Source organism: Talpa occidentalis, unplaced genomic scaffold (genome assembly GCF_014898055.3).
Source record: "Talpa occidentalis isolate TD23 unplaced genomic scaffold, MPIMG_talOcc4v2.1 talOcc4.5, whole genome shotgun sequence".
Lineage (NCBI taxonomy): Eukaryota > Metazoa > Chordata > Mammalia > Eulipotyphla > Talpidae > Talpa > Talpa occidentalis.
This window is the reverse complement of record NW_023604861.1, coordinates 80,551,823-80,612,770: the sequence shown is the minus strand read 5'-3', so window position 1 is coordinate 80,612,770 and position 60,948 is coordinate 80,551,823. Positions and strand designations below refer to the sequence as shown.

Genomic DNA, 60,948 nt, shown 5'->3' with positions numbered 1-60,948 from the left:
AAAAAGATAAACTCATGCCATTTGCAGCAACATGGATGGAGCTGGAAGGGATTATGCTCAGTGAAATAAGCCAGAAAAAAAAAGAAAAATACCAGACTGTCTCACTTATAGCAGGGATATAGATGATCCAAATAAGGGATCAGGGAAAAAACATTATAATAAAGTAAAAATAAAAATCAACAGGCAACTGTAAATCAGTGACATATTATGGGGGAGAAGGGAGTAGGATCAAAACAAGGGTGGGAAGAGCACAAGGGACCATCGTGATAGTTCGCGGGTGAATGGGTGGTGGAATTTTACGGGGACTATAACCAGGATGAAAATGCACACATTGCACAAAAATGAAAAATGATGTAAAAAATATATAAAATAATTTTAAATAAATAAAAAGTTAAATCATAATTGTCTTACATTCTCTCTGGGAATCTCTCCCTCTCTCTTAAAATTAAAGGAGGAATAAGAAAGTGGGTTACAAGATGAAAGACATTGAAAGTCAATCTACTGAGAGAAAGAAACCATGAATTTAATACATTAAAAATGAAAAATTAAACAGGGAAATTTTGTAAAAGAAAAAAAAAAGGCAATTAGTAAATGTGGTGTCATAAACACTCTTCTCCCCTCTGCATTTCTCTCTTCCAATGGCATCTAAATTTTACTTTTCCTTTGCCCTGAAACTAAGTCAACATCAAGGGCTATCATTTCAAAGTAGCTTATTCTTTAAGCAAGCTAAATTGTCTTTTTTATAACTTGCACTATTTCCTCACTTTCTCCTCCACAGGTATCCTGGGTATATGCTGAGTACCCTTTCTTTTTGGTTTTGAACAGTCTTCAAATTAAATTGACAGCTTGTATGTTCTTTTGTCCACATCACTGAGGGAAATGTCTGTCACTCTGAGACTCAGACCCATGTGGATATACCTGTTATTATGCTTTTCCTATTACTTTGGCTTGATTTCTAAGCCAAAGAGGTTCATATGTACTATTTACACCTATACTATAAATTTCTATTTTGGCAAGTGAAATCAGTTGTACATATTAGGAAGTCAACAATATTTTCATTTCTCTGCAGGCTACCATGTACAGTATCACAGATTGTATAATGCAAATTCCAAGGAGTGACAGTCACCTAGACTACTGTGAATAGTGCCCGCCGGAGTTGAGCAGTGCACATACTGCGCAACCATACATAGAGATCTTTTAGTAGGAAACTTATTTTCCCCTAATGTAAACAATTTTCTGTATCCATGTTAGTTAATGACCAGATATGAATTTCTTTGTTTGCCTTAATGTTGTAATCAAGGTCTAATAAAATCAAAAATTAATGAACAGGCTATTCATATCTCTTCCTAGTCCCTAAACCATATCTTTATTTTCCCAATATTTTTATAATTTCCTAATATAACCAACTTGGTTGTTGTTTTTTTAAAAAAAAAGACAGTTATTTGGATGATTTGGAGATGAAAGTTAGCCTTACTTGCAGTAAGTGAAAGTGGGTTGGAGAATCACAGAATCATTCATGGGAGGCAAAATGTCAGAGTCATCACAACAAAAAGACAGTAAACACAGTCATGTTTATTTCAAAACATAAAGTTGACTACTTATTAATAAATACTTTAAACATTGGAAACTTTTTAGTATCTTAGATAAATACTAAAGATAATCATTTTTTTAAAGATTTATTTATTTATGCATACAAGAACTGGAGTACAGGCAAGAGATGTGGAAGGTGAGAGGATTCACCAGAGGCAGAGTGAGGAGCAAAACAGGCAGATCTAGTAAAATACACTGCTAAGGGGAGCAGCCTGCGAGACAGGAGAGGTCTGCTACGCCATGTGGGTCACCTCCCTGGCCAGGTGATCGAACTCATGCTGCAGTGGCTGTGGATAGCTTCATAATGCTGTGTCTTAACACTTTGCACCACCAAGGAGGCCCCTAAAGATAATCTTTATAGAGATCTTTATGCCAGAGATAGTTAACTAATGAATGAGTTTACTAAAACAATCTGAGAGTAGGAATAACTTGTGAATGTTCTATGCAATTGCAGGAGGGAAAAAGAGGAGTTAATAAAATCAGGAAGGAGTTTCTATTCTCCTCCCTGAGGAGGAGTTTTAAATTTAAAGTTTTAAATCTAGTATTGGAAAGCACACCATCATTCACATGCCTGGTTGAATGGGTGCCTTCTTTCTCAATTTATGATTAGAATCACTAATTAGTAGAAATGGTCAAAAACTGGAAACAGATACACAGTTTGAATTAGGTCAGACCCCTCTGGTTTATAATGGGTCAGTTAGACCCCTTGGAAACTGAACAGAAGCTGCTACAACTTGTATTTGAATCTCTGGCATGGCCACAATGTCACTGACTGGAGAACTGAAGGTTCTACACAACTCTGATGGCCACCACCATGAACACCATCTTAAGTCTTTTCAGTGGTGTCTTTGTATCAATCCATACCCAGCCAGAGAGCCTAAGGTCCAGCCCCTGCACCTTCTGGTGCTGGGGGAACACACATAGCTGCCAGGCCCCTCCTTCATGGAGAGAAACCATGAAGAGAACCCATCTGGTCACTTTTTTGGTAAACACTCAAATGAAATGAATCTCACAAATTTGGAGATTATCCCCCACCCCAATTGTAATATGTGGCAAACAAAGGGACAGAGAGTTTTCTCAGCTAAACCTCCAGTAGGAATGGAATATTCTTGGCTGACTTCGGGACCCTTATCTACTCCTGGCTTACTCAGGTCTTTTTCTCAAAAGATATAACTTTTCAGGCTGGAGTAAGTAAAAGAAGGCTTCAACAGCAAAGCCAACACTGCAGCACTGGGCTCTCAAGAAGTTTCTGGATAAACTGAGGAAGGAAGAAGTGAGTTCTTCATTTTGATACATGCTCTCCTGGCAAAGGGCAAGAGAAGACAAGAGAACCTGGGGGATTTCATGTCCATGGATATTAGAATCACAGTGGGGCTTTTGGTTTTTAAACTAGAGAGAACTTTAGGGATCTCCTGGTTCAACTCCTTTGTTTTTCAGAAGAGGACCTGCTTGCCTGGAGAGGCTAAGCAGTGTCCCAAGGCTACACAACTTGTTATATCTATTTGGTGGACACAAAGAGTGGCAGAGAGGTTTCGGTGAACAATGTAATCAGCACACGTGGTTAGTTACATTCGGATCTCCTGCAGATGGAGACTTCCCACCCTTGGGCCCTTTCTTATTGATCTGTCACCAGAAGTGGGCAGCTGCTGGACCGAGTTTATCTGTGGGCTTCCCTCAGGTATGTGATGAAGTTCTACAGGTTTATCTTCACTTCCCAGTCCGGGAGGCCACCTGGATGGCTTTGATCCACTCGGTACGCTCTTTTGGAGTGGCCGCTTGCAAAAAATAATGAACTTCATCAGCCGTGATGATCTCAAAGAGGTTGTCTTCTTCACTCCTCTTAACTGGTAAAAGAGAAAGTGAATGTTGGTGCATGGGCACAGACCCCAGAAAGGATATCTAATTCACATTTCTACAAGGAATGAAATCCCAATGTTTTGAGTGTTCTACAAGAATTAAAGATATGGTTTTCAAGCTGACCATTGTGGTATGACTATATATATATATATATATATATATATATATATATATATATATGTGTGTGTGTGTGTGTGTGTGTGTGTGTGTGTGTATATATACACACACACACACACACACACATAAACATAGATGTGTGTATATATATATATATATATATATTCTGTGCATAACCAAATATACAGTATTTATATAGTAGGTACATCATATGATCATGTCTGTATGTATGTGTTCTTAAGAAATAAGTTAAACACTCTTTTTTAACAGGTTAAAATCAAATGAAATTTGGCACACCAATCGTATTTAATGAGTAACTCCTAATAGTGTCTAACAAGTACCTTTTCTCTATTCATAATATAAACCAAGGACTGACCTTTAACTTAATTTAAAAAAAAAAAAAAGGCCAACCACCAAAATCCAGCTACCAGTAGAACCTGAACTGCGTTAAGCGAGGGCTAAGTTGGAGTTTCTGCTCAAAGTCTGAAAAGACTTAAAACATCCATCTCAAAGAAAAGACAAAATTCTCCCTATCCCAGAACTAAACAGGAGGGGAGTCGGCAGATCCAGAGCTGTAAATATTTAGGTTTTTGCAGCATTAGTGTTTTCCTGTCAATCTCTATAGCATCATAAATCTAAAAATGACAAGACAAAACCAGGGATTGGAGATCCAAACCATATATCCCCAGTGATACCTTGTTCCCTACAGTTGAGAAGTCAGTCTCCACCAGTATGGTAATTCCAAGCACCAAGTCACAGACTTGTGATATGGGGTCACCTGGTCTGACCTTCCTACTCCAAGAAGAGGAATGAAGACCCAGACTAGTTAGGAAATTCATCCCAAGTCATCTGCTAACCAACAATCACAGCCCCACCTCACATGCACTATCCACTGACCATATTGTCTCACCAAACAAATGTCCTTTTTATTGTGGGATGTTTTCTGGTGTGGATATGCAAGAGACTCCCTTTAAGGTATGACATGTTTTAAGTACAGGCATCAGGAGATAACCAGTCTTTCCATCAAAGCCAGGGATGAGGATTTTTTTCAGCAGTGCTCAGGGACTTACTCAAGGTATGCACAAAGCCACTTTAACCTCTCAAGGGGCAACATTTCTAAAGTTCTCAGACTGAATTCATGCATGCTTATGCCTGATTGATTGAGTGAATAATTGATTGCCATTGGCTTAGGATGCCCAACTATGGGGAGATGACCCTGAGTGAACACATTTCTCTCACACAAAAAATTCACTCCTACCATCTGGGTTGCTTTCCACTGAAGTCACCACACAGCCTCTCAAGTGTACTGCGCCCAGAGGATCTTCCCCCTGGAAGAGAGAGGAGTCAGTTGTTTTCTTTCTAAAGTACAATATATGGATATACCTTATCCTGCAGGTGCAAACTCTACACAAAGTCACGCTGATACAGATCAAAATCCCCCAAATAAATAAAGGCAGAGGGAAATGAAAGGAAAGCGCTTCCAGATCCTCCACCCTCCACTTCAGTAAGGTCAGAAGGCTGGATAAGGAGATGCAAATCAATCTGAGCTTCATCTGGAAGAAAGTAGGAAAGACAGAGGAGCGGCTGAGGGCCTGCCCTCTCTGAGGGAGGGGCTACATGTTTGGGGCCCCACACAACTGACACAGCAGTATAATCCTCACAGGCAGAAACCAAAGAGCCCTGTGCTGCAAGCAGAGGCTAAGGTTCCAACGCAGACAGTTATCTTTACACTTCAGAGTTTGCTCATTTTATTGAGGAGAATCCTGACTAACCAAGAGTCTAAATGACTAAACTTAAAGAATGCTCTCATCCAAGTTGACCTGAAAGAATAATTATCACTTTTTTGCACTTTAAACAAAGAGCAAAGTGTTGTAATGATTGAGTTTTCCTGAAAATATCAGATTGAGGCAAACAAAAAAACTCAACCAAATAAATGCCAGTGGAGTGTATCTTCTTCCATCCCTGACTTTATGCTGGTCTTAACACTGAGATCTCAGTTCAAGGAGGGTGGGAGAAAATGGGAAAGGAGGCAGGAGAGAAAGAAGGATACTGAGCAGAAAGGAGGTAAAAAGGAAACCTAGCGAGGAGCTGCAGTGGAGGCTTCCACTCCAATAAAGTCTTCAACTCACTCCAGCGGGGTCATAGTAGTGCAGATACGCAGGGTCTTCTCTCAGAATGAACTTCCTCACTTTCCAGTTTTTCCTCCTATGCCCCTGTATCCAGGATCAACACAAAAGAAGCAATAATGAGTTCTTAGTATCACTCAGTACACATACTACCTATGATATATCTGCTGAATTGAAAAAGATGCACTAACAATGTGCTAAGACACAGTGGGGAATTTACCAAGTGAAACTATTGCTAAGATTATTTTCCAGCTTGAGTATTCTGTAAAACAGTACTGTGCACAACGGACTATCTTAAGTTATGGGGGTCATGGGGATCTAAAGGGGTTTAAGACATGTCTCTGCTTTCAAAGGGTTAATAACTTATGTGGACATATAAAACAACAAATGTCCAAATCAAATCATTGGTACAGATAACAGTTATAACAGTTTTCTTTCTTTTTTTTTTTTTTTTTTGGTTTCAAAATTACTTTTATGAAAAAGAACATTTGTCGTTTTTGTTTAAAATCTTGATTTATCACATTCTGAGCAGAATTTGATGCGGTGTTTTTATTTTACCTAACAGAATGCCTTGCCTGTAGGCAAACAGAATGTCAGATTAAAACTTTCAATACTCTGGGGCAAAATCTGCCGCTTTTAATAAGAGACGAAGACTCATTTGGATCTTTTCAAACATTATACATTATACAAACAAACCGAGTGTCCGTTTATCATGTTCATTGCTTTAATTTGGGGTGAATGGTATTGGGAAAGGAGAGGGCTGCAGGGGCACATGTGGCCTGCAGTGAGCCATAAAGTAAAAGGTCATGATGAGGATTCAGTGTATTGATACAAATAAAGCGCTTAGCTGAGGACTGGGCATATAGAAAGACTCAACCAAGGTGAACTTTTTTGAAAAGACAGATGACCTCATTGATACTATCTCTTTGTGAAGCCTTCTACTTCATTTTTCTAGGAAACCATTTGCATAAAGTGGTACATTTGTCAACAATATCCATTTGAAATCTTGGCTACAAATGAAAGAAGATGGAGTTAGACAAGTACCTGCAAGAGCAAGTGCCTCTGCTGACAGATCCTCAGACAACAGTTTTCAAAGGAATTAAGTGAAGTGCATATAAGTATAGGTTTGGTGTCAAAAAAAACCCTCATAGGGCCTCCTGGGTGGCGCAGCCATTGAGCGCTGGCCTGAGAAGCTGCCCACAGCCTCTGCAGCGCCGGTTCGATCCCTGGCCGCCGGGCGAGGGTCCCAAATGGCGCGCAGACCTCTCCTGCCACGCCCGCTGCTCCCCTCAGCAGTGTACTTCGTCAGTCTGCCTGTTCTGCTCTGCTCCCGGCTCTGTCTCTGGTGAATTCTCTCACCCTCCCTCGCTTTTGACTGTACCCAGTGCTTGTATAAGTAAATAAATAAATCTTTAAAAAAAAAAAAAACCTCATAAACATGTATTCATGTGGGACACACAGGAGTTAGGTGGATGACAAAGAGTTAGATTGGAAAACTATTGACAGCAAACAGCAGCAGTGTGACTACACAAAGCATTTTCAGAGGCTGAGGACTAAGCCCAGCTGGGCTGGGATACAGGGTTCATGAAGAACAACAGAGGCCAAGTTAGAAGAGTGGAAGGAGATTTGGCAAAAATAATAGGTGGGGGCAGTCATTGATGGCTTCTGAGTCAGAGCGAAAAGATTACAACCACACTTTAGGAAAATTAATATGGTGACAACATACAGGATGGACCAGCAGAAGAGGTTCAAGTAAGTTGGGGAGAAGATAATAAAGTAATAAAGTAATAAATAAACAAACAAACAAATAAATAAATAAATAAGAGGTCACACTTGAAATAATAAGCATAAATTAGTAAGGACTAACATCCAGTAACAATCCAATGGAAATGGGAAAGAAGAGTGCATGTGACAGTCCATGATGTAAAAAAAAAAAAAAACAGACATGGCCCTTCCCAGTAGAATTAAACCTTGGCATAGCCTTGACTGTGAGTTTTGAGGGGCAGAATTTGTGTCTTGTTTATCACTGTTCCTTTGATGCCCAGCACTGTGCCTGGCACACAGACACTGCTTCCTAACTGTTTATAATTGCTGTGAATTACAGTTATTTCAGTTAGGTTATAGCAGTTTTTTTAAAGTCATGGTAAACCAAGATTTCCCACAGAAAATTCTAAAAACTTAAAACTTCAGAAACAAACAAAAATTAGATTAGAAGATGTATAGCAATAGTTTCTACCTGGTCAATACAATGTTGCTATTTCTAAATCACCATATATTGACAGACACAGAAGAAATTTTTCAAAATTTTTCATTATGCTTGTATAGAAAGGAATGAAACATTTGTGATTTTAGTAAATAGTGACTCCTTCCAAATGCTAGGTCAGAGGAGTTTAAAGGAAGCTAAGGAATGGAGCTGTTTTTTGACTGAGCATTTAGTCTAGGAAGTCATCTCCTAAGAGTCTTTTACTTACCTCCTAAGAGGAACCCTGTTTATGACTCTGTGGGAGAATAGAAAATTCTTCTATCTACTGTATCATGTCCAGAATAGCCTTTGCAACACATCAACTTCTAAAATTCCTTTAAAAAATCTCTATTTTTTTTCCTTAGATAACATTGCCCATGAGATAAGGACTGCCTCTTACCATTTCCTCCTGACCTGCAGATGCCTATGTCATGTTCTCTTATGCATTTCCTGGGTGAATACCAAGTCATCATGAGTCAATGGAAAAGGAAGGTAACAGGAAGATGTGAAATCAGCCAAACTCTGACTAATCGGCCTATACCCTTCACACCCTTACTGACATCACAATGTGATGCAACCAAGAGCCTGATATTACTAAGTGCACGTCTGGCATCTTTCATTTAATGAGTATTTCCTGAGGAATTTTAAGGAAAGTGTGCATGCCTGGGGTTTCCAAGAATTGTTGCTGAGCCATCACATACTTATACTTGATTTAATTCACGTTACAAATGCCCATCGCCAATTATACACCAAGAAGGACACTGAGCTTTCCCTAGATACAAGAAAAGCATACAGATGACCCTTGAACAATACAGTTTGAAGTGCCCTTTTATGTGGATTTTCCTATAAACAGACAACATAAACTTATATTATAGATCAATGCAGTACAGACTGTAAACTATTTTCTCTTACCATTTTCTTTATAACATTTTCTTTTCTCCAACTTATTTATAATAAGAATACAGTATGTAATACAGGTAACATACAAAATAGATGTTATTTACGGTACTGATGAGGCTTCCAAACCACAATAACTTATTTGTAGTTAAGTTTTGGGGAACTCAAGGTTATGTGCAGGTTACTGCTTACCCTTAATCCTTGAGTTATTCAAGAGTCAACTGTATAACACACTGTCCCTATTGGGGGACAGTATAGGCCATTCCCAACATATACTACTTTGACATGTGGATCATTTTGAGCTAAAGGCCAAGTAGGACTCAGTGGACTCAGGAGGGTTTTTGTTACCACTCCCTTAACAACATAACAAGAAATTAGATTAGGGGCCTGTTTCAGGAAGTAAGATATTATCACAAACAGCTACAAAGAGTATGGGCTAAATGTGGTAGATGGGAGGATGATCGCAAGGCCTATTTGTTCAAATTCCTCTGTGTCTCATTGTCTGGCATGGCAAACATTTTTTTACCAAATCATTTGCTATTCCACCTTCCAATAAATTATCTTCCTCCCCTTTAAACTCTCAGGCCCTCACCCTTTCCCGCCTAGTTAGGATGGCATATAGACCCCACTTTCTTGGCTATCAGAGAATAATATGTGTCTTTGTGGGTTCATCATATTTAGGAAATTAAATTTGGGTAGGAATTTTTTTCCTCTCCTATGTCTCCATCAAAGAAGGTACATGTTCTTGACAAAAGTAAGTATTTTATTCATTGTCGTAACAGAATGAATTATATTTAAAAGGATGATATATGATATAATCCAGTCCATTCCTTCTTGAATTCACTATGTCCCCCAAGTACAATTATCTCCCCTGGGAGGGAGAAGTGGTGGGGAAGAGACCACTCTCCAGTTGAGCACATCTACTTCCCATCTGCAAGGTATGGGGCACAGGTGTCCTTTTTCATGCCAAGCCTTCCATGCAGGCTAATCCTGGCTAACTCCCAATACTAGACACAAGAAGGTTTTCCTTTTTTTTTTTTTTTTTTTCTTGTGGGACGCTCGCCGGTGGCCAGGGATCGAACTGGCACTGCAGAGGCTGTGAGCAGCCTCGCAACCCAGCGCTCAACCGCTGCGCCACCAGGGGAGGCCCAAGAAGGTTTCCTTTTTAAGGTTCTAAAAGAGGACTTTTTAAAAAATTTCCCCAGGTGATTATAGTATGAACCAGGGTTATAAACCACTGAGCTAAGAGATTTGGAAACTTGAAAGGAACTCAATTCAAATAGAAGAAGTTTTTGTTCCTTGCCCCCTAAAAAAAATTTAGCACAAAGAATATTGTTAAAGAACAGAATTCCTGAATGCATGGATATTTGCTTTCTACATGTTAAAAGGAGGCTTTATAAAGGTGACTTTCAACAGCGGTATTTTGATAATAGGATAATTCACTTTGAGGAAAAGACTAGCATTTGGTTCTCAGCCCTGGTTACATAATGGAATTGCTTAGGAAGCACTAAAATGCAGAAACTGGTTTAAATGGCCTGGATCAAGTTTTCTGAGTTTTCTAAGGATTAAAATGTACACCAACTAGACTAGCTAAGGCTAAAGTGTACCTATCAAAGCCAGGTAAAGAAAAGTTAGAAAAACCTAGAAGTTGTTGTAGTCCCTATTATCTTCACCACAGCCTCAGGCACCCATCACTCTCAGCCAGTTTTTGATCATCATCTCAACTGTATCACGAAGTCCTTCCTTTTACAAGTCATTAAATGCACAACTTCGGATCTTCCCTCCAGGTCTGTCCCATGAATCACTCAGAGGGAAGTTTAGGGTCCTAGTGTGAGGTAAGTCAAATTTTCCAGTCCCATGGGACACATGGACTGTGCACAGAAATCTCACAGAGCCAGGCTTCCTCTGTTCATAACTGAGCAGCGCCTTTAAGACATCTCCTGGCATGGCCAGGAAGGCAAGACCTGGGCTCTATATAAAGCAGCTCTGGGGCGAGGCAGACCTCTCCTATCACGCCCGCTGCTCCCCTCAGACTTGCTTTTGGTCTGTTTGCCTGTTCTGCTCCCCGCTCTGTCTCTGGTGAATCCGCTCACCCTCCCGCACCTCTGGCCTGTAACCCAGCTATTGTGTAAATAAAAAATAAATCTTTTTAAAAAACAAATAAGTAAAGCAGCTCTGGGGTCTGCCATCAGGTGCTGGTATCGGTTTGTTTCACCCTGAATATTCCCAGGTCTTCCGGTTACTTCTTCCTCTACTAGGTGTCTGTCCTGGCTTCCTCGCTCAGCTCCAGCCCTTGTACTCTCTTATTTCTGGGCATCATGTGCCTGGGCTTCTGGTCACTAAGTAGAACTTTTCAGCTCACCCCAGTGCTAGCCTCCAGACTGACTGGGGTCTGTATAAATGGATGCTTGGTAACTGATATGACCACTCCCCCAGGTCTGAGTCTTTGTCCTCAGGACTTGACCATTCTCTTTTTGCTGCTTCTTTAGAGTTGACCACAGGCAAGCCTTGGTTTTTGGTCTCATTGTATCTTCTGCACAAACTGGATGATGCTTCTTGCCTCTTGTGATGTTCATCTCACTCACGTGGTCTATTGCTGTTTCCTGGTTACTTTGCAGGGAAGAGAGATAAGCAAATGGAAGTACTTTTGCTATGAAACATCTCTGTCTTTTGGATGACATCTTCATCAATTTTTCTCCAGCTAACAAAAGGGCAATATTTTCCTTGAAGCATGATTTCCCATAATTTTGAAAACAGATGAGTTTCCCTAATTCAAGTTGCATCTTCTGCCCTGTGGCCTTGGTCCTCCTGGCCTAATGCCACTTTGATCATCTACTTAGCTATTTGTCAGTCTTTCCTTCTGTGGGTTCTTTTTTTTCCTAGTTGACTACTAGTCAAATAAATGAAACACCATTTGGTAATTCAGAAATAGAAAGAACCTGATGAGGAGTAACGCTTAGAAAAGAATAGAGGTGGCCACTCACCTGCTTCAATAAACACCCCTGCTTAATAATGACCCCTCTGAATTCTTCTTTCAGAATCACATCATCATCACTGGAATTTTCTTCACAGAAAAATCCACTGTCTGGCTATTGGGAAACCAAACACAAGTTTATTTTACCAGTTGAAGGCATATCACTACTTTTACGGTCTATACCTCTCCCCCACCTCCAGTCACTGGGTCGGTTCTTCTTTCCTCTGTGGTTCACATTCCAACCTGAACTTCCAAAGCTGTCCTTGGTTAGCTTATTTCCCCTCCTCCTTTATCTTGTTTTTAGACGCTTGTTTCTGATTTCTAGATGCTCTCTTTACTCCACTCAGGTGTGATCTTGTCAATATCCTTTCATTTCTATATGTTCCCCAAGCTATATTCTAAGTTTAGCTCAGGACATTTCTTCTTCCAAAAGTTTCTTTCTCTTGGGACTTCATGGCCACAACCTTTGAGGGCAGGTTTGACCAATTTATAAGACACTGCACAATCTATCTCCGTTATGACCACTGTCTCTCAGCTACTTCTACTTCGAGTCCAAGAGCATGTATCCAGCCTCATCCTCTAAGATCAGGAGGGAATAGAGGTGTGCACAACTATATGCAGAAATAAATCATACAGAAGAAGAGGAGCCTCTGTGGTGGGTATTTTTAGAATCCCACAACCAGATTAAAGGCCTGAAAAAAAATTACTGCCAGTAAAACTTCCCCCAAAATGAAATGAAACTCTCTCTGGGACAGTCACTTAGTTTTGTAAGCAGGATGGTTCTCTTAAGTAGCTTCCTAACTTTTGTGTTGGACCACAAATAGAAACAAAAAAACTACCAAATTCCCCCTAGAAATCCACTGTTGCTGGATTTCCCCTTGTGAGGAAATGGACCAATATCAGTTCCATATTGAATAATACAATGTTCCTCAATTTGTGGTCAGCCTATCATGGGAAGTACACAAGATGATTGGGAGGTGACATGACTGAACACATTTTCTACTGAGTCACATATTTTAAGGTATATTTGGAAAAAATACAATCACTCTGTGATTATATGACTCTCTCTCTATAAAAAGGAAACTCTAGGAGGGTTGCAATTTTTACCTGTTGTTTTTTTTCACTGTGGTATATCCTCTGACTAGGAGAATGCCTGGCATGTATTAGAGGCTAATAAATTTTAATAAATGAATTCTTGCTTAGGATAAAAATAGGTATGGCTATGGAAAACACTCATCATCACTTATTATTAGGGAAATGCAAATCAAAACCACAATGAGTTATTACCTCACACCTGTGATGATACATTATATCAAAAAGACCAGAAACAAGTACTGGCAAGGGTGTACAAAAAAAAAAAAAAAGGCCCTTGCATATTGTTGGTGGGAATATAAATTGGTGCAACCTTTATGGAAAACAGTATGGAGATCCTTCAAAAGTTTAAACTAGACCTAGCATATAACCAGCTATTCCACTTCTTAGGTATCTATCTTGAGAAAATGAGAACACTAATTCAAAAAGATACATACACGCTGATATTTACTGCAGCATTATTCACAATAGCTAAGATATGGAAACAACCTAAGTGCCAATTGACAGATGATTGGATAAGGGAGATGTAATATATATACACAATGGATACCACTCAGCTATAAAAAAAGATGAAATCTTGCCATTTGTGACAACATGGATGGAACTGGAGGAGATAATGCTAAGTAAAATAAGTCAAAAAGAGAAAGACTCTGGATGGTGTCAATCACCAATGGAACATAAAGAAATAAAACAAATGATCAAACTAAAACAACCCTTAATCTCTGATAACAAAATTGTGGTTACCAAAGGGGAAAGAGTAGAATGCAGAATGAAGGATGAATGGGTTTAGGGGGTTGACTGGCTGTTGGTGGGAGGGGGGTTATTAGAACTTTGGTATAGGGTGTGGTAGAGCAGCAGACATTTGAAGGGATGTGAGGTCATACTCCTAAAACTTAAAGCGTTGTAAACCAATGGTACCTCAATTTAAAAAAAATTGATATATTAAAGTTTAAGAAATATATGTATAGACAGCTATTCTTATAAATAAACAATAGTTTCTTTTAACCTGATTCAATTGGATGTAGCAGGCATTGTGGAGGGGGACAGCAGTCAAGTTGAGAGTTGGGGTGTCTCCTGGTTCTCCTCATCTGACATGTCTTTCCTTCCCTCCATCCCCCATTATCTAACAACTCTCTGAATGGCTGAGCTCTTTCTTTTACATGTGTGGATATGACCTGAAATCAATCTGTAATCTGCCCGGTGCAGCTCTAAGACAAAGAGCATAGATGGGTAGCTCCTTTAGCTTACAAAGTAGTAGAAGGCATCAGGGTTGTCCAGAAAAGGGTGCTCAGCTGTCCCATCTGCTGCACTCTTGGACAAATCTCCAGCAGGCTGCAGATACCCTTCGTTGAGCAGTGAGGAGGCAATCATGAGACCTTCTTGGCGATTCCTAACAGACTGGTTAGAAACCAGCCAGTCAATGACACAGGTACCTAGATGGGACCATGGGAAAGAAGGTTACCTCTCCATACCAAAGAACAAGCCATTGACAGAGGACCAAAGTGTCTGGCTTATCTAATCTTCCTTGTTATTTCAAGAAGGAAAAACAGTCAGTGGGATAGATAACAAGAAACAAAAGGATCCACGTAAAGGTTTTTGCTATTGTTGTTGTGATACCTATATGCTTCTTAAGGAACAACACATGCATCAAAGAAATAGTTTTTACTAACCCACTTATTTATTTCATTAACAAACATTTATTATGTGCCTACTAGATACTAAGTACTATGATGGATATTGGGGAGGCTTGCTCAGGCAGTCTAAAGGGAGAGATGGCTGACAAGTAGGTGTTGTAATAAGACCATAGCTGTGGGTCACTGCAATGAAGCTACTGGGTCAAATCTGCATGATGGGCGGGCAGGGGAAAGGGAGTTGTGTGTGCACTTTGGGACAAGATCCATAGAGGAAGTGACATTGAACCCACGCTTAAAATGAGTAGATGTTTGCCAAGCACATGGGGCAGTAGCTGAGAGGAACCAACACAGGCTGAGGGTGCAGTGTGAACAGAGGCACATAGGCAATGAAGCAGCCCCAGTGCAGAGTGGGGGTAGGAGAAAGCAAAAGAGACAAAAGGGAGAGGAAGGCAGAGAGTGAATGAGGAGAGCTTTGATGACACATCAAGAAATTTGGTAACGTGGGCCTTCCCGGTGGCTCAGCAGTTGAGCGCTGGGCTGTGAAGCTACCCGCAGCCTCTGCAGCACCTGTTCAATCCCCGCCACTGGCGAGGTTCCCACATGGCTCGCAGACCTCTCCTGCCAAGCCCGCTGCTCCCCTCAGCAGTGTATTTCATCCGTCTGCCTGTTCTGCTCCCTGCTCTGGCTCTCGTAAATTCTCTCACCATCCCGCGCTTCTGACGTAAATAAATAAATAAATAAATCTATCTTTAAAAAAAGAAACTAAACAAATTTGGTAATGAGGCAAGTTTCCCATCAGGAAACAGGAAACAACAATCAGATGTGTATTTTCTAAATTAAAATTTTATATCACAGTTGTACTGAATGTCACACCTTGGCAGAGGCCAGCAGGCACCTTGAGAAGCCAATCAAGTTTCTGCCTCAAGAGTGGATTGCAAAGAAAATAAAATGAAATTAACACATCAGTTGGATTATTAACAGACTAAAATGCAGCTTTGTGTTAAAAAGGCATTTATTTTCTTTACAAATGTAGTCAACTAGAGAGTCAATGTGACAGCCAGCAAGTTCCCCATCATCAAAGCAAAAGCAGTAGTATGTGCCATCCTTGAAGAGGAGTGAGAGCAGCTGATTGATGAGCCTTCCGTGAATTCTATCTATGAATAGCTATTGCCGAATTTTATTTCTCGAAAGATAAATGGATACTGTATTTCTGCTTTTTTTTTAAGATTTAATTTTATTTATACAAGAGCAGGGGTATAGACCAGAGTCTCAGGAGGATGAGAGGATTCACCAGAGACAGAGTGGGGAACAGAACAGGCAGACTGACTGAAATACACTGCTGAGGGGAGCAGCAGGCAAGACAGGAGAGGTCTGCCTCGCTATGTGGGATTCTCCCTGGCCAGCCGGGAATTGAACTGGTGCTGCGGAGGCTGCAGACAGCTTCACAGCACGGTGCTCAACCCGCTGCGCCACCAGAGAGGCCCTGTATTTCTGCTTTTAATTCTTACCATGACCCTATAAAAAAGGTAGAGCATTCTTATTATCCTAAGAATGAGAAAGTTAAGACTCAGAAAGTTTAAGTCATTTTAGGCATGAGTTCTTACGTTGTGCCTTCACCTAGATTCCATGTTTGTTTAGCTACGCATGCTATAGCTTGAAAGACAAGTTTATCATGGTCTCCCTGTCTCTTGATATTCAACGTCCAACACATGTCAAAAGTGACTAGTCCCAGTCTCAGCTGTAGATTTGTTTACCCTACTGAGACCAACCAACATCCACATGAAAGTTCCATTCTTGGGAATTTCAAAAACTCACCCTGAACTTCAACAGGATGAACTTAGGAAGTCTATCACAACTCTCCATGACTCAGAAGCCCATTACACAAGAAATACCTGGCCTGGACCTTGTACCCAGATCTATACTGGAACCTCCCCAATTCTCACACTCAAGGCTTTGCCTTGGAGACCTTAGTTCTGCTAGAGTTAGGACCTTTGTTTTGTCAGTTTTCCTTGCCACTGCTCATGGCTTGGTGTCTTGATATACATCTCAGTCTTGATTTTTCTGGTGCTAGTGGGCCAATGCCTTAATTCTTTGAAGTTGAATTCCCGTAGAACAGTACCCTAATATCCCAAACTATGTCTATTACCTTCAACGTTCTTAGTCTTGACCTAGACCATTTTTATGTATTATCTAGTAATCGTGCATCCCTTCAGATTCTATATCTGTGGTCTTTTCGGCATTTTCCTCCCTTAAACTTTCCTGTCACCATAAGTAAGGTACTAGGCAGCTGACAAGCTTAGTACTAGTATGTACATCCCATTTTGCCCCCTAATGAGCCACCAGCCCTATCAAGCTTCCCATTTTCTTTGCTGGATGCATATTATAAATATCTCTGCAACAAAACTTTGAATTCACTTTCCTTTGTTCAGCCTCCTCATCAGAATTCCTTCCCATAAATATTTAATGGAATCCTACCCACCTTTCAAAGTCAAATTTAGGTACTACCTTCTATTCATCTCAACAACCAGCTGAATTCTTTCTCTTTTCTGAACAGAACTGATTGTGCAGACTTGTGCCTCTTAGTCATAGTAAGTTCACTGAGAATTTGCACCATACTGAACTTAGTCTATGCCAGGAATTACTCCAAGTACATTACAGCAAGTCTATAAAGTAAGTGTGCTGTGATAATCCCCATTTTGTAGGCAGATAAAGTGAGCACAGAGAAGCTAAGTATTGACCTAAGGTTTTACAGCTAGTAAGAAGCTCAGCCAGGATATGAACAAAAGGACATGTTTTCAACCACTACACTGTCTACCTAAACTCTTTTTGTTTTAATGAGATATAGTTGACATATAATATTATATTTATTTTGATGTAACATAACAATTTGATATTTTTGCACATTCAAAATGATCACCATGGTAAATGCAGTTAACATGCCAAATTCTTAAACATTTAATGCCTTACCTTTTGCTGCCACAGACATCCCTAAAATTGTCACTTGAATCTTACACTGTATATTGATTTCTGTTTATCATACTAAGGGTCTCATCTTATTCAACTCTCTGTCTATTTCAACATAATGTCACTTATTGAAAAATAATTGATCCTTTGATTGACATAACTGGAACTTTTGAAACTTAATCTTGAACAAGAAAGTTCACTTCTAATCTGTCTTCTGTTTCCATGCTGTGAAGTTCATTTTCATGTTCACTGGTCAGGGTTCTGTGACTCCATCCACCAACCATGCTTCTTACTCTCTACACCAGAAATTAGGCTGAGGGAGAACTCCATGTTGCCCCTCATTTCAGCTGTCCCATTTCAGATTTGAAAGTTTTCTTACCTGTGAAGCAGTGATTAAAAATCTTCTTGTCCTTTTCTAGGTTGAGTTCTTTCACACCTTTTTCTATGTCTTTCATGGACAAATACAAGGCACTGAATAGAGATGAAAACAGACAGTGAGTGGGGACATTTCAGACTGCAGACTTCTCTTTGGGAGCAGCCACCATGGAGAGGCTGACCATGAGTACAAGTTTCCTCTTCCCAGGGGTTCCTGAGCCTCATCTTCCCAACAGATTATAAGTAATCTATTATAAGTAGTTTATATTTGACTTTAACTAGCTTATATTTGCAGAATTCTGTGGCATTCCCAGCATTCAACAGCACATACTAAGGTGGTATTACTGTCTCTTAAATGCACCAAGTTGTTGATTTAACCCCAGGTGCCTGAAATGGAGTGTTGAGCCCCAGTTAGGTGCTAAAGATTAAAGTTTCCAAGGGCCAGTTTTTCATACACATTTTAGATTTTTAAGCCTCCTCAGTTCTTTAAGTATCCTTCAAGAGACTATCTGGTATACTCACTTGCGTCCAAAAAAGTGAACATTTTGTTTAGACTTATCTCTTAGTCTAAAAATTATAAGGCTAAATAGTTCTCATGTTTTTCTTTGAAGTAGTAAAGATAGCCTTATCGGGGAAATCATAAGAACAACACAGAAGACCACTTTCATATATCCTGTGGTCCACAGAGCAAGAGTCTTATTCCCACATGGCTCTGACATCTGTGGTCAGAAATGTGGCCATGTGGCGAACCCACCCAGTGTTGCATTTAGACCAGGAGCCTCTCTGTGGGTCTTCACTGAAAACTTCCTTGGTGTTTGATCTCGCCAAGCTCAATGTGCAAAGTTCATTATACTTGACATGCCATCTCCTGTGTTAAGCTTGCAGAGGGATGTTTTGGTCCCCACGCAGGGACTCCCTGACCCAATTTTATAAAACAGCATCTTGTTGGACATGTTAGGCAGGTAATATAGAATTCTTCCTGACAGGGCTCTTGTTTAGGGTATGCTCAACATAACAGCAAAACTAGCAAAAAGTAAAGAGCCCCAAACAAAAGGGTTCATATGATAGGTGTCATGAAACATATAGGAAGAAAGAAACTTCCCCCACTACGCCCACCCACCAGGGCTGAATTTACCCTATGGGCCTCTGACAACATTCAGGCAACAACTATCATCTGCAAGTCCAAGTCAACCAACATCAGAGGCCATAAACCAGGCCAGAGCACAAATGGTTTCCGCACAGAATGAGCTTACACCTTGGTTGGCCTTTGGTGACTGAAAGTGTGAATGTAAACTTGCACTTAAAACCCTACATGTTTGGACATACAACCCCTGCCTTTTCCTACCTACTTACAGATCCTGAAGCTTTCTTTCAAAACTAACTTATTATGGGTACTTCATAAATGTAATGATGTTCTCTCTCTTTCTCCTCTTCTCCCCTCTCTGTCTCTCTCTCTGCCAAGGTTACACCAAATTAAGGGAATTTATACTCCATCAACCTTCTCTCCTCAACTGCTAGGCACTAGAGAAGCCACAATCACTCCCTCACACCCAAGTGAGCATCTTGCTTCACACACACGCTAGTATTGAGCTGGAAGTATAGATACAGCCATCAAAGGTGAGCAAAGCAAGCCCTGGAAGAGGATCTGTTAGATTTCCTCCAAAGGAAGACAAAAGAAAGGGTGAAGGAAAGGAAACATAGAAAATCACCCTAAGTCAATTGTTTCTGGTAGTCGAATAGACCTCCTGGTGGATTTCCTTGCAAACTTCTGGCCTCCTTCAATACATTTTATGGCCTTCTTGGTGTCCCGAACCCAGCCGTCTCTTTCCTCCAGGAAGGCTGCCTGGAAGAAGTGGTCCTGCTGCTTATTTGTAGTGATCTTGAACACAAACTAAAAATCAAAACACATCCCATTAGGAATAATTCCAGTCAAGAGGCGGAGGCCCTTTACCAAGCAGCAGTAACCCCGCCCTGTTCTGGAAGTGCTTGGCCACAAGAGACCCAAATGTCAAAAGTGGGTGATAGGCAGTGGTGAGAGGGACTGGCCCAGAGAGCACCATTCACACTATGGATTGTGGGCTCCACACAACTCAAAGGTCAGTGTCTGATGTGATATTTGTCATAGTCAGTGATGCCAACTCACCATCCTCTTGCCAAAGTCCTGACAAGGGCTGGTCAGAGTGCTTCCTTTCAGGGGAATCATTCCTTTGGGGCTGTTGTCACTTTTCTTCTTATAGAATTCAATTCCATCTTCTAACAATACAACCCACATGGGTTTCCAGGTGTTGAAAATGCTCCCCTGTAGTGACAATAAAAAAATTGGGTAACAGTGTTTTCAGGAAAGCAGACTTCAGGAGAAAAGGAACTGCCTTTCTTCCAGAACTTAAAAAAAAAAATTAGATAAAATGTGTGCATATCTATAATCATCCAAGAAGCCTCTTGTGGGCCATTACCAAGAGAATATAGCATAGACCTCTACTTTCTTTCTTGAGTATTTCAGGCTTATTTTCTGCTTTTTTGTCCATTGTGTTCAGTTCAATTCATGATGACAAATAGATTCTATCTCCAGGGTCAACTCAGACTGAGTTAGTTGTGGACACCAGAGGCTGGACTCACTGAGAAATTGTCACCGACCAATATTTATGTGTGCCATGGACATGGAGACCAAAAAATGGTGGATGCAAGCCACAGTTACTTCCATCCCTTAGTCTAACCAGAATTTATCTGAATAAAACTGACAAAAATCAACTCAGATGGCCATTTTTGTGTGCCAGCATGGCAATGCTGTGTGAAAATCACTTGCAAGATGATCTGTAATGCCAGAGTGAGGCCAACCCTGTTAATGTGGTCTTTAGAAAAATCCTTACTCAAGAAATTTTCAGTTTGGGTTAGTGCCAACTACCCCATTAGCAATAAATTAGCCATTCCAACTAGCTCAAGGACGTCTCTTACTTGTCTATATCTTGGGAAGACTTTGAAAAAAGAGGGGATCAGGATTCTCTTTGCCTCTCATCTTTGGACTCAAGATGTAGCTCTCTCATGTCTACCACAAGATAGAATTATCATCCTTGTCCCAACACATCCTTTTCTTATCTTAAATACAAACAGCCTCTATATAAAGGTCCAGTTGCCCACAAGGAAGACTGCAAAATGATAAATGCTTCTGTTTCCTTTCTTTGCTGTCCAAGTTACTAAAAAAAAAATTTCTAATTAAAGTACACTATCTCTTTTCTGTAGAAACAGAATAACTATCCATCTAAATACTGGATTAGTTCTCCTTTTCAACAAATGGGCAAGATCCACACTATGACAACATATGAAATAATTTCTGTCAATCAAATGTCTTTCTAGTTTATGTCTGTCTAAGCGAGAATCATACACAGAATATAATGGTCTCTCCAGGAAAATGAATAACTATAAGAAAGTGAAAATCAAAATCAACAAAAAACTATGAACCAGAAACACTCTATGGGGGGTGGAGGGCAGGGAGGGGAGGGATTGGGGTCAAAATAAGGGGGTTGCAATTGTACGGGGAATATAAAAATAAAATTTATTTAAAAAAAGAATATAATGGTCTCTTACAAAACAAGAAGAAAAATACAATCAATTTTTTATATGAGCAAAAGACTGGAAAAGGTACTTCATTAAGGAGGCTACCAAAAAGCATATGAATAAGTACTCATCATTATTCAACAGGGAAATGCAGATGAAAACCACAATGAGATGTCTCTCTGCACACCCATTAGAGGATCTAAAATTTAAAAAGATTGAAAGAGCAAGAGTTGGCAAGGATAGTAACTGGAACTCTTACACATGACTTGCAAGAGAGCAAAATGGAGCATCCAACATGGAAAACTGCGCAGAATGTACTGATTCTTAGAAGATATATTTTGAAATATTTAGAAGTGAGATAGTATGATGTTTATAACTACTCAAATATCTCAGCATGAATATAAGTGCATATATTTATATGTAAGTTTAGAAATAAGGAGGGAGAAAAACAAATGTGGCCATGTATGAAAAATTGATAAATCTACATAAATTGGACATAGCTTATTGTATTAGTTTTCCTATTTATTTTGTGGATTTGCAATTTTTCAAAATAATATGAAAAAATAATAAACAATACATGATACTACAATGTATTAAATTTTAGGATATCCTTTTGGGGAAATATATAAACAAGTCTACTTAAGAAAACTATTAAAATAATTGAAAATAATAAAAGATATGCATAGATCAGGCCTCCCCTGGTGGCGTAGCGTTTGAACGCTGGGCTGCGAAGCTACCCGCCAGCCTCTGCAGTGCCAGTTCAATTCCTGGCCACCGGCAAGGGAATCTGCACATGACACGCAGATCCCTCCTGCCGCTCCCACTGCTCCCCTCAGCAGTGTATTTCGTCAGTCTGCCTGTTCTGTTCCCCGCTCTGGCTGTGGTGAATTCTCTCACCCTCCCACGCTTCTGACTATACCCAGTGCTTGTATAAATAAATAAATAAATCTTTTTTAAAAAAAAGATATGCATAGATCTAGGGGTAAGATGTTGGGCTAGATGACTGCCAAAACCTCTAAGATTTACTTTCTATCTCAGACCTGGAGAAGATAAGTAACTGTCAGAGTCACTCAGAATTTTTGACCTTGGAATTGCAATAAATTGGGAGAGGTCAACCAGCACTGCATTCCTTCGAGGCAATGAAAGTAATGCTACTTCAGAGACAACTGCTTAAAATGAGTTTGTGGTTTCCTAATTAAGATGTAGCCTTAGGGGTATGTCAGCACTCAGAGGATATAGATTCAGGGTCATTAAGAGCATTGAGGACACATCAATTCTGCAAGCAAAAGAAAGCAGACACGTAAAGTAGAAACCTGGTCAAGGTTTGACAGTTGTAGTTAAGTTAGGATAATGGACACAGGACTGGTCTAACTCCTGTCAGTCAACACTGCAGCCCCAGCTTCTCCCTGGAATTACCTAACAGCCCCTCCCCTGCTTTGTATTTATCCCTTTCTGACCCTCCCTATTGGTGATCACCCAAGGACAAACTTGGAAGTGGGATCATGAAATGTCCATGCTAGAAAAGCATTTAGGATCATCTACCAAGACTCTCGTCATAAAGCTAAGGAAGCTGAAGCCCAATTAAGTAACTAGAACCCAGTATGTTTGAACAGTTAATGTGGAACTGGAACTAAAATCCCAGTTTCCTAATACCCAATTGTGTGTTTTTCCCTCCATTTCCTCTCAGAAGCCTTCTTCATTTTGTTTCTTTTTTTTTTTTAAAGATTTATTTATTTATACAAGAACTGGGGTACATACAGAGGCATGGGAGGGTGAGAGAATTCACCAGAGACAGAGCAGGGAACAGAACAAGCAGATGGACCAAAGACACTGCTGAGGGGAGCAAAGGACGAGACAGGAAAGGTCTGCCATGCCATGTGGGTATCTCCCTGGCTGGCCGGGAATCAAACCCACACTGCAGAGGCTGTGAACAGCTTCACAGTGCAGCACTCAAACCCACTGTGCCACTGGGGAGGCCCTCATTTTGTTTCTTATATAAAAAAAAATCTGGGATCTAAATCAATTTCATTAGGCCATTTAGTTAACTTATGTATAACCTCATATACATAGATATACACACATACACACATCTTTGCATGTATACATGTGTATATACAGAATTGTAAAATGTATCTATCACTAAAACATTATTTTATGATTATGTAAACAGACACACTCTATACATAAAATCATGAAACATGTTAATGTTTTTGGGCCTCCCTGGTGGCACAGCGGTTGAGCTCCGCTCTGCGAAGCTGTCCACAGCCTCTGCAGCGCTGGTTTGATTCCCTGCCGGCCAGGAAGAACCCCACATGGCACGGCAGACCTCTCCTGCCTCGTCCGCTGCTCCCCTCAGCAGTGTATTTGGTCAGTCTGCCTGTTTTGTTCCCTGCTCTGTCTCTGGTGAACTCTTTCACCCTCCCATGCTTCTGACCTGTACCCCAGTTATTGTATAAAATAAATAAATAAATCTTTAAAAAATAATGTTATATCATAAATAATATATTTTTATTATATATACGTTATCATAAATAATATATTTTATGATAATAATATTAACACATTTAATGATTTTATAGAGAAAGAAACAGGGATGAGCGCTGCGCTGTGAAGCCGTCTGCAGCCTCTGCAGTGAGGGTTCGATTCCCATTAGGCCGGGGAGATTCCCACATGGGTGTGGCAGACCTCTCCTGTCGTGCCCTCTGCTCCCCTCAGCAGTATATTTCAGTCAATCTGCCTGTTCTGCTCCCCACTCTGTCTCTGGTGAATTCTCTCACCCTCCCGTGGGCTTGTACCCCAGTTCCTGTATAAATAAAGATAAATCTTTAACAAAAGAAAAAAAGAAAGAGACAGACATAGCCAGAGAAAATCATGTCTGTTTTTTTCCCATTAGAGACCAAAACCTATCCAAGTACAGGTCATAATGGGCTGATTTTAGATGCTGACTCAGATTTCAATTTTCCTAGTGAATAATTTCATTATCACCGGAATGGCATAGCCTAGTGCATAAGAACATCACATTGCATGACACCAAAAGAATAATGTTTCACTTAAATAAGGGACCAGGAAAATGAATAACTATAAGAAAGTGAAAATCAAAATCAACAAAAAACTATGAACCAGAGACACTTTTAGGGGGGCGGGGGTGGGAGGGGAGGGATTGGGGTCAGAATGGGGGGGCTGCAATTGTATGGGGAATATAACAATAAAATTTATTAAAAAAAAAAAATAAAAAAAATTTAAAAAAAAAAAAAAAACATAAATCTAAAACTTAAAATTGAAAACAGTTAGAAACCAAATCATTAACTGTACATCAAGCTGATAAAATGACAATACAATGCAGAATAAAGGAATGTTTCAAGTGAAAAAAAAAAAAAAAAAAGAATAATGTTTCAGTGTGAGAGGTTTGCCTGTATATAAATTGAATTTCTGTACATTCAAAAGCCCTGCAACAACTGAAAAGCAAATAAAAATTTGTGGATATTTGTATATGCTCTATATAATTAAAGGTTAATATTCTTAATGTATTTAACTCTTTATAATCAATAAGATTGTATAATCTTATTTCCTATTTCTTATATATAAGAAATATACAATACTCTGCAATTTTTTTAAGTGAGAAAATAATATAGATAATTTTCATAAGGGGAAAATGCCCAGGTCCAATAAACATAAAAATGTACTATTTCCATAAATTTGAAGAATTGCAAATTAAAATTAAATAAGATGTAATCTTTTTCTTTAATAAGATGTTGTTTAAGATTTATAAAATGTATGGGTGAAGTTTTTGGGGGAGGGGAAGGAGCTCTATGAGTCAGCCATTTGATGTGGGCTGTCAAAAAAACTGAAGTCATAGTTTTAGGCTGTATAAATAGAAGTACAGGATTTAAAGTGAAAAAGTAATATTCTGACTTGAAATGGACATAATCAATAGGTGTCCATGGACTCTGGAGCTGGATAACCTATCTTCAAATTCCAGCTTTGCCACATTCTAAGCCATGTGAGCCTGAGGAAATTTTTTAATCTTGTGTTCTCCATCTGGCAAATGCACATAATGCTATCATCTATTTCTTAAGGTTATTGGGAAATTAAATTTAAAATCCACATAAATCACATATGGCACATCTAGAACATAATACACACTCAATAAATACTCCTTATTCCTTGTAAATCTATTCTTATTAAGTACATTTGGAGAACAACCTTGAGCCTGCTCAAAAGAGAGTGACAAGATGGTATCTCTCTTGGGGAATTGTTGAAAGAACAGTTGAAAGAACAAGCTACATTTTACCCCTAAAAGGGACAGACAGATCCACTATTAAGGGTGTTGTAGTTTTGAAGTCCCAAGAAGTGTTTTCAGAAAGTAATAGATTGCTGCATAACTTAAAGGAGGAAGTGAGTGAGTTCTCTGACATGGGTGTTATTCAAGCATGCTTGTTAACAGATTAATAAAAGAAATGCAGACCACAAGGGGAAGGCCCATTAAATACTGGCTTCAACACTTACCCTCCACTCAACCCTAAGATTCTACACATATATTCCAAAAAGATTGTTGACCCCACCAACCCTTTATCTTCTATTTTCAGATGCCACTGTCAACTTTTGGGGCTGACCTACCATCCAAAAATACATGCATCTTAAAAACATATGTAACAAGGAATTTTGATTTCTTGGTTTTTCTGACTTTATTTTAGGCAACTTTCTTTCTCTGAGACATGTTCATTCAACAAATAATAATAGAGCAGTTCTATGCTTCTAGGCCCGGGTGTCTGGGTATAAAGATGAACAAGACAGTCTCTACTTGGAAGGGCTCCCAGCCTAATGGGAGAGAGAACAGCTCCAGTTCAGTTTGTGCATGAACGGGGGCATGAGCCATGCCTTCCTGTGTAAATGCCACTTCACAGAAACATGACACAACCCATTGCTGAGGGTTGGGGCAACTTTGGTGTTTAGAGCTCCTCCCAGACACCTCCCCTAGCGTGAAGACACCTCCTTTAACTTCTCCTTAACCTCAAACTTCTCTTTTCATTGCTGACCTATAGCTGGAATTCAAAGTAAAATCACATTATGACCAAACCTATGTAGCTAACTAAAGCAGAACTGTGGGTTAGTACTGTCTCTTCTCCCACACTCATGGGACATGATATTTTAAGTCATTGTGGGGTGTTAATTTAAGTGCTTATTTCCGCTTCACCATAAATCATATCATCTAGATTTCCAGCCTCATCTCTAAAATCACTTGAATAATATCCTAAATAAATGGTAATCGTGTATCTATTTCAATTCTTTAACGGTAAAGAAGATAATCTTTTATATTTTTTTACATAAATAAAGTCTTTTAGATTGGACAATTTCTCAATAAAACCATATTAAGTAAGAGAGCAATGGCACAGAGTGCTTAACAGCATGGTCACTAGCTTCTGAAGGATGTGGGTTCAAATCTCCATTTTGCCTCTGCCAGGCTGTGTGGACTTAACCCAGTTGCTTAATTTTTGCAAATTTCAGTTACTTAATTTTTGCAAACATCAGTCTCCTCATCTATACAATGAAGATAATGAAGTATCACGTCCCTTGAAAAGATTAAATCAGATAATAAGCTTACAGTGCTAGATAGTGGCTAGCTTATTGTAAGTATTAAAAAAAAAGTGGTAATCATATAGGTAGATCGACAAGATTACACAGATTTATGGGTAATGCGATGACATCATTCTGGCAGAATGTTCTGCTAAGCACCACCCATGAGAGCAACAGTGCTTTGGAAAAGAAAATTGCAGCAATGTGAACCTGTGAGGACCACACGTAACATGGCTCAGCACAGCTCTGTGAGACATGGGGGTCACACTGGGCCTTCCAGTCCATCTCTGCCACTTATTAGCTATGTGAGCTTGGGCAAGTCTCTTTGCCTATATCCCTCGGTTTCCTCATCTGTAAAATAACTTGTACCCACTTGGAAGGGTCATTGTAAGTATTAAATGCATTAAATGCTTACAATTGTGCCTGCTGCTGGGTAAGCACCACATGTGTTAGCTATTATGATGATGGTAAATCAAAGAGTGCAAGATTCTGTTGACTGTTTTAAGTAGCTGCACAAAAGAATTCCTGGGCAAGATACCTGAGTACTGCCCTCTCTTTCCCTCAAACTTTCCTCCTTTACCACTATTCAGTGTCACTCTTTTCTTGCCTGCTCAAGCCCCTTGTCCTTCTCTTTCCTTTCCTATCCCCAATTACTGGGTTTCTCCCAGCCTCCTAGGACACCCAAATCCCTAACCCACTCTTTGGGTCAGGCCTGGTGTGAGAAGTGCTTACTGACTTGGTCACAAAAGTTTGCTCCAAAAACCTCTAGAAATGAAGCTGGTTTGTGACACAATGGTGGAGGAGTTAAGGTTACGTAATCTGCTCCTCTCTCTTTTAAGCTATGATTATAAATATATCCATGTCAATAGTGTGTTTCCAAGGACCTCCAAAATATGTTTATTTTTTATCACCCCTGCTCAGATAGGAAGTTTGAGTTTACTAAACCCAATCTTGCCACAATATAATTTATCAAGCCTCACTCTGGTTCAGGTAAATTTCTCTGACGTTTGCTTTTGCTTGTCTTGGTCAGCCCCCCTTTTTGAATGCTGTATGGGACCAATGAGACAGTGGGCTGAGCTGTAAGGTGACCTGGGTTTGAATCCCAGGGTGTCCTCCTATCAGCTGTTGGACTGTGGTCAAGTCATTTCTGTCTGAGCCCCAGATTTCTCTGGAAGATGGAAATAAGGATACTATCACATGGGGGTGGTTAGGATTGAATGCTCATAGAATGGCTAGTGGTGATGTGGTAAGTTCTAAATTCTCTTTTTTTCGCCACATCAAAAGTGACAAGACTTGAGACCAGGAAATCTGGCTCTTATTTAAATTGAAAAAGATGCAAAATGACAGAACCATATATTTTTCCTCCTCTTACTATCATCTCTATTTAAAGATCTTGGGTAGAAAGCAAAGAACCCTGAATTGTGAATGTCAGCAGTTATCTCGTACAGAAAAAAAGCAGAAATGTTTTATAATCAGTGCCATTGATTTTACACTAAGGCTTATCTGACATGATAAAATCCTTGTACCAGAATTTTCTGTTATATTTTTCCAACCCAAAATCTCTTATCTTCAATAAAATAATTTCCTAAAATAACACCCAGATATCTTCAACTATACAGGAGAAAAAACTGAATGGAGGTAGATTCTTATATTATTATCTGTCATACTTTAAGGTCCATAACCATAGTCAAGACAACTAACAGGATGACAAATAAAGATCTTCATGGTCCTTTCTTCACTATTAACTTGGCAACCAGCTCAGGTATATATACCAATATATACAATATATACATACCCCAGCAGTATCGAAGGAGGGCCCCTGATCTGTTGAACCACATATCGACACTAATGCTAACAGTCATTACCATTTACGCAGCATCTACTATGTGACAGGTTCCCGACATGCAGTTTTAATTTAACAGACATAAGGTAACTGAATGGAACTTAACCTCTAAAGAAGTTAAGAACTTTAACACCTCACTGGGAAATTTTAAGTTTAGATATAGTTCTTCAGCCCACAAGGAGAGTGTTTCCGAACCAAATATTACTTTAAAATGAAAAATTAGAGAATTTTAATATACTACAACTAGATGTTCAAAAGATCCCTGAAAAATATGAAAAAATGTGGAAATATCAATTGAAATATCACTACATGTTTTAGGTACATTTTTTAGATTTTTTTTTCAGGAAATAATCTCAGAGAATTACTTTCATTGATTAAAAATATTTATTGACTTAAATCCATATGCTTCATCCTCATTTTCTGGTGGGGCAGACTCATTAAAGATTTAGCTTTCTATATTTTTTGTAATTTGGGGTTTTCAAGTATGGGTACACAATAAACATAACTCTCACTACCACATATATACAACAAGCCAAACTTATATTAGATACACTCTAAGAAAATCCTGGTGTATAGGGTAGAACTCCATGCTACCAGCCAGAAACACAACAGTCAGGTTGTGTTTCCCCTGTGGCCGTGGGTGGTCACCGAGCTTCAAGGCCTGTTTTGTTTTTCTTTTTTTTTCCTCTGGACATGAGGGAAAGAGGCCATATGATCTCAGGCCCCTTCCAACTTTAATCAAAACACAATCAAGTGGCAATGTATGCTGTTTAGCTTCGACACTTGTAGAACATTTTGGGCTAAAATGCTCAACAATGAATGGGTTTTAAAATAGTTGCATCAGGTTCTTGTTCAAGGAATAAACTGGTTATCTGAAGTGCTGTACATTCACAATGTACTGAATTTTAGTTCCGTTCTAAGAGGACGCTGAGCTCCTTGGGTCAGTGTAAATGTACTCACTTATTTAGGTGTTGCCCACAAGCCCTGTGTATGAATGCTCCTCCTAGGGGCTTTCCCAATGATGCTTCATGTGCCTGCTCCCAAAAGTAAAGGCAACAGTGCTAACAAAATTCAATGTCCTGATGCCACACCAGTGAGACTAAGCATTTTTAATATACCTGTGTCCCAATGTCCTAATCATTTAAAGGGTGCATTGGCCTGCCATGTCAATCACACATTTTACAATTCATTGAGAATTATGAATGAAGAAGTTTTAACCCAATAAAAAAAAAAAGCATAAATGTTAAGAAAGATGGCCCAAGAAATTAGTCACAATTACTGTGTTGCTTTAATAGTTCATTTTTAAAATTTTTCTTCTTGCCCACCTCCAAAAATAAAAAAGGGGAAGAGGGATTTAAATAACAAACCAATAGTCTTTTCAAGTAACATTTAAAGCAGAAGAGTTTAAATATTCTAACATAACACAGATGTGTAGCTTTTGAAAATATGCTCTAAATGATGAAGGATTTTGCTAAGGTCCCCACTTTCCATACCCTGCCATCTGGAAAGTGCCACAAGACCAAACTTTGCTGATCCCTGAGCTGGATTAGTTCATCTTTCAGAACCAGAATGCCCCAGTATATGTCCTGGCTTACCACCCCACTCCCAACATTCTATGTGCTGTAATACTCCCCTATTTCAATCCAGTAGGTTTAGCATTAAATATACCTAAAATTAGAGGATAAAGAGTACAAAGCTGCCCCCCCGCCAACCTTATTTCCAGGATACCCTCCTGGATGCCCTTCTGCTTACCCTCTTCACAAGGTAGCCCTCTCTGATCCGCTTTGGTTCCATGTCAGATGGACAGACAGCAGGGTCCACTCTCAGACAACTCCTCCCATGAGCTTAATCTCCTCTGGAAGCCAAAGTAGTTGTCGGCTGCTTTTTTATAGTGAGGTTCCTTTCACAATTTCCCGTCATGCTGGTTATCGCATGATCACATCCTCTTCCCCTCTGGGGTTGGAAGATCAGAATAAGGAACTGCAGAACCAAATAACCCACTCTTTGCTAATGTTGGAGACTTATTAAAGGTATGGTTAGATCAAATATTTACCCAAGGTAAATTTTTATTATCACAAAAAAATCATTCTCCTAAAGAGAAAAAAAAAAGGTACAAGGAAGAAAACCTTGTTGGTGGAAACTGTCCTGGCTTAAAGTATTATTCTCGAGATCCTGTGAATGCTTATAAAAATGCTCAAGCAATTCAGAACTGACTGGTTAGCGTAACAAAGATTACTACTAAATGGAAGCCAGGTCTGTGCCGGTATGCTGTGAAGTGGTTTTCAGCCTATCTAATTTCCCTTGTTTTCACAAGAAACCCACAGGGGCAAGTATAGTAAGTAAGTCTCTAGCGTAGGCATGGGGGAACGCAGGTTCAAAAGAGAAAGCAGGTAAAAGGTGGGCGGGTGCTGCTGCTGTGCATTGGGCCTGAGAACCTTGAATCACACAGAAAGACAAGCCAACAGAAGGCCTGTAAAAAGACATCCACCATAATAAGGCTTGTTTGAGAAACTACTTTATAGGTTCCATCGTGGCAACTTCCCTTCTGGATAGCATCTTAAAGCCCTGCTGAGGGTACTACAGCAGATATTACCATTGTAACAGTATTTGGTGTTACATTTCCCAAACTTACTTGACCACAGAATTATTTTTTGGACAACTTTTAGCATTTTTGTTATGGGTTGAACTGTGTTCCCCCAAAGGAAGTCCTAATCCCCACCTCTTAGAATGTTGTCTTATTTGGAAATAGGATTATTGTAGATGTCATTATTTAAGAGGAGGTCATGTGAATAGGTGGACCCTTAATCCAACATGATTATCTATCCAACATGATATATCTATCGGAAGAAGAGAGAGAGCGATCAGAGAGAAATATTTACAAGCCGAGGAATGACAAGGATTGCCTGCAACACCAGAAACTATAGAGTAGGCAAGCAATGGGACCTTTGTCAGGCCTGCTTGGCTTCCTGTTTGGTCCTAAGCCATCTGAAAAAACTAACAACCCAATAAGGACAGTGCCCACTGGGGAGAAGAGCTCATCCTCCAAAGTAAAGTCAAAGTACCAAAAACTAGAAGAGTAAAGGCAGGCAAAACCAACATAGGTCAACACCTGGTGTGGAGGAAGCAGGAAATTTAGGAACCCCTGTTCCTGGGGTTTTCTAAGAGCCCTGATCACCTTCTTCCTTCTTTCTAGTTTTCCCCCTCTGTTTTTCACTTTTCTTTTTCTGCTAATGTAGGTTTTGTAAAAGTACAGATGATACCATCTGTTTCTCATTAACTCATGCCAAAGTTAGTAAGATAGTATTAGACATTTTGGGAGGATAGGAGTGGAATAATCAACATTTGATGGCACCTGAGCAGAACAGAAACAAGTAAAGAAATGACTTGCCACATCTATATTTAAACAGGTGTTTTTGCTATGTCTGCATTTGTACAGCCATGGAAATAGTTCATAGATGTTCCAAGCCTGACTTCATGGCTAAATTTATCTGCTGTTATTTAATTAAGCAAATTACTTTTAATTTGTAATGTTTTCTCCATTTGTCCTAATATGACCAGAGGTCTTAACCCTTACACAGAAATGCCGTATTTGGGGATGCCTACAGTGTGAAAGAACCCCCTGTGTTATGAATCATTCAAGATGTGTTAAAGGCTCACTATGTGCCAGGCCCTGAACTAAGTAAAAGTGCATTGCCACCAAGGAGCTTCCCAAATTTATTAACTTTAATGTTATAAGGGATGGATTAGAAGTTACCACTCTCCTTTCTCCGCCTCTTGTCACGGTCCTGCCTGAGCAGCAACACCTAGTGGTCAGGAGAGGGAACTGCCCGTTTTAGGATTTCCTTCCCTCTCTTAGGTCGAGTAAGTGCTCTTAGTCTTCAGGTCCCTTTTCTAAATCAGATATTTTGAATTCTTTCCAATATCTTTTTTATGCATGTGTGTCTAGACTGAGTTTTAAAATTCTTTTTCTGTCCTCCTTTTAATCTTTCCATATTCAATCAATACCTAGGAAACAGCAATTTTTATTTGCGTAAGGAAAATTTAAGACTTTGGAATAAGCAAAAGAGATTACCATGTGTCTCCAATGGAAAACTATGCATCACTTACAGCACCCTTTTCCAGGCTACCTATGAGTTTGTGCTTTTCTTCATGTTTGAATTTTTTAGGACTCTACTAATGATAACTGACAGCAAAACAATTCTTATCTATAGACATGTAAATTCTGTCTGGTGAAAGGTCAATAGACTCTACTCTAGGATCCCCCACCAACCTCCATAAAAGTCAGTTTTTCACCCATCTGTAAGTTGATTTTAACATTTCTTTTATGCCATATAAATTTGCCTTTGACTTCTCCTTTGAACTAGTTGTAACTAGTTGTAACCAGATGTTAAATTGACCTCTTTAATTCATGAGGTCAATAAAATTTTGATTCCATTAACATTTTATTGTATGTGAGTCATGATTTTAACCTTTTTCAATTTTTTAAATTTATTTTTATTGAGGTAACATTGGTTTAGAACATTGTATATAATTTACAGACAGCAGATTTCCCCCTTCAGGTGTTGTAAGCATGCCACACCCGTGACTTTCTCTCTAATTTTTTTTAGTTTGTTGAAACTTTAAAAATTAATTCTTTAGCATTGGTAACTCAGAAAAATATTTGGCTGAGAAATATCAGAATACTGCTAATACTAAACCTAAATTAAGAGAAAGATGTCCAAATGAGTCCCAGGGCAAGTTAGGTTAATTCGACAGCCTCAGGGACAGTGTGGGCAGGGACTTCAAGAGAGTTAAAAGAGGCTTCTGAGATAAGGGAAGAGAAATTCAGGAGGGCTAATGATGGCAGTAAATTTTAAGGCTAAAATTTATGGCTAATTGGGCAGTAAATTTTAGGAGACCTTGGACAGAGTAGGTAAAAAGAGAAACTCTAAGGTAAGATCTGGGAAAATGGGCACATCTGCCCAGAGGAGTACAGCCACTGGGAGAAAGAGCCAATCACAAAATAGGATCATGGATGATGAGATTTTCGAATAGAGAAAAAAGAATTTAAATATCCCCTAGACATGGGCCCTTAAGGGCATCTTTTGCCTCTCCTTGGCCTTGGAGACTGCTTTTGTTCTTTTTTCTCTAAATCAACTTTTTCTTATTTTCTTGAATAAAGTTTGCTTCACTATACTTACTTATCAAAAAATCTGCAAATTCCTTTTTATGGCTTCGTGGACAAGAATCTGTGGTGGTTCAAGGGCTAAATCAACAGCACACACCAGCTTCAAAAACCTGGGAGAGTCAGAGACTTTACCGTACTTGCAAACTAACAAACTAATCTGCCACAGTTTTGTGGAAGCTGACAGAGGACACAAGACCAAGACTTCTGATTTGGTCACTTGCACATGGCAAGCAGGGTACACTTCAGGTTGACATTGTCCCTCTTGCCTCCAAGTGCGATGAGGGAAGGTGTAGAAACCCAGATCAAGTTCACATCACAGCTGAGAACTCAGAGTTTAGGGACTCAAATGTCTTAGAATGGGCTGCAAGCAAACCTGTCCAAATCTTTGTTCTGCTAAAAAGTAAACAGTAAATGAATCTTCCTTTGCCCTGGAAAGAGATACTCTCTCAGCCTTTCATGGCTGTTGTTCACTGTACAAACATCCATGAATTGGCAGTGCCTCTGCTTGCAGGTTGTAGAAAACACAAGAGACCCATTGAGAATTCTCTCTCACAGCAAAAAGAACACCATGCTACCTAATTTGTTTAAATCCTTTAGAGAATATGCAAAGGACTTCCAGCTCAGGGTAGGGAACCAAACCCATATGTTGAGCATATACACAAAGACACAAAATTCTCATGGAAATGGTAAAAAGAAATACAAGTTTTTTGAGTGTGCATATACTCATTTGCTTCAAAAATTATTTTCTCACATATATTTCTTTGCTTTGTCAGCTGAAAGGGCCTAGAAATTATTTCCTCACATATATTTCCTTGCTTTGTCAGCTGAAAGGGCCTAGAAATAACAACACTGTGGTAGCAGCAAGTACACTGCTATGGACTAAATGTGTCCCCCCAAAATGATTGATACATATGACTATTGATCTGATATCAAGATGACTTACCCATCTTTTCATGGCCCATCTGACTACAGGCATCTTGTCTTTGATTTTTTGACATTCCATCCTTGCATTAGTAGTCCAGGGAGGAGGGGAATAGGGCACAAGTGCACATTTTTATATACCTGAGACTATGCTGCAATTTCTAGAACTTCATTCAGAGAATAAGGTATTTAACAGCAATTAGTTCCTTCCAAGCTAACCAAAATCTGGTTTAAAATATGGCTAAAAGTTCAATAGCTCAAAGAACAGCAGATGGTAGCTACATAAAACCAAAGTAATGAATCAGAAAACTAGATATAAAGATTGTCGCAGACTCACAGTCAGTCTATCACATGCATTCAAAGACTCAGTAAAGACATATTCATGTATGTAAGAAATGGGAAAATATACATCCACATCCCTTTTTGGAAAAAAGTTATAAAATAAATAGATGAAGTAAATGAACCAAACAAAGCATTATCAAAATAACTGTAACATTTACAAGAAAAGACATCAGTAAGAAACTCACTTCCTGCAGCCTTGTGGCTATGTGTGTCTGTGTGTTTAGCCTTGTGGCTATATGTGTGTGTGTCTGAAACTCTTTGAAAGAGTTGCATCCCTGCTCTCTCTGTCAGCACAGCCCAATGTTTGACCCACATATTGATAATTGAGAGAAGTGAGATACCAAGGCTCCATCAAGGATACTTGGCTCCATACCCATGTATGGATGTGATACATATAGTGTGATCCCAGGCTAGTTCATCTACCTGGAACAAGTATGTTGGCAGCCAGGCTGACATCCCTGGAGAAGATAACCCAAGATTCCCTTCTGGTGAAATAACCATCACATGTGGACATTTCTTGAGGCAAGACCCAAGATAGCATCCAGGTCTCCACCCACACTGCCACAAACTACAACATAAGTTAACCAGATATGAAAAAAAAAACATTTGACAAAATAAGTATAAATAATCAATAAAGTTGAAAAAGTGCCTACCATTAATAATTGTTAAGTCCAGTTTAAAATAAGAGGGATGTACTAATGATAAAGGACTGATCACAAAAATCTACAAAGAACTGATGAGACTCAACAAAAACGAAGAAAATAATCCAGTCAAAAAATGGGCAGAAGAGCTAAAAAGAAACTTCTTCAAAGAGGAAATGCAAATGGCCAACAGGCATATGAAAAAAGAAACAGATGAAGTAAATGAACCAAACAAAGCATATGTTTCTATTTCTTTCAACATCACTTGTAATCAGGGAAATGCAAATCAAAACTACAATGAGATACCATCTTACACCAGTGAGAATGGCACATATTAAAAAAACTAGCAACAACAAATGTTGGCGAGGGTGTGGAGAAAAAGAACTCTCCTGCACTGCTGGTGGGTGTGCAAAATGGTCCAACCACTATGGAGAGCTGTGTGGATATTTCTTGACCTACTAAAGATAGAGCTTCCATATGATCCAGCAACTCCACTCCTAGGTATTTACCCAAAGGACACAGAAACATTAATTCAAAAGGGCACCTGCAACCCCATATTTTAGCAGCACTATTTACAATAGCTAAGCTTTGGAAACAACCCAAATGCCCAAAAATAGATGACTGGATCAAGAAGCTGTGGTATATATACACAATGGAATATTACTCAGCAATCAAAAAGATAAACACATGCAATTTGCAGCAACATGGATGGAGCTGGAAGGGATCATGCTCAGTGAAATAAACCAGAAAGAAAAAGAAAAATACTGGATGGTCTCACTCATAGCAGGAATTTAGATAACATAAATGAGGGACCAGGAAAAAGACTAATTGCAATCAAGTAAAAATCAAAATCAGCAAGCAACTATAGACCAGAGACACACTGGCTGGCGCATGGGGGGCTGGGGGGGGTGGAGGTGTGATTAGGGTCAGAATAAGGGGGGTGGGAATTGTATGGGGAATATAATCAAAATGAAAATGCATACATTATGCAAAAATGAAAAATGATGTAAAAATTATATAAAATAAAATAATTTATATTAAAAAATAAAAATAATAGGGATGTGCCATTTATTGCCCATTAGACTTAATTTATTTTTCATTTTGGTGAGAGCAAGAAGATACTCCCAGATACTGTTAGTAAAAATACAATTAGTAAAAATCTCTTTGGAGAAAATAACAAGTTAGTACTTCCCCTACAAATATATGCTCTGAGACAGACCAACTGCATGTTTCCCATGCTTGCTCATCCCCACTGATCCTTCTAATAAGAGTGTCCACTCATTCTCCAAGATTTCATTCACAGCTATTCACCTCAAATGCTCTGATTCCTTGCTAAAATCTACTAAGAAACCACTCATCTTGAGATTAAGAAACAAATTTGGGGCCTCCCGGGTGGCGCAGCGGTTGAGCGCTGGGTTGCGAAGCTGCCCGCAGCCTCTGCGGCGCCGGTTCGATCCCCGGCTGCTCCCCGGCCACCGGAGGCGGGTCCCACATGGCGCGCAGACCTCTCCTGCCACCCGCTGCTCCCCTCAGCAGTGTACTTCGGTCCTTCTGCCTGCTCTGCTCCCCGCTCTGGCTCTGGTGAATTCTCTCACCCTCCCGCGCTTCTGACTGTACCCAGTGCATGTATAAACAAAACAAACAAACAAACAAATAAAACATGCCTCTATTTAAAAAAAAAAAAAAAAAAGAAACAAATTTGTCCACTTAGTGAAATGAAATCTACTTTTCATTTGAAAGTGTAAGTCAGGGCTTAGTGCACTTTATCTGCAAAATGGCAGGTAGTAAAAAAGAGTCATGCAGCCTCTTCCACAACTACTCAACTATATCATTGTAGCACAAAAACCACTATAAATGAGACATAAATAAGTAGGTCCAGTTGTGCACCAATAAAATCTTTATTTATGGACACACTTTTTTATATCATTTTCATGTGTCACAAAATAATTTTCTGAGTTTTCGACTCTTAAAAATGCAAAAATATCGCGCCTCCCCTGGTGGCGCAGGGGTTGAGCGCTGGGCTGCGAGGCTGCGAGGCTGTCCGCAGCCTCTGTAGCGCCGGTTTGTTCCCCTGCCGCCAGCGAGGGTCCCACAAAAAAAATAAAAATAAAAATAAAAATAAAATCCTTGGCTTGCAAATCAAAAAAAAAAAAAAACCAGAAGGCAAGCTCCATTTAGCCCATGAGCAGTTTTGTTCCACCACTAGTCTGAAGAATGAAACTCCTGCTTTTTTGCAGATTAGATCAAAGGGCTACCATCTGAGACTTTCTGCTCAAATCTAGACAGAAAAGAAAAATCCTCAGCTGTGCTTAATAGTGTTCTCAGCATTCTATAGTATGTATACATTTCAATAAGTACAATAAATTTCTTTTTTTATAGTTTTGGGCAACAGGTAGTATCCATTAGAGGTTATCCCATAGGTTAATATGTTTATGCATAGTATCTTTATAGATTGTTTTGTTTACTAAAATAATATGAACTTATAAACATATCAAGCAGCACAATAATGAATGAAGTATGGAAATGAATGAGAGTGAATTAATGGTTTTCTTTACAACTGGTGATTTTATCTTTCAACATAGTTATTTTCATCACATTGGTGCAAGTAAATGCCAGAATCAGAACTGCCTCCTTCCATCCACACATGCACAGAAAGAGGCTCTGGGAGGAGGCACACACAAAAACACTTAGACAAGTCGGGAGGGATCATAAGGAGCCAGGTTTTTATCTTATATTTTAATAAGGTTTTATATAGTTTGAACTTATTACAAAATTACTGCTGCTTGTATTACTGCAGTAATTTTGTTTAAATCCAGTGGTATACCCAGAGTCCTCAAAAGTTTGGTAGGAGTGTAAATTCATCCCATTAGTAGGCAACTAGATAGTGTGTATCAAATGCCTTAAAAAACACAACCCCTTTGATTCAGCCATCAGGATTTTTCCCCCTAAGGAAATAATGAGAGTTGTGGGAAGAACAGCCATGAAGATGTACCCTGCAGCATTGTTTTTAATAATGGGGTGGGGGGAGGAAGGGGGAAAGGAGGAGGATCTAAATGTGCAAGAATAAAAGGTTGGTTAAGTGAATTAGGAAGCATGCACTATGCAACTAAATAAAGGGCCTTTCCAATGAGTGGAAATAGCAGAGGAGATTTTATGTGCTGATTTTTGTACTGAAATCACAGAATTATTAGGCTGAAAAGGTATTAAGTCCTGTGAAGATCTAGGTGCTGTAGCACAAACTTAAATTTTTAACAAGAGTATGTTTAATGATGGCTCATAAACATTTCCATAGTAACTGTGTAGAGGGCTATAGATGTTGTGGCATAGCTTTGCTGTCCAATTAACACATGGGTGGCAAAAGTTCACCCACTTTGCTGTGGCTTCAGCACACCAAAGCCTGCAAAAGATTAAGCACAACTAACTGTTCAGGCGCTCAGGCCCCATCAGCACTTTTGCTGATGGCAACACCATCACCTGATTTTGCAAGGAGGGGACTTGCTATCAGTGCAAACATCAGCATCCTTGGCATTAATTCTCCACAGCCTGGATATAGCAGGCATCACCTGCTCTGGTAGCCACATGGGTTGCAAGAAAGGACAGTAAGGAGGGCAAACAGGGGAAACCCACAGTAACTGATAGGGGTGAGCCATGAGTCATCTCCTGCATCATTTCCAAACACATAGAGGACCAGAGAAGGGGGCCGGAGTTGCTGTCACAGAAGGCATGTGCAGAACTTGAGAAGTACCAAGTGCAACTGTTGTAAAGTTATATTTTCGCCAGATTTGCACTAGGGCAGGGGACACCCTAGTTCTCTATCTGCACTGCTGTCACTGGATATTGAGGGTGTCTTCAATCTTCAACTTGTTCAGACATGTTCTTTCCTAAAATGGGCTACTTAGGATACAGCTGCTTGGAGTTCCAGTTGTCACCCATCCTTCTTACATTTCCTGCCCACGTCCAGATGAGCTAAGTGGCATTAAGTATAGCTGAGGTCTCAGGAGAGATTTTTAAATATGCTATTTTAAAAGTTACTGACATCATCAGCTCAGAGCTGTTATTCCCAGGTCAGCCCAACACACTGTCTTCTTGGCAGCAGGTCTGCTGCACAGGACACCACGGGGTACCAGAACTTGAGGTGGGGGAAGAGTACCAGCAACTCAGGGAGATGTTATACCCCCTGGCAGCCAACCTCCCACCAAAGGCAGAGGAAAAAGTTATCCTATGAAAATTTAAAGCAAATGAAATACCAGATCTTGATAAGTTTCTGAAAATATGCAAACATGTAAAAGTTTAGAAGTAATATGTGTGTATTTTGTTCTGATTCAAATATACTTCCCATTTCTTTAACACTCTTTAGTCTCACAGGGAGAAAAGTTAAAATTGAGGTTTATTTGAAATTTATCAAATAACTCTGAGAAGGGAAATTACTAGATAACATCTAATTTTTTTTTTCTCCAACACCTGCTATTCTATGAAATGAATCCGATTCATTCACATTTGTTTGTTTGTTTTTGGATGGTTTGGTCTTTTGAAAACCCCTACTTTCTAGGATATGAAGAACAATAACAAGCAGGAAATTAATTCACCTCTTCATGGAACGCACAGACACTAAAGCATCTAAAGCTTGTGTTAATCTTCCACATGCTGTCAACCGTTCTCAAGATGACATGCCTCTTAACACCTTGATAACATGAATCCATAATAAGAAGCCAAAATTTATTGAATGCTTACTATGTGGTGACATTGTGTTAAATCCTTTACTTATTTTTAATCATACCTAATCCTCCTAATTTAAAGAGGCAACTATTATTATTATCCTTGTCGTACAGCTAAGACAGCAAGCACACAGAAGTTACCTGACTTGCCCCAGGAAGCCCATCTCATAAAGGCAAAAGCCTGTGATTTGATCCAGATAGGCCCTCCTCCAGAGCCTGCAAACTCCATGTAATAGTTGGCACATGGTCACCTCTAGACAGTGGTACATGGCAGCCAAGAGAAATCAGTCATTAAATTCATATCAACCCTGAAAAAGATTCATCATTTTCACAAGAGATATAAAATTTCTTTGATTCTTCTTTCTTAAAATAAAAAAAAAAGCTGTGTGCGATGATATAGAAGTCACTGAATAAAATATCACTATAATAAACACAATCTGGATCTTGTACAGCATTATCTTAAAATCTCTTGACAACCTGAGATAATAAGTAAATGCTCAACTTGAAAAGGACTTCTGATGGGCATTAAAACAACAGGAATCATATGAAAAACTCTGTAATCATCTGTGACAATCCAGAAATAAAACTTGCTCTCTCTCTCTCTCTCTCTCTCTATATATATATATATATATAATATATTTCACACATACATAAAATCTCAGATCCTTCCATGTAAATATTTTTTCATCATACCGCTTAAGATAAAAGTCAAGCAACAAAAGTATGATGTAAAAGTCTTTGACAAAGGCCTAAAGTGTATTATTGTAGGTCACCAGTAAGAGCAGATATATATACTCTAAAATATTATCAGGTTGTTATTCATTAAATGATAGTGCTGTAATGGATAGCCATGTAGAGAAAAAAGATAAATCTGGAATCTACATCTCACACCTTACATCAAAAAAATGTCCAGATGAATCAAAAAGGTAAGTATATCCAAAAGTGTAAATATTAAAAATGATATCAGAAAAAGTGAGATAAAATTATTTTTATAATTCCAGAATGAAGATGCTGTAAGAGAGAAATAGATTAAATTATATAGAAGTAAAAAATTGTGTATGAACGAAACACCCATAAACAAAACAAAAAGAAATGTTAAACTGAAAAAAAAAATCATTACACGTCACAGGATAAAGGCATTATTTCTCTCATGTTTTAAGAATGTATACAAAGACAGCCCTCCACCTGTGCATTTTTTTTTCTTCCTTCTTTTCCTAGTATATATGTCCTTTTAAATGTAAGGGGGGGAAGAATTTATAAAAAGAAATAAGAAAAAAGATAAAAGGAACAATAATATGCTATTTTGGGTTTTTTTAATCTCTTTTTGAAGATTTATTTATTCATGCATACAAGAACTGGGGTACAGGCCAGATGTGTGGGAAGGTGAGAGGATTCACCAGAGACAGAGTGGGTAACAGGACAGGCAGATGGACCAAAAACACTGCTGAGGGGAGCAGCGGGCGAAACAGGAGAGGTCTGCCATGCCATGTGGGTATCTTTCTGGCCGGCTGGGATTGAAACCGCACTGCAGAGGTTGCAGACAGCTTCACAGCACTGCATTCAACCACCGACGCCACCAGGGAGGCTGGTTTTTTATTTTTTATATTTATTTTCTTACATCATTATTAATTTTTGGACAGCATTTGCTCTCTCCCCTCAAGTGTGGTCCCTGTAGGTCTCCTACCACCACAGAGATGCTGTTCTTTCTATGTCACTTGTTTCAGACTCAAAACGGTTCACATGCTATGTTGATTAAGGTGCAAGCAAATGGGTACATGGCTGGCAGGAGAGAAATGTAGAACAAATGCTACCAAAGCAACTTTGATGATAATTATCAAAATTACAAAAAGCACATAATCTCTGGCCCAGCAAATCTACTCCTGGCAAATAGCCCATGGATATACTTACCTGTGTGCCCAATAACAAATATACAAGGACTCCCCTCACTAAAGTATAAATTAGCACCTTCCACCAGTGTCTATTTCTTTCTCCTTTCTTGGTCATCATAACATCCACCAATAGTGTTACCATATGATAGATATTATTTTGTTAGTCTCCTCGTTCAGGAGCATGTGTGTGAGTCTAGGATGAGCCTCAGAACTGCTGAAATAATGATCCAGAGTTTGCCTCTCACAGCATTTCCTCCTTGCATAAACCTGGACTATTACACACTGCAAGTTGGTCATCTATCTTGTTTACTGGGAGAGCAACAATTGGCACTCAAGCCTTGGGCCTATGTAACTGGAGACAGATAGGAAATAAGGGCAGTATGTTCTCTGTTTCAAGATGAATCATACATACCTTGACCTCATTCATGGAAATTTTGTTTGCACTCTCTGCATGGAGTTCCAGGATCTCTAATAAAACCAAAGATGATTTGCATGTTTCTTCCCCAGACCTGTTTCCATCTCTAGAGTAAACTTAGTGCTAGACTTAGTCCTACTGAGTCTTGCTAGTTGGATTGCCAGTATGAACCTACAAATGCTGCTAGTTTTAGGACAATGGACCAGAAGGTAGATTGCATGCCTGCATCTAGAACAGAACCCAGAACATATTAAGAACTCGGTGAACAATATTTAAATGATAAATGAATGGATGAATCAATATATTGTTTAGTGAAAAAGAGCAAGGTGCACAGTGGTAATACTGCATGTTACCATTTGTCTAAAAAGACTGTATTGCAGCCATTTGCACAAGTGAACTTTGGTAGTATGCATAAGTAATTCACACCTCCAGAGATGAATATACCACTTCTGCACTTGGTGGTTACAAAAATTTTTTTATATCTTAAAGAAAGGTTTTTATTGGAAAGCAGTTGATGGTCTGCTCTATCATATGTATAAATATGTAAATGATTACTCAAGGTTGTATACCATAGATAATAATGCTTTAGAACTGAAAACTTGTCAAAGCAGTCATGGGTGTCAGAGAGAGAGAGAGAGGACCTGAATGGGAACAGAAATTGGGAGTTGTCTACAGTAGACAGATAGATAGTAAGAAGTCTCACAGGACAGAGAGGTAGTAAATACTATCACCTAAAGTAAATCATGTTGATTCTCCCTATGAAGTTGCTGACTATGAATCAATAGGTTTAGAGGTAAGGGATCCTGATTAAATAGTAAATTGTGTTTTAAGGAATTTGTGTTAAGTTTTCTGATCAGTCAGTAAAATGGAAAACCTCTGTTGTTTCCTTCCTCCATAGGAAAACACCCAGCTCTTCTGTAGTGTGTTTCCTCCTTTGAGTCTTTTTTGCCATCCACTCAAAACTCTGCATCTCTGGTTACCAAATGTGTGGAGGTCTGTTCCCACACCAAAAACAATTTTCCAGATACTGGCAGGCTGTCCTCCAATTCAACTCCAGAACACTCTCTACCTTTCTGTGTCTCTAGTACTTAACTCTGCCCCACAAATTCTTGCCACTCTCCCCAGTTCTCTCTGCTCCTCAATTCAGTGAGTCTGTGAGGCTGTTTCACAGCCTGGAAAAGGCCTCAGAATTAAGGTAGAACAGTCATAGGGCTCACCTTGTATAGCTGGCTGTCCACTGTCCAAAGTTAGTAGTTACATATATTCAGTTTGCTTTTCTAGTTGTTTATTATTGGAGGGAAATCCTTGTTGCAGTTAAACCTTCAGGGGAATTAGTACAAGTCAATTTTAGTCTTCATAACTTCCCCAACAGTGTTAGAGTATCTCCAAGGTCTGTCTAAATGGCATTGTGGTCAGATTACACACACACACACACACACACACACACACTATCACACACTCACTCACACGCACACTAATTATTATCTATCAGCAGTTCTATTGAAATACTTATCTACTAAGTGATATAGTAACTTGAATTTGTTTTAAAAATATGTGTGAGGGTGAAATTGCACAGGGTTATACATTGACCATGAATTGATAATTATTGAAGTTAGGTGATGAATACTATCTACTTTTTAATGTTTGAAAATTTTCACAATAAACCATTTTCTGAAATCAATTAAAAGAACCTCTATGCTTAGTTCCCACTGAATGACTTCTGTATCAACTTTAAAAGAACAAAAGATCTAAGAGTAGGCATTTGAGGTAGAAAGAGACAGAATGTGAAGGTAAGTAGAATAAAAAGAAACTGAAGAGAAGGAAAACTGAAAAGTTAAGGGCAATTTTTGATTGATCTTAATTTATCAGTTCAAATGACTGTCCTCCCTGATAAACACAGAGGCCCAGGACCTAGGTCCTCTGCAGACCAACTGCAGGTTTTCCTCTTACTGTGTGGTTGAGAAGAGGCGGAAGCTTTGCCCAAGACCATGTTGTTTCTGCTGCCATGACTGCTTGGTCCTTATTTTAGAGAGTGAGATTTCACAAGTTGCAATACCAATCTGTACCGTCACAACAATCCCTGGATCACCATAGTAACAGCCCAGGGAGGTGGTTGGGAGATAAGGGTGGGGGGAGGACACATACTTTGTCACAGCAACAGAAAAACAGATGAACAGCAAAGACAGAAGAAGCATCCTCCACATCCCTCAGGATCCAGCCCAGAATTCTGTCTCCTCTTAGCCCCATGTCTCCTCTATATAGCTACATTTAAAAAGCATCCAAGAAAAATATCATTATCTCCATTTTGCAGAAGACAAAACAGTCTCAGAGAGACTAAGAAACTCTAAAGTGTAATAAGTGCCAAACCTGGGATTGAAACCCAGATCTGCCTCTGCCAATATTCACGTGTTTATATCTCTGACCCTGCAGCTTTTAGTATTTCCAAGTGTTCATTCAGAAATTATCCATGCAAGGCCTCCCCTGGTGGCACAGCGGTTAAGCTCTGGGCTGCAAAGCTGCCCACAGCCTCTGCAGCACCAGTTCAATCCCCGGCCGCTGCTCCCCTCATCAGTGTATTTCGTCACTCTGCCTGTTCTGTTCCCCGCTCTGGCTCTGGTGAATTCTCTCACCCTCCTGCACTTCTGACTGTACCCAGTGCTTGTATGAATAAATAAATAAATATAGAAAGAAAGAAAGAAAGAAAGAAAGAAAGAAAGAAAGAAAGAAAGAAAGAAAGAAAGAAAGAAAGAAAGAAAGAAAGAAAGAAAGAAAGAAAAGAAATTATCCATGCAAACCCATACATCGTCACTTACAAAACAAACCCAATCGACAATGTCATAAAGGTACACATAAAAATCACTTTAAACTTGTAAAGATCCAGAGTGTTATGAGAACTCATATTTCACTCCTCCACTCTCCCAAATTTTAACCACATAAGAACATAACATTTGAGGTCCTCGCTGGTGGCACAAGGGGTTAAGACACAACCTATAAAGCTATCCGCAGCTACTGGAGCACGAGTTCAATCCCCGGCCAGGGAGCTACCCACATGGCACAGCAGACCTCTCCTGTTTCGCCCGCTGTTCCCCTCAGCAGTGTATTTCAGTCAGTCTGCCTGTTCTGTTCCCCACTCTGTCTCTGGTGAATCCTCTCACCCCCCCATACCTCTGGCCTGTACCCCAGTTCTTTGTGTGTATAAATAAATAAATCTTTTTAAAAAAAAGAACATAATATTAGAATATAATGTATATTCTCTCCTTATACTTGCCCCACCTCCACTTCAAAATTATTACTGCTATTTGATTGCCAAAAAAGAAAACTGACTGTGACTTATGTAGTAGAGAAAAGTTTTCTTTTTCCTTCTAACTATCTTAAGTTCTTTGCTGAGGCCCTGCAAATTAAAATGACAAAAGAAAGATTAAGAAAAGAAAAACATCTTTATAGTTTATAAAACATGCATTGCACTTACACGTGAGAGTGTCCAGTAATGAATAATTCAAAGAGATTGTCAGAAGTTGGGCTTATGTAGCACCTTAACAAAGAACAATAATTTTGTAGAGAACTTACAAGACAAAGGAAAAGAACTGAGGTTTTAGAGGTGGCAAATTATGGGAAGGGAATCTAGTGATAGATAGGAGCTAGTTACAGCAAGACATGCTATGTAGATTCTTGTGGGTCTGGAGTAGTCTGAATGATTCATTTCTGTCCTTCCTCATCGGTAGGGGTGGGAAACTCTTTAGAAATGCATGTCCTACTTCAGGCAAATAGGGGGAGGGCAGAGAGTTTTTCTTGTATCTGCTCTTCTTAATTGCCTTTATTTCAAAATAATCACACCAAAGTGTATTTTGGTATTGGCAAGTTTTGCTATCTTTAACTTACTTAAACAATAAAAAATATTTGGGGCCTCCCCAGTGGCGCAGCGGTTGAGTGCTGGGTTGCGAAGCTGCCCGCAGCCTCTGCAGCGCCGGTTCAATCCCCGGCTGCTCCCCAGCCACCAAGGAGGGTCCCACATGGCACGCAGACCTCTCCTGCCGCCCGCTGCTCCCCTCAGCAGTGTACTTCGGTCCTTCTGCCTGCTCTGCTCCCTGCTCTGGCTCTGGTGAATTCTCTCACCCTCCCGCGCTTCTGACTGTACCCAGTGCTTGTATAAATAAATAAATAAATCTTTAAAAAAATATATTTGTAGAAGAGTACTAGTGAGCTCCCATTATTCAAGTGGAATACCTTGAAATGCACAGGTGGCCCTCAGCCCTCAAATATGAAACACAGACAATCTCCCTAGGACTCAGTCACTGGCTGACTCATCACCAAACTATTTTTTTCCTGAGTGATGGCCCAGTAAGACCGTAGGGTCAACTAGCTGGTGCAAATAAATATGGGGTCATTCTGTTATGAAAAAAATTGAGTGAATAAAAGGGACTGTTTCAAACCACTAAACCACCTGCATTTTCTACCTCCTGTGTGGTCACAGCCAAGTGCTCATGATTTTATGAACACCTATCTCCATTGCTGTGAGAAAGAAACCCTGGACTCACTCATTCTCCTGGTGTATTTCCTGGCAGGACATCAGTGCCAATATTGGAACTGTCTGCTGCTTCCATGTTCTTCCTGCTCTTTGTCCCACCAAAGAAGCCTGGATCATTATCAGGAGGAGAGAAAAGAGGGATTCTGCATTGGGCATGAGCCTATTATCCCCCTAAGTACATTACACAAAATTAGAGCAAAATAAATGTTGATGCTTATTTTTTAAATGATGTGACTCTCTTGGGCCTCCTTTGGTGGCGCAAAGGGTTAAGACGCAAACTATGAGGCTGTCCACAGCCTCTGCAGCATGAGTTCGACCCCCTGGTCAGCCAGGGAGAACCCACATGGCACAGCAGACCTCTCCTGGCTCACCCGCTGCTCCCCTCAGCAGTGTACTTCGGTCAATCTGCCTGTTCTGTTCCCCAATCTGTCTCTGGTGAATCCTCTCACCCCCACCCCTCTGGCCTGTACCCCAGTGCCGGGGACCAGCCTCCGGCAAAATGTCGTGTCAGGGGTTCCTGAAAGGATGAGACGGTGTTGGCGAAAACAAAAGGACTGAGGGGAAGGGGATGAGGTAGAATGAGGAGACACTGACACTTGGTGAGGTGCTAATATATTCTGCTGAGAGACTCAGCAGGTCTTTATTTATTCATTTTTAGTAAGCAGAAAAAAAAATACATTGTCATGTGTAAAGCAGAAACAATTAGTGTATTTTATTCCCATGGACTACTGGCTCCTACGGGTCCCAGCTAGACAGTAGCCTTCAAGGTCAATAGATAAAAAACCAGACCTAACACTAAAACTTAGTATTTCAGCTAGACAATTATCTAAGACAGTGGAGAGCCGCCAGTGCATCCCTATCAGCTAAAGCCTCAGCATCAAAAGACTATTTTATTCACACGGCCTTTAGGTGGAGACCAGCTGCTGCTCAGCTATCAGAACTTTTTCTACCTACAAACTTCTTAACACAGTCAACTTCATTTTAAAAACTTTCCTAAGAAATTTCTAGAGAAAACAAAAAAGAAGGACCTACTATAATTGTTGTATTGTAATGCTTGTCAGGCATGCTCAGTAAGTTGTCTCCCATTGTCAAGTGGGCCAAATTGTTTAATAATTAGTTTCTAACAGATAATTTTCTGTGTCATTTATTTGCAATATACTGATGCATATAATATAGTGCCTAATGTACTTTTTGGGAAATATTTTTCTCCTTTTATGACCAAGAACAAAAAGTGAAGGAATGTTAGATCTTCAGCCCCATGGCGTGAGGCACAAGGAATCTTCAGCCCCACAGTGTGAGGCTCTATAGCTTCGGCCCCACGGTGTGAGGCCCTTTACCTTCACTGCTTGCCAGTGTCTTATCTGGCTGGGGCATCAAGGCCTCCTGCAGCACCCCAGTTCTTGTATGCATAAATAAATAAATCTTTAAAAAAATAAAAAATAAAATAAATAAAATGGTGTGTCTCTCTTCTACTGTCTCTACAAGGAAGATATAACAGGCAAATCTTCAGATGTACATCTAATGCAGAATTCCTTTATACTTATGAGAACACTAACTTATGGAACACCAGTGGGCTCAGTGAATTTAATATTAATTTTAAGGGCAGAGTTTTGGAGTTAAATAATTTTGGGAAACATTGCATGTGTACTATTCATACATGGTATCAAACAAAATCTTCTAGGAAGCCATATAGTTTCTCTTTGCAGTTATACATACATATGGAAAAAGAAATTATATGTATATATATATATATATATCTTTACAGTGTAAAGATAAACATTTAAATATACAGTGATTACATTCCATGGGATAATTGGAACTGCACAGTTTTTTGTTGTACTTGTCTTTACATTCTGCTTTTCTGTAGTTAAGATAGATGATGAGAAGCAGGAAGATGGATAGATAGATATATTTAACAATTTATACAAAATAGGTAACAATTTAGAGATTAAATATCTGTTAAATACAACAAATGAAGAAAATTCCTTCTCATCAAGCACTGAAAGCATTTTATGATGTCTCCCATAATCTATTAAAGTTTGATACATTTCTCATTAAACATCTGAACTGGATATATGCTGAATGAGTGCAGCAATATTAGAACACCTATCAGATTTGATATGCCATTTCACAACACAAATATTAGTCCCTAAGTCATATCTTTTATCAATAATAAAGTTTATATTCTTTTACCATTTATAAGCAACAAGGGCATTGTTTTAAATATCCTTTAAATCAGGAGCTGGCAGATATTTTATGTTAAAGTCAGATAATAAATATTTTAGAATTTGTGGGACACACAGTCTCTTTTGCAATTACTCAATTCTGCTGTGTTAGTACAAGAACATCCACAAGCAACACCTAAACAAATAAGTATAGCTATGTGCCAATAAATCTTTACTTAAGACACTGAAACTTGAATCATGTAATTTTCACATGTCATTAGATATAATTATTCTTTTTTTCCAACAAAATTTTAGACCCATTTTAGTTCAGGAAACGCTGGCCAAATTTGGTTAGTAGGTTGTAGTTTGCCCTATGTTTTAAATATTTGTAATGGGCCTCCCTGGTGGTACTATCTGCAGCCACTACAGCACAAGTTTGATCCCTGGCCAGAGAACAACCCATATGGTGCAGCAGACCTCTCCTGCTTCAATGCTGCTCTCCTCAGCAGCGTAGTTCAGTAGATCTGCCTGTTTTGTTCCCCATTCTATCTCTGGTGAATCCTCTCACCCCCCAGCACACACCTCTGGCCTGTACCCCAGTTCTTGTATGCATAAATAAATAAATCTTCTAATAAATAAATAAATATTTGTAATTTAGTGACCACCAAAAATATGCTATTTATTCAAACAAAAACATGACTAAGTTTTCAGGTACCTTATTTGAAAGATTTCAGATTTAACCTGATATCTTAATACATGCTTTTGTACCTGTGGTACCCAGGCTTCAAATTGGTCCCTGTGATCTGCACCTCCTGTCAGTTACCCCGCTCTCTTGTGTAGTCCCTTCCCACAATGCAATAGTGTGTGGTAGAAGTGATGAGATGTCACTTCTGTGGTGAGACAATAATGACTGGATTTTTGTCTTGAATGTTTTTTCTCCTCTCTCTCCCCCTCTCATTTTGCAAGTTGTGAGGTGAGACCCAAATGACATACAGAACTGAAGCCTCCAGTCAACACTTAAAGAGGACCTCAGGTCTCCTGACCATACCCCTGTGAGTGAGTTTGGAAGCAGATCCTCCAGCCTCCATTAAGTCTTTACATGACTATAGCCTCAGTTAACAGTATGAATGCAATCTCGTGAGATAGTGTGTGCCAAAAATCAGCTAAACTTTCATGCATACCTGAGCCCCCTGAAACTGTAAATAAATGTGTATTATTTTCAGCTAAGTTTTAGGGTAATTTGTTACACATCTGTAGTTAGGTAATACAGCATCTATATTAGAACCAATATCTGTTGGGTTCCTAGCACTAATCCCTCACATACTGTTGTTCTGACCCAAAATTCAATTCCTAGTTTGGGTGCCCAGTCCATCAACCTTGCTACACTCAGACACTCCCTGAAACTGACCTCACTTCAGCCCCTGGAATGTCTGTGTGTCACAAATGGAGCTAGTCAAAGAAGAGGGGGAAATTTCCTGCATATTATTTTCCATTAAACGCTGGTCAGATTTTCTGAATCTACTGGTTGAAAAATGTATTTCTCTCTCAAGAAAAAAAAAGTATGGTTGCCTCTTCCTAACATGATTATGTAACTCCCCATTTCTCTTCATTCACTTTTTTTTAGTATCTTTTCGGACAGTATTTTGTGACTTTTTTTTGAGAACTGTGATTTGTTTTTCAGTCAGTCACCTGATTTTCCTTTATAATGCACAATCTATTCCACTGTTTCTTGGTTCTCACTTGTCAGTACTTAAAGTCCTGTGATTATTCAAGATGACATTTTGTAAAACATAAGGCAGGGGAAGCAAGAAAATAATGGTCACTCTGCCAAGCCAATCACATGATCCTGACAGAAGCTTGGACCTGGGCCAGTCATCATTAGCAGGAAATCATGTCATTGTATTTTGTGATTTCAGGGCAGTGGAACTTTTTAATCTCCACAAATAATTTCTGTGCATTTAGAAAAGTGACTGGAATTGTACATTCTGTTTCAGTATGTGGGCGTTCTAGGCACCTGAGCATGTGGACATGTTTGTTCATGGTGGGAAGGGAGGTGGGTGTTGGGAAGTGGGAAATATCCAGCCCTTATTCAATTGGTTTCTTAATTAGAGAACTCAAAAAAAATTAATCAGAGAACTCTAAATGTAGAATAAGCTTCAAGACATCATTAAAAATTCCCATCTGCTCTTTGAACTCCATTGCTATGTCTTCTACAAGACTAGACAGAGTCAGAGTTATTGTATACATAGGGGAGGGAATTTTACTAGCTTGGCAACAATTATCAGTGATGATAGTTTTGCCAGACACTGTGCTCAGAGTTCAGACATTAGATTTGAACCATCTCAGCTCAAATTCCTCCCCTGCCATTTTTTTTTTTTTGCCTTTTATCCAACTCACACCTTCACTATTCTTATCTGGGAAAATGCAGATCCCTATTGGGAAAATAATTCTCCCTCTCCAACCATGTGGTTCTTTTTTTTCTTTCATTTTTTTTTTAATTTTCTTACATTGTTGTTCATTTTTGTACAGTAGTTGATTTCTCCCCTCTGGTATAGTCCCTGTAAATATTCCACTACACATCACTTGTGAACCATCACCATGGTCCCATGTGCTCTTCCCTCCCCTGTTTTGATCCCTTTTCTTCCCCCTCCCTTGTTTTAAGCCTCAGATCTATAGTTGCCTGTAAGTTCTGTCTTTTTTTAACCCTTTGTTCAGTTTCCTTGTATTTCTCCTATAAGTGATATTATTCAATATTTTTCTTTTTCCTTCTGACTTTTTTCATTGAGCATAACCCTTAACCCTTCCAGGTCCTTCCATGTTGCTATGAATGACATGACATGAGTTTATCTTTTTTGATTGCTGAGTAATATTCCATTGTGTATATATACCACATCTTCTTGATGCATTCATCTGTCTTGGGCTATTGAGGTTGTTTCCATATCTTAGCTATTGTAAATAGCACTGCAATAAACACAGGAAGGCAGGTATCTTTTTTAATTAATGTTTTTGTGTCCTTTGGGTAGATTCCTAGGTGAGGAATTTCTGAGCATATGGTAGATCCATTTTTAATAATTTGAGTGTCCTCACACAGTTTTCCATAGTAGTTGGAACAGTTTGCATCAGCATTCCCATCAGCAATGTAAGAGGGTTCGTTTTTCTCCACATCCTTACCAACATTTGTTGTTGGTGATTTTTTAATGTGGGTCATTCTTACTGATGTGAGGTGTTATTGTGTTTTTGACTTGCATTTCCCTGATTATAAGTGATGATGAGCATTTTTTCATATGCCTGTAGGCCATCTGCATTTCCTATTTGGAGAAATGTCTTCTTAGGTCTTCTTCCCATTTTTTGACTGGGTTGTTTACTCCATTTGTGCTGAGTTGTGCAAGCTCTTTGTAGGTCTTTGATATAAGTCCCTTATCAGTTGTATGGAGTGCAAATATTTTCTCCCAATCTGTAGGGTGTCCCTTCGTTTTTGTTAATGCCTCTTTTGCTGTCCAGCCATTTGGTTCTAAAGGTTCTAGTTCCAGTTATTCCTGAGATCCAGCTGATCCTTTTCCTTTCCTGTGAGTTTCTTCATTTATTCTTCTTTTTGTTATATAACTTACCAGCCGATCTTTCCTCTAAGTTGGTTGGAATTTAATTCCTTTACCTTTGGCCACTTGCAAATGAATCTTAACTAATTCAACAGTGCTAAACGTGGTAATTATGATCAGATTGAAATACAAGATATATGAAAAAGAAAAAACTTAGAAAATTGTATAAGGGAGAGTGACAGGAAGGACCTGGGACAAGGATAGGACAAGACTCAGGGACAGAATTTTGCCTTTACCACAGGCTGGTAAATAAGAGGTTAAACAAACCTGATGACCTCTAGGCCCAGACACCTGCTGCCATAAATGTCCTTGGCTCATAGTGGGCTTTTTTTTTTTTTTTTCATTTTCACTAATTTGCCCCAGCTTGTGAATTCCTGAGCTCTCTTTATGGCTTATCAAGTCAGCCTGTTGCAGACACCTATAGAGAGAGCCACAGCCCCAAGATCAGACCAGGTCAAACTGGAGCTGCAGGCACAGACTCCATGGGATGCTCCCCCATGAGGTGTTCATGAGCCCTACACATCTATTACAGTGCCACTGATTGGTGCTCACAGTTAGCAACAACAGATGGACCACATTTGAGGGACAAATGGACTTACTCAAGTCTACTCTACATTCTCAGCCAATAAAGTTTTATTCCTTAGTTCTCAAGCCCCAGCCCTAAAACCTATACAGATTCCAAGCCCTGGCTCCTTGTTAAAGGAGGTCTCCCAGGGACTCTACTTCTGGCTCTATTGCTTTTCAATAAGCCTCTCCTTTAACCATCATCTTGAGTCCTCATTCTCATCTTAGTTCCAAGGTACTCTAGGACCCAGGTTTCTTTGGGGAAACAGAGCACCAATTTGTCTAAGTTCCCCTGGGTATTTGGCCTGGACCAGAGCTACTTGGCTCCCAGCAGGTGAAATGTTGGAATAAGCCAGCACTCTCATTGCCAGGGGCCTGGGTGAGACACTCCCATTCTGGTTACAGTAGCATCAAAATTGCCACAACACCTGTGTATGAAAAGGCATCGATCAGATTGTTGTTATTATTGTTGATTGTGTGTGAGTTTTAATTTATTTTTTTGAGGTAACATTGGCTTACATTATTGTTGGTATTTTGGAAGTATAGGATCTCCCCTCAAGTATCGCTACCACAGTGCACCCACCATCAAAAAACCCATGACCCATCACCATACTCTATTCATATCTATTAGTTAATACCACCTGCTAAGCATTAAGCCCTCAACAATCAGAAACAACCTGTAGTAATGTGCCACAGCCTGACAGTTTGCCACTATTCTGTGAAAATCTGAGCTATACACCATCATTGAACATCATCTAAAAGTTTAAGTATCATGAAAATAACCTCAGCAGTGAAAATGTCAGCATTTTGACATTGAAGGAAATTTTGAACACTTCAACAAATGGAAAAATGGGAAATATTAAGCAACTTGCATCCTTGTCAGCTGTGATTAACAGAGTAAAAAAAAAAAAAAAAAGAATGAAAGTGTCATCTTAAAAAGTGTTACTATGGAGGGCCTCCCTGGTGGCACAGGCGGTTGAGTGCAATGCTGTGAAGCTGTTTGCAGCCTCTGCAGCACCGGTTCGATCCCCACCGGCCTCGGAGCAACCCACATGGCAAGCAGATCTCTCCTATCTCGCCCCCTGCTCCCCTCAGCAGTGTGTTTTGTCAGTCTGCCTGTTCTGTTCCCTGTTCTGTCTCTGGTGAATCCTCTCACCCTCCTGCGCATCTGGCCTGTACCCCGGCTCTTTTATAAATAAAATAAATCTTTGGGGGAAAAAAAGTGCTACTATGGAAGGGACAAAATGGTGATGCCCTTGTCTGGTTTGCTGTGAACTAAAATTTTCTGCAGCCTGAGAACAGAAGATAGCTTTAATATGTTGTAAGGCAACCAACCCATTCTGAGCAGGTTTATGAACGGTTCTAGCAGCCACATGCTCTTTGCCGTGGTTTGTAGTCGCCACACGCCTCCGTACACTCCACTCCTCCACCCTCGACACCGCACTACCACCACAACGCACTCTGCTGCACCACCCTTATAAATCAGTCTCTTAGCTCAGGTGGACCCACTTCAGGTGCCCGCCATCAGGCATGCACCCAGGATCACAGGGCTCCCTCATCTATCCTGATGGCGGGAGGGCAGAAAAGCCTGATACCTTTTACCTTACCCTACAGTCCACCCCCTCAGGGTTTTCTGCCATATAGTCCATGTATATACAATTTTTTAAGCAAACATAAACAGTGCAGCCATGGACCACAAAAGCAAATACATCACAAAATGACTAAACTTAATTTTCCTAGGGGCAGAAAGACAGAGAAGTTACCGGTACCAGCAATGGGAGATCCCTCCCATCGGGCAATATACATGCCAATTTGGCATCCGAAGACAATATTGTCGCTGGCATCAGTGGCCTTCCAGGGCGTGAATACCACACTAGCTTTGCCAGTGAAGAGGCATCAGTGGGTTCTACATGCAGCAGGAGTGGAGAGCTCATAATGGGCCACAGAGTTATTACAAATGTCCCCTTGAGGATTGCCCGCTGATCTGCCATTCCAGGGTGGGTAACACGCACCCGTGGCGGCCACTGCGCACTCACCCATGGTTTTATCTGTAAATCGGCCTCCAGGCCACGACCCCAAGGGGCTATCAGAGCCACCCACCGCATGTGGGGAGCCTTCACTGTCCAGGGCCATTCCCAGTCCACGGTCTGCCCTGGGTCCACTCCAGTTGGGGCTGGCAATAGGATGTTGCCCTGCTGTCCAAGTCCCGGTTTTAATAAGACATCTGTTTCTGGGTGTACAGCCACCGCTGTCCAAGAGGCTGGCTGGCCCCGGCTGGAGCCGTCCGTATACCACCAGGCCTCTGCTGGAATCGGTGCTCGACCCTCCTTGTAGGGACTAGCTTCAGGTTCGGCTTCTATACAGGCTTCTGAAGTTGGTTCCATACTAACATATGTCACAGGACCAAGAACCTCCTGCAACTCCGCCCTTAAGGGGCTAGTTGACAGGGTGCAGCGTTGTTCTAAGTATGCCCCCCACTTCGCCAAAGTGGGCGTTTGAGCAGTGCCACTATGGGGCTTTGTTGTCCAGTCCCGTACCCATCCAGCTATTGGGTAAGTGGTTCTCACTGAGACAGGGGCTGTGGCAGTTATACTTTCTGTGGCTAGTAAGGCTGCATATACCGCAGCTAACTGTTTCTCAATTAAGGAATACCTAACCTCAGCCCCCTTCCAGAGTTGGGACCAGAACCCAATAGGCTGTTGTAGCCTCTCTGATTTCTGCCAGAGTCCCCACCCGAACCCTTCCTGAGTAACATGCACATCAAGCTCACAGGGTCGGGCTGGGTCAAAAACCTGCAAGGCCTGAGCAGTCTTTATAGTTCATTTGGCCGTGGCGAATGCTGTGTCTGCCTCAGCTGACCAATCCCACCTGGCTCCCTTACGTATTAACATATACAAGGGTCTTAGGAGCTGGGCCATGTGAGGTATAAATGCCCTCCAGTAACCCAGCAGACCCAGAAAGGCTTGCAGCTGCTTCACTGTGGTTGGAGTGGGGTAAGCTTGAACTTTATCTATCACAGCTTCAGGGATAACCTTTGTCTTACCCGACCAAACAACTCCCAGGAACTTAACTGACAGTCCAGACCCCTGCAGTTTGCTTTCGTTGATTGCCCAGCCGCATGTTTTCAGGTGTGTTAATAAGAAAGGTACTGCCTTTTCCAAATCTGTAAGAGAGTCACTTGTCAATAAAATATCATCAATATAATGGTATAAACACACTGAAGATGGCCTTTCCCACCGGGCCAAATCTGCTGCCACCAGCCCGTGACACAGAGTAGGGCTGTGCAGGTATCCCTGTGGCAGCACAGTGAATGTCCACTGCCGGCCTTCCCAGGTTGGTTTGCCATGGCCGGTTGGGACTCAGGCAACGGTTCAGCCTCCCTCTCCTCTTCTCCTGAGCAGGGGTCAGGCATCTCTGGAATCGCAGGCTGGTTTGCCACCTCCGGCTGTGATTCGGGCAAAGGGCCAGCCTCCCTCTCCTTCCTTCCTGAGACGGAGTCTGGCATCTCCGGAGGGGTGGGTCGGTTTCTCCAAACTTCTTCCTCCAGAATCCTCAAATGTTGTTGCTGTATCCGCATCTCTTCTCACATCTCTTTGCGCATCTCATCCAGTACTTGCTGGATCCTAGATTGCTCTATCTGCCTGGGCTCTCGCAGAGCCGTGAAAAACACCCATCCCACGGCTCCTGCCACCTCGCGGACACTGCATCCACTCAGGGTTTCTTCTATTTCATACAGGGCCTGTTCCAACTGCCCCGGGGATCCATCTACCTCTGGCCATTGCTGGGGAGATGCCCACTGGGCGAGGAGGTCGGCTACCGGGTACCATCTGCTCGTGGCCGGCCATCCGGGGATCCCTCTCCAAATTTCAGAGGGTTTCGTCTGCGTAGAGCTGTCCTGCCTCGAACCGTCCTGCCGTCTACGCCAGTTGTAAGGCAACCAACCCATTCTGAGCAGGTTTATGAATGGTTCTAACAGCCACATGCTCTTTGCCGTGCTTTGGAGTCGCCGCACGCCTCCGTACACTCCACTCCTCCACCCTCGACACCGCACTACCACCACAACGCACTCTGCTGCACCACCCTTATAAATCAGTCTCTTAGCTCAGGTGGACCCACTTCAGGTGGCCGCCATCAGGCATGCACCCAGGATCCCAGGGCTCCCTCATCTATCCTGATGGCGGGAGGGCAGAAAAGCCTGATACCTTTTACCTTACCCTACATATGTCTTTCTGTTGAGTAACCATATTCATGTAATACCAAGAGTTTTTCTGGAAACATATTGAAAAAAATGGCAATGGCTTATAGTTTGGGTGTAATACATGGAAGCTTTGTTTTCAAACACTGAGAAATAGCAGCTTTGTTCAGGGTGAAGATGGAGAATGGTGAGGTAAGTAGCAGGAGCAAAGATAACAATTTAATCCATGCCTCAGACTATGGAAAGAAAATAGAAAACTCTAAAAACACAGTTGGTTAAATGATAAGTTCATATTTTATAAACATCAATGTATTATTTGAAACAAAGAAAAATTTTGAACCATTTTTTGGTGAAGTAATATGTGTAACATTCTTGTCCTTTAACATTCTTATTGTAAAAGATTTACATTTTAGAAGGAATCTATAGAGGTGGAAACATTTCTAAAATATTGGGTGTACTCTAAATACTATATTATATTCTACTTTGTATGAGATTTTTGACTAATTCTTTTTCATTATGAATTTTGGATACTGTTGTTCATCCTTTCCTCTTTCAGTCTGCCATTACCCAAAATATTCCAATTAGTTGTGAATGAACATGATTGCTAAGGGATTCAAAGGATGTGGGGGTTCGTGAGGGCTAAACCAGTCAGTTACAGCTCTAAGGAGATGGTAAGACTTGAATGGACTTAGTGGATGTATGATTACAAGTAACTTTGAAAAACGAACTAATGGCCTCTCTACCACTCATCAGGCAATATAGAGGATGTTTGGTTTCTTTCTGGTGCCAGTGTTCTGAGAAATGACACTGAGAAATGTGTCATTTGGGTCAAATTCATTTGGTTCAAAATTCACTTCTCAGGTCAGTTACTATCTGAGATATGATTTGTAGGATGATCCATGGGAGACCAGAAGACAGAGGAATAAACCATCACCCAGGCTGACAACCAGATCAAGCATCTGCTGGTTCTTTTAGGCTGTTAACCCCAAAGAACTACACTTATCAGAGCCTCCTGGGATCTGGGAATGTAAGCCCCTCACTTCACATCTAGTTACTCTCACATTCCTTCTGCCCCTCCCCCACTCCACATATAATCACAGCACCCTTCGTGGTCATCTCTCATAATAAACTTTGTGAAAAGACCCCAAAAATGATTTTATCCAATGATTTATTCAGCATTAATGAATCATTAAGTACCGTCTACTTCCTAGGCTCAGTTCTAGGTACTGGAAATAACTTGTAAATAGAATAGACTCTCTGCCCTGAAGGTATTTATATGCTAGTGGAGGAAACAACAAAGCAGCTAGGAAATGTATATGTTATTATTCCAGATGGTGATAAGTTCTCCAAAAAAATAGAAAAAGGTGAGTGAAGACATAGAGTGCTAAATTTAGGTCTCTCTAAGGAGCTAAGATTCAAACAAGGGCCTGAATGGAAAGAATACCTGAATGCAGCAGTGGGGAGCATGCCAGGGGCTGGAGGAGAGGGGAGAATGGGAAGTGTTTCATGGGTGCAGAGTTTGAGTAGGGGAAGTTGAAAATGTCTGGAGATGAACTCTGGTGATGGTTGCACAACAACGAATGTCCTTAATGCCACAGAATTGGATGCTTAAAAAATGGTTAAAATAGGCAATTTTATGTCATGCATATTTTACCTCAATTTTTTAAAAGATCTGTAGTAATAGTAAACAAAGTAGAAAACCATCTCTATGCAATTTCATTTTAGTTGAATATTTTACTTACAATTGTGAAGAAAAAGTGAGTCCTATTGTCTAGTTGTACACAGATAACATCCATGACCAGAAACATTACAAGTTTTATTTAGATGTAAAGAAATCAATTCTTGTGCTAAATCAGTCCAGAGCAAATGCAAACAAAAACTGATTTTAGGATCACCATCACTGAGTCAGTGTCTGCATCATGACTGTATGAAGAGGTAACCCGATTCCCCCAAGAGTCTAGCAACTGAAGGGGAGGCCTATTGTCTCCATGCTACAAAATTCTTTGAGCCTAATGTAGGATCTGGATCCTTCACAACTGGTCCAGGAGCAGGGCTTTGTCTTCAAAACTAGCAAATGAAACTGGGAAAGGAAGTAATATTGTAAATGTACAGTGAGATCTGTGATGCCATCTGTGTACATCTGTGAACATCCCAAGGCAGGAGAAGGGAAGAAGTCTTACATATCAGAAATCATTGACACTTATGTGGTAATAATAATTAAAAAATAACTCCTGCAGATGTTAAATTGCCTGAACATGGAATGAATAAAAATGAAAGTAGTTAAGTGTAAAAGGATTGGATTTTACGTGTATGTATGTACACACACACACACACACACACACACACAGAGAACTGTGTCCTGTGTCACAGGGCTGACTGCATTATGAAGCCTACGATTTCAGCAGGCAGATTTAACACTGAACATGAAACATTATTAGCCCAAGTCCTCTGCCAAGACCACCATTCACTTGGGCTTACTTTACCAATTTCCAAAATAATGGTATAAAGGGGCCTTCCTGATAGCCTAGAGGTTAAGTCTCAGCACTATCACCTCGACAGCTTGAGTTCAATCCTCAGTCAGGGAGCTAACCCACATATAGCGCAGCAGACCTCTCCTGTCATGCCACTGCTCCCGTACAGTGTATTTTAGTAAATCCACCTGTTCTGCTTCCCACTCTGTCTCCTCTCACCCCCTGTACCTCTGGCCTACACCCCAGTTCTTCTATGTGACAATAATAATGATGGTAATAACAGTTGCTCTGTTGAGAGACATGCTTAAGGTAACCAATTTTGAGATAATAATGCTAGCCAACTTAATGATACAATATCTTTTCAAATAAATTAAAATAGCTACAATTTATTGTCTATATGTAACTGATACTCCTATTGGTTTATATAATTTCATTTGGCTGCAGTGTCCTCACATGTGTTACCATCACAATACTACAAGTGAAAAAATAGGACTCTAAGAGACTA

At 40.0% G+C, this 60,948-nt stretch overlaps 1 protein-coding gene across 1 annotated transcript; it reads right to left on the bottom strand.

Annotated features, from left to right (window-relative positions):
* Nucleotides 1-1,664: 1,664 nt before the first annotated feature.
* PLEK (pleckstrin) lies at nucleotides 1,665-30,707 on the bottom strand. Its single transcript, XM_037527518.2, has 9 exons — nucleotides 30,590-30,707; nucleotides 20,012-20,167; nucleotides 19,578-19,759; nucleotides 17,873-17,964; nucleotides 14,144-14,328; nucleotides 11,814-11,918; nucleotides 5,694-5,777; nucleotides 4,823-4,892; nucleotides 1,665-3,434 (listed from the first exon to the last, which is right to left on the bottom strand). The coding sequence occupies exons 1-9, from the start codon at nucleotides 30,629-30,631 to the stop codon at nucleotides 3,298-3,300; spliced, it is 1,053 nt and encodes a 350-aa protein (XP_037383415.1). The 5' UTR covers nucleotides 30,632-30,707; the 3' UTR covers nucleotides 1,665-3,297.
* Between the last annotated feature and the right edge of the window lie 30,241 nt (nucleotides 30,708-60,948).

What these genes read in the sequence shown, in the direction of transcription:
- PLEK (XM_037527518.2), bottom strand. Translation starts at nt 30,631, where the DNA reads ATGGAACCAAAGCGGATCAGAGAGGGCTACCTTGTGAAGAGG. An exon ending in AGGGCTACCTTGTGAAGAGG is followed by an intron (nt 20,168 to 30,589) that starts GTAAGCAGAAGG and finishes TTGTCACTACAG; the next exon opens with GGGAGCATTTTCAACACCTG. An exon ending in CTGATGCCTTCTACTACTTT is followed by an intron (nt 11,919 to 14,143) that starts GTAAGCTAAAGG and finishes GTTTCCCAATAG; the next exon opens with CCAGACAGTGGATTTTTCTG.